Raw genomic sequence first — 72089 nt, 5'->3', positions numbered from 1 at the left:
AGATGTTTTACAATCTTGCATCTAAGCTGTTAACGCCCATTATGTGGATACACAGACAAGGAACTTCCCTTAAGCATTCAGGAGGGTGAAATTTGGCAGGGAATTAGCATAGGGAGGATATCAAGATCAAGGTCAGCAAGCAAGACAACAGTTACCCAATCCGGGGGCCAGGACCCTACAAGTACCCCTTTTACAAAAAAAAAAAAAAAAAAAAAAAAAAAAAAAAAAAAAAAAAAAAAAAGAGCTTCTGACTTCGGTTGTGTGGGATGTCAGCAGGTCACCTTACCGGTCATGGAGATGCCTGCTCAGGCCACACAGGTGCTCTGTCTTAGGCTGGTGAGCGCCCCCAGGCATTACCTGTCTCTGAATACTCATTATCATACAGGCTCAATCAAGTGTGAGCTGCAGAGTTTACTGCTGCTGAAGATCTCAAAGTGGCACTGGGCTTGCAATCTGTGTGTTCGACACAGAAAAGAGCAATAGATGTCCTACCCACCCATAGCCAGTAGGTTAAAGGCAGCTGAGCCATTCCCTTCCTTAATGAGCCTTACTGCATATTGGAGTCCTTGTACTCAGAACAGTTTTAAATCTGTGTCATGGAAGGAAATGGTGCCCTTGGCTTTCTGACAGAAGAGGGTGTTTCTGTAAAGACCAGTCCAGCAGAGTGAACAGAAAAAAGGCACCAATAATGAGAGCTGAATCAGGCATTAGTGAACACACTGTTAATGCCAGCATCTTGAATGCAGAAGCAAGCTGATCTACATAATATGGTTCAGAATAGGACTGGAGAGATGGCTCAGAGGCTAAGAGCACTAGCTGCTTTTCCAGAGGTCCTGATTTCAATTCCCAGCAACCATGTGGTGGCTCACAACCATCTGTAAGGAGATCTGGTACCCTCTTCTGCTGCCCAAGCATATATACAGTTGGAACACTGTATACATAAAAAATAAATAAGGCTTTAAAAAAGAGTTTCAGAAAAGCCAGAACTACATTATAACACCCTGTTTTAAAAACAGAGTGTGGTTTGCATCAGATGCTGCCTCACATTTTTCACAACAGGAGACAAAAAATAGGATTGTCACTTCTTCTAGGCAAAGAAACAAATTTTGAACCCCTTTAACTTCAGTGCTCCAAGAAAGAAGGGGGCTGATCTCTGTGTGCAGGGCCCACAGGGCTACATGATGACCCCAGTCCATTTGTGTCTGCACAACGAGACCATGTCTTCATCAACATTTATGAGCTGGATGGTGGCTCAGGTGTTTAGAGTAGAGACTGCTATCTGAGTACCCAACTAAAATTGTGAGCACCCATGTAATGTAGCTCAAAACCACCTGAAACTGTGAATCCAAATGGATCCAATGCCTCTGGCCTCTGTGGGTATTTGTATCCCTGTATACATTTCTCATCACAGACACATGCATGTATATAGTTAAAAATAATAAAAGCAAATGTTTAAAAAGTGGGGAAAATGAAGTTTTCTTCACTTATTTAATAAATAAATAAATGTATTGCACATTGTTAAATTAAATACTTATTCAGTAATTAGTTTGTATATTCACATTCCCAGGTACACATTTAGAAGAAAAAACTTTTAGCGGGGAGTATTGGTGCACACCCTTAATCCCAGCACTCAGAGGGCAGAGGCCGGTGGATCCCTTGAATTCAAAGCCAACCTGGTCTACAATGAATGTTTTAGGACAGCTAGGGCAGTTACATAGAGAAATCCTGTAAAGAAAACTAAAAATTCATTGATATTCTCTTATTTTCAATGATACTATCTACATGTTATACGTAAGCAGTTTCCTTCTGAACCATCTCCCTGCCCTTTACAAAATCTATTCGGTAATTAGTTGGAAGACTCATTCATGTATTCTTGCTGTTTGAGACAAGATTTCACTCTGTAGTGCAGGCTACCCTGAGATTCTAGGAGTAGACATGTTGGTTGCAAATACAAGGAAACCTGCCTGATTGACTCAGCCTACTGAGTGCTGAGTTACACATTAGCCTGTAACCAGTTGTTTCTACTGTCATGAGTAGGAAATGGACATGCATCCAGGGCTACCCACTAATTCACACTGTGAACCATGCCGCCTTCCAGATAGTGGTACTGAGCCTTTCACTTTATATTATTTCAACGATTTTTACAAACAAAGTCTGAAACATTTGTGTTGGATAAGACAAGCAGGGATATGTGTCTGTCACCATGAGGCAGGAATCATCCCTGAAGTTGGCCTGTGGGTAGTAAACTCAGTGGTCTCTGCATGGGGTGATCCACCTCCAGAAGGTCAGGCACTGACTCAATCCTATAGAATTATAAGATTTTTCATTGCACTCTGTGATAGTTATTTTTGTTGGCTTGCTTGGTGGATTTTGTGTGTTTACTTTTGTTATGAGACAGGCTATCAAGTGCCCCAGGCTAGCCTTGAACATGCCATGTCCCTGGGGGTTGACTTGAACTTCAGGAGCTTCATACCTTGCCTCCCTAATGTAGGAACTGCAAACATGGGCCATCATGACTCACTTGTGGGTAAATGTCTAAAAGACTTTGAAGTTACATACACCCTTTCCTAAAACTGTCTTCCAATGTTCATCAAATTCCTGAATCCCCACTCAGAACATCCACATTGTTTCCTAAACCAACTTTACTTCCATTTCATGGCATACCTAATTCTTCTGACTTCCTAAGGCTTCAGACACACACGTAGGTAAAATACTCAGACACATGATGTAAAATGCAATCATTTTTGTTCTGTTTGTTTTTTCAGAAACAAAGATATGTCCGTATGTTACTCTGGCTGGGCTGGAATTCACTATGTCAACCATGCTGAGCTCCAGGTCACACAAATTCACCTACCTCTGCAGGGACAAAGACCTATGCCACCAATCCCATGAAAAATAAAACTTTAAAAATTATTTTCAAAGGCCAGACATATTAATCTGAAGTGAGTCATGGGGGAAAACAAAACAAACATACAAACAAACAACACTCTAGGCTTCTTCTACATAGTTTAAATATTTGTTTTGTTTTGTGTGTGCGTGCATCAAGTTCATGCAGTGCCTGGAAAGGTCATAAGAGGTGTTTGGTCCCTTGGATCTGGAGTTACAGAGGGTTGTGAGTCACCACATGGTTACTGGGAACCTAACCTAGGTCCCTGAAAAGAACAAGTGCTTTTGACTTCTCAGCTGTTTATCCAGGCACCTTCTGTTGTCATTTCTACTTTTTTTTGGAACATAATAGGTGACCCTAGAAACATACATTCAAGTGACACTATACAGATGTAGCAGGGTATATTGAGGAGTATTTATATATGTACATATACATATATGCATGTAATACCAATTAATGAAAAAGGAGATCATGCTTTTGAACATCAATGAGAAATATACAGCAGGGTTTTTAAGGCAGAAATGTTTAATTATATTAGAATCTCAAAAGAAAATTTATATAATTGGTTAAGGACATTCACAGTTATGTTTTAGGGAATTCAGCATCCATTCACAATATTGAATCATGGGCACCTAATCTCTCAGTGGCTACATGATTCAGTTGCTCAGGTAAGGAAGAAGGGAGAGCTCCTTCTGCTATTACAGCAAACATTTCTGTTTTTCCATATAGACTAGAGGGCATTTGATGACTGGCAGCCACTGTAGATATCATAATAATGATTGAGTCTTACCATGATGGTGATTGGCTGCAGCCTAGAATGGTATGACTTGAGTGAGGAGGCTGTACTGGGTTCTCACTGCTATCCCATGGTCACACTGGCCCTGGATATGTGTTCTACTCTACTCTAGGTCAACCCCATCACTATGTGCCAAACTAACCCCTTGGGCTCTCCTTTAGGTATCTGAAGACCCCATTGGAGTCCCTGTCCATCTCTCTCTGCAAGTTCTCAGAGTCTTCTGTCCAGTTTCTGAGCCTCCATCATCAGACATCTGGAATTGGGAGATGTCATTTCATCTGATCTGAGTACTGTGCCTCTCAGAGTTTTCCTAGAGAGTGTTGCAGACATTCTGCACAGTCTGGAATCAGAACATTGTAGGATGAAGGACTCTCAGCTCAGTGCTCTCTTCCCTGCCCTGAGCCAGTGCTATCAGCTCATCAGGGTCAATTTCTATGACAATGATGTCTCCATGGTGTCCTAAAGGTCCTTATGTATTACATAGGCAACCTGACTCAGCTGATCCTGAAGTTGTACCCTGCCCTTCTGGAGTGCTATGATATGGGTTATATCATCCAAGTAGACAGATGATCATGAACACACTTTGAACTGTAAGGCATTCATGCTCCATTTTCTTTGCTACTCAGTTCTGCCTTGAATGTTGCCATCTCTGTTTCTATGACATGAAGACCACACTTTGTCTTTGTTGGCAGTAAATAGGGGAAGGTTGCTTTTGGATACCTAGAAAAGAAAGTCTATGGACAAGTCTCCCATCAACAGGAACCTGAACACACATCTTCTGACTCTGTTCAATATGTTAGAAACAAAATGGTGTGTGGTAGAGTCAGACCACAGGGGCTCACTTTGACATGGAAAACAATGGGACTTGGCTTTCAAGTGGTGTCAGAGTGTTCTGCATTTCAAAATGTGGATCCAGTCAGGACTGGACCAGAATCTTTTGTTCTCTAAAGGACATTCTTCCCTTGCATTCTCTTTCTTTCTTTTTTGGTGTCATGTAGCCTAGGCTGGTCTTGAACTCCTTGTCCTTTTCTCTACACTCCATGATTGCTGAGGTCACTGACTTATACTCCCAAGCACAGCTGCTGTGGGATGGTCTGTATGTCAAATTGCTCTGATTGGTCAATAAATAAAACTCTGATTGGCCAGTGGCCAGGCAGGAAGTATAGGCGGGACTAACAGAGAGGAGAATTGAGAGAACAGGAAGTGGGGGGGAGACACTGCCAGCCACTGCCATAACAAGCAGCATGTGAAGATCCCAGTAAGCCACAAGCCCCGTGGCAAGGTATAGATTTATGGAAATGGATTAATTTAAGCTATAAGAACAGTTAGCAAGAAGCCTGCCAAGGCCATAGTTTGTAAGCAATATAAGTCTCAGTGTTTACTTGGTTGGGTCTGAGCGGCTGTGGGACTGGCGGGTGACAAAGATTTGTCCTGACTGTGGGCAAGGCACAAAAACTCTCGCTACACACAGCTTGTAGGTAAGCAGACTATGGAGTGCAAATCTTCAGGGCTCCCAACCTCTGCTGGCTTTCTGCACATTAAGGTCTCCAGGGGATAGACAAAGGTCCCTTTTTTCTTCATAAGGATTGCCAGTCCCAACTGCCTCATAATAAATGTGAAGTGGTAAATTTTCTTATTTTGTTAATGAGTCCCTTAGCCTGGCCATTGTGTTTTGTTGTGTCTGTTTAATCAAGTAGCAATAAAGAATTTTTTGTAAAACCTTTTGTGTTTTTCTTCATTCTTATGTTTTTTTATAAATATTGGTAGCCTTTGCTCATTGGACAAAGGTTACCTGAATCCAAGTTTGATAATTTGAGTTTGATTCATGAGACCCACATGGTAGAGGGGAGCACCAACTCCCAAAGTTGACCTTTCAGTTCCATGAGCAGGCAATGGCAGGTATGATGTTATGTTCAGGCACACACAAAATAAAACAAATAAAAATATACATATATTCTAGGGGGCTGGAAAGATGGCTCAGTGGTTAAGGGCACTGACTGCTTTCCCAAATGACCCGGGTTCAAATTCCAGCATCCACATTGCAACTAAAAACTGTCTGTAACTCCAAGATGTGACACTCCCTCACAGACTTATACGCAGGCAAAAAAATGCCCATAAATAAATGTAAAAAAAATTAAATATATATATATATATATATATATATATATATATATATATATATATATATTCTAGTGGACTAATGTGTAAATATGTTTTTAGATGCATGCTGATTTCTATAAAACAGAACAAATTCTGAAGGACCTTTCACCAATTATAATCTGAAGAAAAGTAAAAACTTGAGCTGAAGAGGGCCTGAGTGATAACTCAGCAGTCAAAAACACATGATGTTTGTGCAGAGAATCTTGGCTCAGGCAGAGACAATATCTGAGCTCTGATGGTGACCTTACTTCAGAAGGCCAGCCCTTCTTTCGGCACGTAGCATCATGTCTTTGTTAAATATGCACCATAAAAAATTCCTTAATATTTCCTTAGTAAATGGAGAGTGGGAAAGGCCCTCTGGCCCCCAAATGACCTCAAACACATGATCCTTCTGCTTCAGCCATCAGAGTTCTGAGATTACAGGTATGCATCACCATGCCTAGCATCACTGAATAAAGTTTTCTATGTTGAAGGATGGTGCTAGTGTGTGTAGTGTGCATGTCTGTGGATGCCTAGGTGGAGTCCATAGGTCAACATTACTTCTCCACTTAAGCCTTTTTGCCAGCCTGGTGCTCACTTCTTGGGGTAGACTGGCTGGCCAGTGGTCTCCCAGATTCTGTCTATTGTCCCCTCATCATAAGGTTTGCTGATACTCCCCCTCATCACAGGTCCCAGTTTTTATCAGTTTGCTGAAGAATCTGAACTCAAATCCTCAAGCTTGTGCAGGAGTCAATTTATGAGAGTTAAGATATGATGCATCAGTTTATGCCAGGGTTGTGCTTGACTGAAAATGTTTGTTAACTCACAGGTAAGACCAGTTATTCAGCCTCAGTATTTGAAGGCAAATCCAGTATTTGGATGTAACTGTTACAAAATGGAGTCACTCAGGGCTGAAAGTTACCATATAGGGCCATAATATATAAGACCAAAAAAAAAAAAAACAGAACAGGGTACAGACTGACATCTAACATCAGAGTTAAATAGCTATAGCAAGCCAAGCATAGTGACACATTGTCCTAATTAGTCTTATCAATAAAAACCCAGAGTAGATATTAGGGTAAAGGCTGAAAGATCAGAGAAGCAAAGGAGCAACCACAATCACTTCTTACCTCTACTAAATCTCAGACTGATTTGGGGGGCATCCTGTCTCGTTGAATCCTCAGACTGAATGGGGGGCCAAGATCATGTCTCCATCTGCCATATATTCCTGTCTCTAGCTGCCTAGTGCTGGGACTAAAGACATGCACTACTACAACATGGCTCTGTTTCCCTTTTGGACTGGTTCAATCTCATGTAGTCCAAGGTGGCCTTGAACTCCTAATCTTCATGCTTCCTTCTCCCAAGTGCTGCAATTAAAAGTGTGTGCCACCACTGCTTGGCCTCTATGGTTAACTAGTGGCTAGCTCCAGCCTCTGAACTCCAGGCAAGCTTTGTCAGAACACAAACAAAATATCATACAACACATGCCCACTATCTAAAAACATAGGAGGTAGAGGCAGGAGAATCAGGAGTTCAACAGCCTAAACTATAAACTGAGATCATGTCTCAAAATAAAACCAAAATAACAACTTGAGCCAAAGACATGTGAGATCAACATCAGAACAAGGAAGAATCAGGCCTGTTGGCACAACCCATTATCCCATCTTCTCTGGAGACTGAGGCAGCAGAATTACAAGAACACATGATAAAGCCTTCTAGAAACCCACTTCTTTTTAAGGTAATTAAAAATAGAACTTTAAGCTGGGAGGTGGTGGTGTTCACCTTTAATCTCAAAGACAGGAGGATTTCTGTGAGTTCAAGGCCAGCCTGATCTACAGAGTGAGTTCCAGGATAGGCAGGGCTACACAAGAGACTCTGCCTCAAAAAAACAAAATTAATAGATAGATTGATTAATTATATAAAAAATAGAACTTTTTTCAAAAAGAAGTTTATGCCAGGCATGATGGTACATACCTTCAATCCCTAACTTTGGAGGCAGAGACAAATGGTCTGGTGAGTTAGAGAACAGCCTGGCCTACATAGGGAGTTTTAAGACAGTCAGGGCCATGAAGGTATGAGGGAGGAAGATTTATTAGAATAGCTTAAAGGCTGAGGTCCAGTGAACCAACAATGGCTGTCTATCACCTGAAGTTCCAAAAGTCACTTGTTGTTTATTCCATCAGGTTAAACCAATAGATTCACAATAAAACTGATTCAGATAAAAATCATTTACAATATGTATAAAATATACGTAGGCTTAAAAGAAACAAAAAAAGATAAATTAATATAAAAAAAACCACGTAAAGATAAATATTACACATAGAATCTGGATTATGTTGTCTTTGGGATTTTTAACTACAAAAAACCTTTTGATCAAAAAAGATGTTAAATTAAACCAATATGTATATTTTAAAGGTACCTTGACTTCAAAATTTGGATTTAAGGATATGTTGCTTTGAAAAAGAGGTTCTGCTTTTGTTTCCACAGAAAGCCAGAGGTTGTAGATTTGTTCCAGATTAAGATACATCAGTTTTCACCAGCCAGGCGCCCTAAAAGGTCTCCGATGACACCATGGCCCAAATAATCTAACATCCAGAGCGGTTTCATGGCAACTGGTTCACACAATACAGCCTCATGGACTACCCTATAGGCCTAAAATTTTCTTTACGTCCCCATAAGATACAGTGCCCTCCTCCAACAGGAAGTAGTAAGAGATGCTACACCCAAATTCCCAAATATACCAAGCTGACTTTAGAGGTGGAATTGGCTCACTCCCCTTCTAAACCCAGACATATTGCTTTAAAAAAATGGTTAAGAGATTCTTGTGTCCCAACAGAAGAGCCCTCTGGTGTGGGACAGAAAAAAACCAATGTTTTTATTTAAAACAGGTTGATTATAAATGTGATCTCTTTCTAAAAAAGAAAAGGGGATAAGATATAGATATATAGGAGGATATAGAGATGATAAGATAAAAAGGTAGATTAATAAATCTACTTTTAAAGAATAACTTGTTTAAAATGTTTTACATTGGTATAGATTTTAGTTTATGTTTAAAATGTTTTACATTGGTATAAATTTTAGTTTATTGTTACAAACTTGAAGTTAATTTTGTTATACTGTATATATATATATATATATATATATATATATATATATATATATATATATATTTCTATTCTTGTTTGAGGTATTATGTTTATGTAACTCATTTAAAATTGTAATGGATAACTAAAAATAGATTAATAATTAGTCATCTATGATAATCATATTTGTAGCCATGTTAGTCTTCTAGATATACATAGATATATTTCAGATAGATAGGTAGTCTTCAAACACTTCATAGACTTAGAGAATATGGCATTTAAATAACTTAAAATTCTGTTGACATGAGACACAATTGCTCCTGGCTGCACCAATTTAATCCCGAGAGAATGTTGGGCTTCTAAGACATTTCCACTTAAAAGTTTGTCTTCCTGGCACAAAATGGCCTACTGGGCAAAGAACTGCCCTTGCCTTGACGGCTGACAGTACAAATACAATGCTGTCCTTCTGGACAAGCGGGACACAAGGAAAGGGACCACTGTACTCTGCCAAGACAGGGGAAGATGGTCTTTCAGAATTCCTGCTTCTGAAAATGGTCTGTCAGATACTCTAGGCATGTAGCCAATTTGAATGCACCAACAATACTAGAAAACATTAGGTGACTGTCCAGGCTGCTAGCTGTCTTGGTCTACTCTTGCAAGATTCCCGAAAGTTGCTTGCATCCATCTACCATTTCTCAGGTACCATTATGTTCCTTCTCAGGTTTTGATGTGGTTAAAGACTAGATAGTTGTAATTTCCTCAGTTATGATAAAAGATAAGTTAGATATAAAACCTTAAACTCACAAATATAAGATAGATAGGACATCTTCTTTAATATCGTAACTGTAATTCTTGCTCGATAATTGTTTTGTTATATGTAATTTTACCATGTTAAAGTTAAAACCTTCCTTTTTAAAAAAAGAAGAAAAGGGGAAGTGCTGTGGATATCGTTCTATATAAATAAAACACTGATGGCCAGTGACCAGACAGGAAGTATAGGAAGGACAAGGAGAGAAGAAAATTGGGGAAACAAAAAGAAGGAGGGAGACACTGCAGCCACCGCCAGGACAAACAACATGTAAAGACGCCGGTACGCCACCAGCCACGAGGCAAGGTATAGATTTATAAAAATGGGTTAATTTAAGATAAAAAAAAAAAAAAAACAGCAAGAAGCCTGCCACGGCCATACAGTTTATAAGTAATACAAGCATCTGAGTGATTATTTTATACTCGGATTGTGGGACTGCAGGGCTTGGTGGAACCTGGAGAGAAGCCCTCCGGCAACACATGAGGTTGAATGTCTCAAGTATCCTTCAGTATATGCTGTAATCCCCAAAAGTAGCTCTAATGCCAGTGAAGAAATGAACTAGCTAGCAAGAGCAAGAACAAGCTGGCAAAGAGAGAGGAAGCTACTTCTTCCATGTCCTTTAGTCACACAGCCAGCAGAAGGTGTGTCCCTGATTAAAGGTGGATCTTCCCAACTCCAAAGATCAGAATTCCAGATGAATCTTCTCTCCTTAAATATCTGAATTAGAATTGGATCTTCTCCAGACATAAATCCAAACACCTGTGGACACCTGATTTTTATAAAGCCGGAAATACACAATGGAAAAAAGAAAGCATCTTCAACAAATGGTGCTGGTCTACCTGGATATCTGCACATAAAGAATGCAAATAGAGCCAGGAAATAGTGGAGTACACCTTTAATCCAAGCACTTGGGAGGCAGAGACAGGCAGATCTCTGTGAGTTCGAGGCCAGCCTGGTCTACATAAGCGAGTTCCAGGAAAGGCACAAAGCTATAAAGAAACCCTGGCTCAAAAAAAAATGCAAGAAGATCCACTTTTATCACCCTGAACAAAATTCAAGTCCAAGTGGATCAAAGTCCTCAACATACCAGACAAACTGAACCTGTGTGAAGAAAAATAGGGAATAGCCTCGAACACAATGGCAAAAGAGACAAATTCCGAAACAGAACACCAATAGCATAAGCAACCATATCAACAATTAATGAATGGGACCTCAGGGAACTGAAAAGTTTCTGTAAGGCAAACTACAGCATGGGAAAAGATTTTCCCAAACTCCATATCCAACAGAGGGCTAATATCCAAAATACATAAAGAACTCATGAAACTAGACATCAACAAACCAAACAATCCAATTCAAAAATGGGGTACAGAACTAAACAGAGAATTCTCAATAGAGGAATCCCAAATGGAGGAGTAACACTTAAAGAAATGTTCATTGCTTATTAGGAAATGTTATCATTTTTACTATTTTCTACACAGAAAATATTTTCCAGTTTCAAATAACTCTGGACTTTTGAATTATAACCTGTTTTTATGTTCAAGCTATCTGTGTATTATTTCTCCTGCAGTTGTATAAAATGATTTTACATTAAAAAAAGTTTAAACCACTATGGAAATCAGTATGGCGGTTTCTCAGAAAATTAGGAATCGAACTACCTCAAGACCCAGCCATCCCACTCTTGGGCATATACCCAAAGAATGCTGATACATACCATAAAGATACATGCTCAGCTATGTTCATAGCAGCACTATTTGTAATAGCCAGAACCTGGAAACAACCTAGATGCCCATCAACGGAAGAATGGATGAAAAAAAATGTGGTACATATACACAATGGAGTACTACTCAGCAGAGAAAAACAATGAAAGCATGAAATTTGCAGGCAAATGGATGGAACTAGAAAATATCATCCTGAGTGAGGTAACCCAAACCCAGAAAGACAGTTATGGTATGTACTCACTCATTGGTGGATTCTAGATATAAAATGAACAATCAGACCACAACCCATAGAACCATAGAGGCTATATATATATAGCATGGAGGTCCGTAGGACGACTGTGGCATATAATAAATTTCAGTTTTACTCAATTATTGAAAAAAAATAGCCAAATGAATGGAAACACATGAACTATGAACCAAAGACTGAGGGGCTCCCAGCTGGATCAGGCCCTCTGAATAGGTGAGACAGTTGATTGGCTTGATCAGTTTGAGAGGCATTTAGGCAGTGGGACCAAGTCCTGTGCTCATTCCATGAGTTGGCTGTTTGAAACCAGGAACTTATGCAGGGACACTTGGCTCAGTCTGGGAGGAAGGGACTGGACCTCCCTGGACTGAGTCTACCAAGTCGATCACAGTCCTCGGGGGAGGACTTGTCCTGGAGGAGATGGGAATGGAGGGTGGGCTGGGGGTAAGGGGAGGGCGTGGGAGGGGGGAGAATAGGGGAACCCATGGCTGATATGTAGAACTGAATGGTATTGTAAAATAAAAAATATATATCACAAAAAAAAAAAAAGTTTAAAGTTCAGGTTGTTTGACATATGATTTGCATACAATAAAACATTTATTTTTGGGTACAGTTTCATGCATTTATACTTGGAATGGTTTAAACATGTGGGTCGTGACACCTTTGGGGGTCAAATGACCCTTCCACATGGGTCACATATCAGATATCCTGCATATAAATATTTACATTATGATTCATAAACGTAGCAAAATTACAGTTATGAATAGCAACAAAAATGTGTTGTGGTTGGGGCTCACCACAACATGAGGAACTGTATTAAAGGGTGGCAGCATTAGGAAAGTTGAGATCCACTGGTTTAAAGAAAGACATGTAGCTAGCTACACAGTTAAAATGGAGAATATTTTTTCCCTTTGGTGGTTTGAAATGGACCCGTGGGCTCATATATTTGAATGCTTGGTTTCTAGTTGGTAGAACTGTTTAAGAATTAGGAAGTGTGACTTTGTTGAAGGAGGCTTGTCACTACAGGTGGTCTTTGAGGCTTGAAAAGCCCATGCTCCATGTTAACCCTGCCTATTCATGAGCATGGGAGATCTTTCCATTTTCTGACATCTTCTTCAATTTCTTTTTTCAGGGACTTAAAGTTCTTGTCATATAGGTCCTTCACTTGCTTGGTTAGTGTTACCCCAAGGTATTTTATGTCATTTGTTGCTATTATAAAGGGTGATGTATCTCTAATTGCCTTCTCAGCTTCTTTGTCCATTGTATATAGGAGGGCTACTGATTTTTTTTGAGTTGATCTTGTATCCTGCTATGTTGCTGAAGGTGTTTATAAGCTTTATCAGTTCTTGGGTGGAATCTTTGGGGTCACTCAAGTATACTATCATGTCGTCTGCAAATAGGGAAAGCTTGACTTCTTCCTTTCCAATTTGTATCCCCTTAATCTCCTTATGTTGTCTTATTGCTCTGGCTAGAACTTCAAGTACTATATTGAATAAGTATGGGGAGAGTGGACAGCCTTGCCTCTTTCCTGATTTTAGTGGAATTGCTTTGAGTTTCTCTCCATTTAATTTGATGTTGGCTGTTGGCTTGCTGTAAATTGCCTTTATTATGTTTAGGTATGTTCCCTATATTCCTGATCGCTCCAAGACTTTTATCATGAAGGGGTGTTGGATTTTGTCAAATGCCTTTTCTGCATCTAGTGAGATGATCATGTGGTTTTTTTTCTTTGAGTTTGTTTATATGATGTATTACATTGATGGACTTTCGTATGTTGAACCAGCCTTGCATCCTTGGGATGAAGCCTACTTGATCATGGTGCATAATTGTTCTGATGTGTTCTTGGAATCTGTTTGCCAGTATTTTATTGAGTATTTTTGCAACAATGTTCATGAGAGAGATCGGTCTGTAGTTCTCTTTCTTTGTTGCATCCTTGTTTGGTTTAGGAATCAGGGTAATTGTAGCCTCATAGAAGGAGTTTGGTAATGTTCCTTCTGTTTCTATTATGTGGAACAATTTAGAGAGTATTGGTATTAACTCTTCTTTGAAGATCTGGTAGAATTCTGCGCTGAAACCATCTGGTCCTGGGCTTTTTTTGGTTGGGAGACTTTTAATGACTGTTTCTATTTCCTTAGGGGTTATTGGACTATTTAAATAGTTTATCTGGTCTTGATTTAACTTAAGTATGTGGTACCTATCCAGAAAAATGTCCACTTCTTTTAGATTTTCCAGTTTTGTGGAGTAGAGGTTTTTGAAATATGACCTTATAATTCTCTGGATTTCCTCAATGTCTGTTGTTATGTCCCCCTTTTCATTTCTGATTTTGTTGATTTGGATTCTCTCTCTCTGTCTTTTGGTTAGTTTGGATAAGGGCTTGTCTATCTTGTTGATTTTCTCAAAGAACCAACTCTTTGTTTCATTAATTTTTTGTATTATTCTCTTAGTTTCTAATTTATTAATTTCACCTCTCACTTTGATAATTTCCTGGCGTCTATTCTTCCTGGGAGACTTTGCTTCTTCTTGTTCTAGAGCTTTCAGGTGTGCTGTTAAGTCACTAGTGTGGGATTTTTCCAACTTCTTTATGTGGGCATTTAGTGCTATGAATTTCCCTCTTAGCACTGCTTTCATAGTGTCCCATAAGTTTGGGTATGTGGTGTCTTCATTTTCATTGATCTCTAGTAAGTCTTTAATTTCTTTCTTTATTTCTTCCTTAACCCATTGGTGATTCAGTTGAACATTATTCAGTTTCCATGAGATTGTAGGTTCTCTGTAGTTTGTGTTGTTATTGAAATCTAACTTTAAACGATGGTGGTCTGATAGAACACGGGAGGTTATTCAAATTGTTTTGTATCTGTTGAGATTTGCTTTGTGGCCAAGTATGTGGTCAATTTTAGAGAAAGTTCCATGGGGTGCTGAGAAGAAGGTATATTCTTTCTTGTTAGGATGGAATGTTCTGTAGATATCTATTAGGTCTATTTGGGTCATGACATCAGTTAAGTCCTTTATTTCTCTGTTAAGTTTTGATTTGGGAGATCTGTCCAGTGGTGAAAGTGGGGTGTTGAGATTTCCCACTATTAATGTGTGGGGTTTTATATGTGGTTTAAGCTTAGTAATGTTTCTTTTACATATGTGGGTGCCCTTGTGTTTGGGGCATAAATGTTCAGAATTGAAACTTCATCTTGGTGGATCTTTCCTGTGATGAGGATGTAATGCCCTTCTTGATCTCTTTTGATTAATTTTAGTTTAAAGTCTGTTTTGTTGGATATCAGGATGGCTACACCCGCTTGTTTCTTAAGACCATTTGATTGGAAAGTCTTTTCCCAGCCTTTTATTCTTAGGTAGTGTCTGTCTTTGAATTTGAGATGTGTTTCTTGTATGCAGCAGAAAGATGGGTTCTGCTTTCGTATCCATTCTGTAAGCCTATGTCTTTTTATAGGTGAACTGAGTCCATTGATATTAAGGGATATTAACGACCAGTGATTGTTCATCCCTGTTATTTTTGGTGGTAGTGTGTGTGTACTTCTCTTCTTTGGGGTTTACTGTTGTGGCTTTATCTATTGCCTGTGTTTTCGAGTGTGTATCTGACTTCCTTCGGTTGGAATTTTCCTTCTAGTGCTTTTTGTAGGGCTGGGTTTGTGGATAGGTATTGTTTAAATCTGGCTTTGTCTTAGAATGTCTTGTTCCTTCCATCTATGATGATTGAAAGTTTTGCTGGGTATATTAGTCTGGGCTGACATCCATGGTCTCTTAGTGTCTGCATTACATCTGTCCAGGTCCTTCTGGCTTTCAAAGTCTCCATTGAGAAATCGGGTGTTATTCTGATGAGTTTACCTTTATAGGTCACTTGGCCTTTTTCCTTTGCTGCTCTTGATATTCTTTCTTTATTCTGTACATTTAGCTGTTTAATTATTATGTGTTGAGGGGACTTTTTTGGGGGTCTAGTCTGTTTGGTGTTCTATAGGCTTCTTGTATCTTCATAGGCATTTCCTTCTTTAAGTTGGGGAAGTTTTCTTCTATAATTTTGTTGAATATATTTTCTGTGCCTTTGAGTTGGTATTCTTCACCTTCTTCTATCCCTATAATTCATAGGTTTGGTCTTTTCATGGTGTCCCAAATTTCTTGGACATTTTGGCTCATGACTTTGTTGGCTTTAGTGTTTCCTTTGACTGATGAAACTATTTCTTCTACTGTATCTTCAATGCCAGAGATCCTCTCTTCCATCTCTTGCATTCTGTTGGTTATACTTGCATCGGAAGTTCCCGACCTTTTCCTCAGGTTTTCTATTTCCAGCATTCCCTCTGTTTGTGTCTTCTTTATTTTTTCAATTTCCCTTTTCAGGTCTTGGACTGTTTCCTTTATTTGTTTCATTGCTTTTTCATGATTTTCTTTCAGTACTTTATTGTTTTCTTCCAGTACTTTATTGTTTTCTTCCAGGACTTTATTGTTTTCTTCCAGGACTTTATTGTTTTCTTCTAATTTGTTTGCCCTTTCCTCTAGTTGTTTACAGCGCTCTTCCCATTTTTTTGTCTTTTCCTCTACACAAGCCTCTGCCTTCTTCATGATGTTACTCATAAGGCTATTTTCTTCTGTTTCTTCCAATTTTTGATGTTTAGGTCTAGATGTTGGAGGTGGGCTAGGTTCTGGTGATGTTGTATTGCTCTTCATTTTGTTGTATGTACTTCTGCCTTGATGTCTGCCCATCTCCTTGTGGTTCCTTCTTGGTCTTATCAGTGTACGTGATTCAGAAAGAGCTGAAAGATTCAGGAAGTCTCTCTCTCTTGTCCAGATGGGAGTTCTCTTGTCCAAATGGGAACTCCCGGCCAGGATGGAAGCTCTTGTCTGGACCCAAAGTCTGGGGAAGGATGGGAGCTTTTGTCCAAACAGGAAGTCCGGGGTAGGATGTATACTCTTGTCCAGAAGGGAAGTCCAGGTCAGGATGTGAGATCTTGTCCAGGAGGGAAGTCCAGGGCAAGATGGGAGCCCTCTCTCTCTGGTCCAGAAGGGAAGTCGGGAGCAGAATGGGAGCTGGGGGCCGGTCTCCAAGTCTCAGGAAGTGGCTGGGGTCTCGGGCAGATGGGCGTGGTGGCAGGGCGTGGAGATTGCAGGGGCTGCTGGGGGGCTTGGAGAAGGGGATCCCTCCTGGTGGGGCTAGAAGGGGACCTGCCTGGTGGCCAGAACCTGGGGCCAAGTTGGGCAGGGCTTCCCGGAGTGGCTGGTGCCCAGGGATGGGGTCCGGGTTGGGCCCGGATACTCACCTCTGGTCCAGAAGGTAAGTCGGGTGCAGGATGGGAATTGCATTGTTTAAGGACACTAAACTTCCTTTATAATTTTAAATGGGAATGCCCATTATTTAAGCAGCAAGCTTCTTTTATAATTTTGAAAGGATACACTGGGTGTGTTGGTGCATCCCACATTGTGGTCAGGAGGCAGAGGCAAGGGCAGCCTGGTCTACAAAGATAGTCCTAACCAAGCCAGGGCTACAAAGTGAGACCCTGTCTCAAAACAAACATTTTAAGAGGATTCTTATGTAAACCACAAGACAATTATTCATACCAATAGCTCTCATATATATATGAAGAAAGAAAGACAGACAGACACAGAGAGAGAGAGGTGTTGCTATAGCCCTGGCTTGCCTGGAACTCACTATGTAGACCAGGCTGGTCTGGAACTCACAGAAATCAGCCTGCCTCTGCCTCCTGAGTGCTGAGATTAAAGGTCTAGGCCACCATGTGCTACTCAGTAACAGTGTTTTTAATTACCATGCAGTCCTTCTAACTTAATTCAAATGGCACAACTTGTCAATTTTTCTCAAACTCACTGAAGAAGGAGCTGTTCTGCTTTTGGGGTGAGGAGTGATTTAAGGGAGGCCACATGTCAAAGCTCAGTTCCATTCCATTCTCATGTCTCTGCCTTCCTTTTGTTTCTCAGAAACAGTAAACTGTAGCATGGAGAAGGGATAAAGGAAGACAGAGATGCATTTCTTGAGCTTTCAGTGTACACCAAGCCCTAAACCTGCATCAGTACATTGGTTCCTAGAAGGGCCCCATCATCTAGGTGTGGCTCAATATCCTCATCTGATGTTGAGTTACTGAGGCTCTTACTTCAGGTCCCCTGCCCATCACCATCAGGCCTCAGCTGGGGAACTCAGCAGGAATCCTTTATTTAGAGCCAGGGGGCTGGAGAGATGGATAGGAGCACTTGATGCTCTTGATAGGGACCAAGGTTCAGTTCCCAGAATCCACATGGCAGGTCACAACTGTTTATAACTTTAGTTCCAGGGGATCTGATGCCTTCTGTCCACTGTGGGCACTGCATAAACATGGTGCACATGCAGGCAAACCATTTATACATGTAAAGTGAAATAAATAAATCTTTAAAAAAAAACCAACTTGCTCTGGGGCTGGAAATACAGCTCATTTGATGTGTGAATGCCTAGGTTCAGTCCTCTGCACCCTATAATCTCAGTGTGGTGGCACATGCCGGTAATCTCAGCACTTGGGAGGTAGATATCAAAGGATGTCAGAAGTTCAAGGTTATCTTTGGCTACATGATTTCTACTTGAGATCTTGTCAGTAGTAATAAAGCAGTGGCTTGTTTTTCTTGATAGGAAGTAGAAAAACACTTTATGTAGAAAGATTTTTTTCATTGATATGATCAAGTCCCAAAGGATACAATATTTTAATAAGATAGATCACTTAATAAAGTGTCCATGCTTGTGTGATGTTAGTATTTGATTCAAAGGGAATCTGGTTAATTTTTACCAGCCATAACTAGTGTAGGCCAAGAAAGGTTGTAACCTGATAGGACCAGAGGCATGGTTTGCAGAGGTCTAGAGGCTCTAGCTAGCTGGGAGTCTACAACACGAGTGGGAAGGGTTTGTGTGTGCCCTAGTGTAAATTACCTGAATTCACATGGATTAATTTACATCAAGCCCTACCAGCATGGAACCAGGATATAAAGATAGAGCCCTGTGCCTGTGAGAATTCCTCATAGCCACCCTGTCCCAAATAAGCTGCCTTCAGTGGGGTAGCATGCCTGACAACAGACACCATCACCAAAGAATTAGCACCAACACTGCCACAAGTCCATGCTAACAGTGATTTGTCCCCCACAGCGGGTAACTTGCATTTCTCTTTCCTTTCAAAACACCCCTTTACCTCCTTGCATACACCCATGTGAGCCAAGCATGCACATCTCAGGCTGCGATCCTCTGTGTTTCCCAAACTACTCAGGAGAGTAGATCTTCAATTGTACATGTGTGTATGAACTCAAAGGACGGCCATGAATAGCCAAGAGAGAAGTTGACAATGGGAGAGAATTACTGAAACCACAACATTCCAAGCCAGGTGTGGTGGGTCACTTTCCTAATCCAAACACTGTGGTGATCTTGGTGGGGGCTAAGGCAGGAGTAGTACCATGAGTTCAAGTCCAGTATGGTCTACACATACCAGGACTTCTTGGTGGTGGTGGTACAGCTTTTAATCCTAGTTCTTGGGAGACAGGGGCAAGCAGATCTCTGGGATTTTGATGCCAGCCTGGTCTACATAGCCTGGGCTATGTAGAGAGACTCTGTCTCAAAACAAACAAACAAATAACCAAAACACAAATATCTTTGTCACACATTTATTTAAACAATGAAAATTCCCCTAAATCCAACATACACACAGAGCAGTATAATGCTTTAAGGGTTCATAATGGTAGAGCAATTGCCTAGCATGTACAAAGTCCTATGTTTAATCCCCCAGTAGTATTACTGATAGTCACTCACCCCCAATGTAATAGGACCACTCACTTGAATCAAGAGGCCTGTAACCTCTGTAGACCTGACAGAGGTCAGATGACGAATACAGTCTGTTTGCAGTGGTCAGCTTCGATATGGGCACCTTAAGACTAACAAAATGTTTCTTCTACTGTGTGTCCGCTTTACTGATTTTTTTGTTTGGTTGGTTTTTCAAGACAGGGTTTCTCTTTGTAGCCCTGGCTGACCTGGAACTCGCTCTGTAGACCAGGCTGACCACAATTCAGAGGTGCCTTTAATCCCTGCTTCTGCTCCCCCAGTGTTGAGATTGAAGACCTGTCTAAATTAAAGCATTTAAATACTTTTTATTATTTGTTTGGGGGTTTTGACTTGAGTGTGTGTCTGTGCATGATGTTCATGCACTGTCAAAAGAGGCCAGAAGAGGGTTTTGCATCCTTTGGAACTGGAGTTACAGATAGCTGTGCTATGTAGGTGTTGGAAATGGAACCTAGATTCTCTATGAACAATGTTCTTCAAAGGCTTGGAACATTTGGTGAATGAGGGGAGCATTCCGTTGATCTTTGGTAGATTTCTGATGACAACATTACATCACTTGATAACACTTATTTTCAAGAATGAGAAACTAGACATGAAGGGGGATAATGACTTTGAAAGTGTGGAGAAGGAGGCCATTTAAGTGCTATGTCCAGTGTCGGGGTCGGGTGGAGCCATGGTCTTGAAAGTTCAGCATGGACAGAAACCAGTTCACTGGATGGGTTACAACTTGGAACTCTGAACTTTGTTTTTTTTTTAGATAGAAGAGGTTTCACTTTATAGCCCACATGAAACTCACTATGTAGTTCAGGCTAGTCTCAAACTGGAAATCCTCCTGCCTCAGCCTCATGAACTGGTATTACAGACAAGCAGCACCAGCTAAAGTTTAAACTTTTAAATTTATAGAAAACTAGCTAGGAGACGGTGGCACAGGCTTTTAATCCCAGCACTGGGGAGGCTGAGGCAGGCAGATCTCTGTGAGTTCGAGGACAGCCAAGTCTACAGAGTGAGTTCCAGAACAGTCTCCAAAGCTACAGAGAAACCCTGTCTCTAAGAAAAAATTTTACAGAAAACTGCCAAGGTGTGATGATGGTCTTTAATCTCAGTCCCTGGGAGGCAGAAGCAGAAGGATCTCTGAGTTGGAGGCCAGACCAGGGCTGCCAAGGAGAGTCCCTTTCTAAAATATAAAACTTTACAGCAGACCTGAAGCAGACATTTCCAATGTTTTCTTTTTTTGTGTGCTGAGAATGCAATAATGCACTAGCAAGCTTCAAGCCATCACTTTTATTAAAATTTAAAAAAAAATTGTTTTGGCAGGTGAGGTGGCTCAGCAGGTAAAGGCACTTGCCACCAAGCCTCAGGACCTGGGTTCAATCACCAAGAACCACTTGGTGTGGAGAATTCTTATAGTTCTCTGACATCCATACCTGTGCCTCAGCATGCACATGCATGCATGCACACAAACACACACACACACACACAGAGAGAGAGAGAGAGAGAGAGAGAGAGAGAGAGAGAGAGAGAGAGACTAAATAAATGTAATAATTAAGAAAAATTTATGATTTATTTATTTATTGTGTGTGCATGTATGCCTGCAGGCCAGAAGAGGGCACCAGATCTCCAGCTCCCAACCATAAACACACACACTTTAAGGTACATGTTTTACTTGTTGATTTACTACTACTACTACTACTACTACTACTACTACTATGACAGGGTTTCTCTGTTGAGTTCAAGGCCAGCTTGGACTACTTTATAGTAAGTTCCAGGACAGCCAGAACTATGAAGAAAAACTGTCTTGAAAACCAAAAATGGAAAAATTACTTAAATAACAAAACAACCAATCATGCCAGGTGGTGGAGGTTCACACCATTAGTCCCAGTACTTGGGAGCAGAGGCAGGTGAATCTGAGCCTGGACTATAAAGTGAGTTCTAGGACAGCCAGGGATACACATCCCATTGTTCTTCTTGTCAACCTGAGTCCCTGTGATCTGAACCATTTGCACTCCATTTTCTTTCCAATATATTAGGCACTGTGAAGCCATATGCTCTAGAACCCCATGATGAGAGATATGTCTGTAAGATGCCATGACTTTATTAGGGTGATGGGGAAAGAAACAGGTATTAAAATGCTGGGAACAAGTGCACTTGAATGAAGATACACTAGCAACCCAAAATACTCAGCACATTTTATTATAGGCAATCAAGGATGTCCAAAGTATACATACACTCCCAACACTAGGCTTCCATTTTTAGTACCAGAAGAAACCTTATCCTACTTATTGAGGAAGTAAGGCAAAAAATTCTGCCCTCCAAGGTATAGAATCGTGAGTGAAAGCACTCCCAACAGGAGAAAAAGAGACTTTCTTGGGCTCCCTTTCAGCCCTGAGTATATCCAGCAGCTCAGCACAAAGTAGCTTAAATTCCTGATAGCATAACAGAGGGGTAGGGTACAGCTCATGGGTCAGCTTTCTCAGCTTGACTGTGTGATGTAGAAGGTTCTTCAGGACAAGCAGAGAGATATCATTATTTTTGAAATTGACCTTAGTAAGCTGGGAACATTGGCTCAGGGAAGGCAAGATAGCATTGAAATGACAGTCCTTCATCTTGCACTCCTCCAATTCCAGGGTTTGCAGGGTACTTGTGATTCTCTCAAGGAGAAGCCCAAGAAGCTTAGGGCATGAATCAGAGAGCTCTACACCACTCAGGTTCAGATGTTTGAGCTCCTGGATGTTCAAGCACTGGCTCAGGTAATCCAAGTCTGACTGGGAGAGCCAGCAGTCAGTGATTGACAGGGTCTGCAAGGGGGTCTTCAGGCACCTAGGGAGACATCAAGAGATTAGTTATGCCAAACAGTATTGAAGAAGATTGGTGGGAATGAAAGCAAGGCAGATGATGCTTTTCCCAAATTTAGTCTGTCTATATGATGGATTAATTCAGTTTCATCCTAGAAGTGTCTTTAAGAGTCCCCTGCAGCCAGGCAGTGGTGGTGCATGCCTTTAATCCCAGCACTCAGGAGGCAGAGCCAGGTGAATCTCTGAGAGTTCCAGGCCAGCCTGGGCTACCAAGTGAGTTCCAGGAAAGGCACGTTATACCAAGAAACCCTGTCTCGAAAAACCAAAAAACAAAAACAAACAAACAAAAAACAGGTCCTGGGGATTTAGCTCAGAGGTAGAGTGTAAAGGCCCTGGGTATGGTCCTCAGCCCAGGAGGGAAAAAAAAAAGACAAAAAGCAAATTAAAAAAAAAAAAGATATTATGGGACTGGAGAGATGGCTCAGAGGTTAAGAGCACTGCTTGTTCTTCCAAAGGTCCTGAGTTCAATTCCCAGCAACCACATGGTGGCTCACAACCATCTGTAAAGAGATCTGGTTCCCTCTTCTGGCCTGCAGGGGTATGTGCAGACAAGACACCGTATACATAATAAATAAATAAATCTTTAAGAGTCCCTTGCTATGGGGCCTGGGACACAGCCAGTCCCCAGGAACCTCCACCCAACTCTGCCCCAGTTGCTGGCCAGCAGGGAAAATTCTTGTGGCCAGGCTCCTCTTACAAAACCCCCATCAGACCCTGCAATCTATGAGACTCACACCCTATCCCAATACCCATCTACCTGAGACCCCAGTAACTTCCCAAGACAAGGAATCCAATCTGCCAGCTCTCACTGGATCAAGAGGTAAGTGATTCTTCTCCCACCCAGAGAGTCCTGCCTCTAGGACCTAGGTCCTAGGACACAACCAGTCCCCAGGAACCCCCATCCAACTCTGTCCCAGTTGCTGACCAGCAGGGAAAACTCCTGGAGCCAGGCTTTCCCCACCAAAAACTCCCATCAGACCCTGCAATCTACAAGACCCACACCCTACTCCAATACTCATCTGGCTGAGACTCCATAACATCCTGAGACAAGGAATCCACCAGCTCTCATTGGACCAAGAGTGGATTTCTGAGACACTGGATCTACTAGCTCTCATTGGACCAAGAGAGGCTTCTTGAGAAAAAGAATCCACCAGCTCTGACTAGACCTAGAGCCCTGATAAGACCAAGAGGGGCCTTCCTGCGCCACAGAATCAGCTAGCATGGATGGAGAAAGAATAGCTCCATGAGGTACAGAATCTGTCAGCTCCAATTAAACCAAGAGCTAAGATTGAGACACATACACAAGTTAGATTTCAACAAACAAACAAAAAAAATCTATAGAAAGCCTTCAATGTCATGAAAACTGAATAATGTCCAACTGAAGCACCAATGGGTCAAGGAAGAAATAAAGAATCTAAAGACTTCCTAGAGTTCAATGATAATGAATATACTGTACTCCATACCCAAACTTATGGGACACTCTGAAAGCAGTGCTCAGAGGAAAATACATAGCACTAAATGCACACATAAAGAAGTTAGAGAAATCTCACACAAATGACTTAATAGCACACCTTAAAACTCTAGAACAAAAAGAAACACAAACTCACCCAGGAGGAATAGACACCAGGAAATAATCAAATTGAGAGCTGAAATCAATAAAATAGAAGCAAAGAGAACAATACAAAGAATCAATGAAACAAAGAGTTGGTTCTTTGAAAAAAATCAACAAGATAGATAAGCCCTTGTCTGCACTAACCAAAAAGCAGAGAAAGAGCATCCAAATTAACAAAATCAGAAATGAAAACAGAGATATAACAACTGACAATGATGAAATCCAAAGAATCATCAGGTCATACTTCAAAAACCTATACTCCACAAAATTGGAAAATCTGGAAGAAATGGACAATTTTCTGGATAAGTACCACATACCAAAGTTAAATCAAGACCAGATAAACTATTTAAATAGACCAATAACCACTAAGAAAATAAAAACAGTCATTAAAAGTCTCCCACCCACAGAAAGCCCAGGACCAGAAGGTTTCTGCGCAGAATTAGACCAGTTTTTCAAAGAAGAGCAAATTTCAATACTCTTCAAATTGTTCCATACAATAGAAACAGAAGGAACATTACCAAGCTCTTTTTATGAGGCTACAGTTACCCTGATACCCAAACCAGACAAAGATGCAAAAAGGAAATAGAATTACAAGCCAATCTTCCTCATAAACAATGATGTAAAAGTACTCAACAAAATATTGGCAAACCAAATCTAAGAAAGCATTTAAAAATTATCCACCGTGATCAAGTAGGCTTCATCCCAGAGATAGAAGGATGGTTCAACATAAGAACATAAGAAATTCTGTCAATATAATACACCATATAAATAAACTACAAATAAAAGTGATTTTTTTAAACTGGATGCTTAAAAAGCATTTGACAAAATCCAACACCCCTTCATGAAAAAGTTCTGAGAGATCAGGCATACAAGAAACATACCTAAACTTAATAAAGGCAATTTACAGCAAGCCAACATCAAATTAAATGGAGAGAAAATCAAAGCGATTCCACTAAAATCAGGAATTCACTCTCCCCATGTTTATTCAATATAGTACTTGAAGTTTTAGCTAGAGCAATAAGACAATAAAAAGAGATAGATCAAAGGGATACAAATTGGAAAGGAAGATATCAAAATTTCACTCCTTGTAGACAATATGATAGCATACATAAGTGACCCCCAAAATTCTAGCAGTGAACTCCTATAGCTGATAAATTCCTTCAGTAAAGCGGCAGGATACAAGATAAAAAAAAATCAGTATCCCTCCTATACACAAATTATAAAAGGGCTGAGAAAGAAATCAGAGAATCACACTTTACAATAGCCACAAATAATATAAAATACCTTGGTGTAACTCTAAGCAAGTGGAAAACCTGTTTGACAAGAACAAGAAAGAAATTGAAGAAGGTATCAGAAAATGGAAAGATGTCCCATGCTCATCGATAGGTAGGATTAATATAGTAAAAATGGCAATCTTACCAAAAACAATCTATAGATTCAATGCAATCCCCATTAAAAATTCCAACACAATCCTTCACCGACCTCAAAAGAACAATACTCTACTTCATATAGAAAACAGAAAACCCAGGATAGCTAAAAGAATCCTTACAACCAAGCTACCTCTGGAGGCATCACCATCTTTGACATCAAGCTGTACTATAGACCTATAGTAATAAAAACAGCCTGGTATTAACATACAAATGGAATATGGACCAATGGAATCAAATTGAAGACCCTGACATTTATCCACACACATGATTCTTGGAAAGAAGCCAAAACTGTACAATGAAAAAAGAAAGTATCTTCAACAAATGGTGCTGGCATAACTGGATGTCAACATGGTAAAAGATTTCAAATAGATCCATATCTGGCACCGTGCACAAAACTCAAGTCCAAATGGATCAAAGACCTCAACATAAATCCAGTTACACTGAACTTGATAGAAGAGAAAGTAGGAAGTACCCTTGAATGCACTGGCACAGGAGACCACTTCCTAAATATAACACCAGTAGCATGACACCAAGGGCAAGAATTAATGAGGGCAGCGATTAATAAAAGGGACCTACTGAAACTGAGAAGCTTCTGTAAGGTAAAAGACACAGTAAACAAGACAAAATGACAGCCTACAGAATCAGAAAAGATTTTCACCAGCCCCACATCTGACAGAGGACTGATTCCAAAATATATAAAGAACTCAAGAAACTACACATCAAAGTAAGGAACAATCCAATTAAAAAATGGGTATAGAGGTGGTGGTGGCACACACCTTTAATTTCAGCACTCAGGAGAGAGAGCCAGGTGGGTCTCTGTAAGTTCGAAGCCAGCCAGGTCTACAGAGTGAGATCCAGAACAGGCAACAAAACTACAGAGAAATCCTGTCTCAAAAAAAAAAAACTCATAAACAAAAAGGGGAGGCTATATAGAGAGATAAACATAGAATTCTCAAAAGAATAACTTCAAATGGCCAAAAGACAATTAAGGAATTGCTCAGCATCCTTAATCATCAGGGAAATGCAAATCTGAGATACCATCTTACACCTGTCAGAATGGCTAAGAAAAAAGTACTGCAGACAGTTTATGTTGGAGAGGATGTTGAGCAAGGGGAACACTCCTCTACTGTTGGTGGGAGTGCAAACTGGTACAGCCACTTTGGAAATGAGTATGGTGGTTTCTCAGAAAATTGGGAATCAATCTACCTCAAGACCCAGCCATACCACTCTTGGACATATACCCAAGGAATGCTCAAACATACCACAATGACACATGCTCAACTCCGCTCATAGCAGCATTATTCATAATAGCCAGAACCTGGAAACAATCTAGATGACTGTCAACTGAAGAATGGATTAAGAAAATGTGGTACATATACACAATGGAGTACTACTCAGCAGAGAAAAACAATGACAGCATGAAATTTGTAGGCAAAGGGATGGAACTAGAAAATACCATCCTGAATGAGGTAACCCAGACTCAGAAGGACAAACGTGGTATGTATGTACTCACTCATTAAGTGGATACTCGAAATAAAGCAAAGGATAATCAGACAACAACCCACAACACCAGAGAAGCTAACTAACACGGAAGACCCAAAGAAGGACACATGGATCACCCTGATTAGGGTAAATAGACAATATTACTATGAGTAAAATCTGGATGAGGGATGAGCAATGGAGGGTAGGGAATAGGGGATAAGAACATGAAGGAATGGGATGGTTGAGCTGAAACAGGGATTAAGAAGGAAAGCAATGAGAGAAATACCATGATAGAGGGAGATATCGTGGGGATATAGAGAAACCCAGGGCTAGGGAAACTGCCAGAAATCCCCAAGAATGAATCCAGCGCATGGGGAGAGGGTGCCTGAACTAAACTTAAACTGGCTTTCCCCTGTAATCAGATGGGTGAATACCATAACTGTCATCACAGAGCTTTTCTCCAATGACTGATAGAGAGAGATGCAGAGCTCCAGGTGTCCAGTCCAAGAAAGAGAAGAGAGATTCTATGAGCAAGTGCATCAGGACCATGATAGGGAAACATGCAGAGACAACCAAACCAAACTAGTGGGAAATCATGAAAGGTGGATCAACAGCTGTGGAGCCTGCATGGGACTGGACTAGGCCCTCTGCATGGTGAGACAGTTGCATAGCTTGATCTGCTTGGGGGGCCCCCTGGCGGTAGGATCAGAATCCATCTCTGGAGCATGAGCGGGCTTTTTGTATCACCCTACCTATGATGGGACAACTTGTACAGCCTAGAGGCAGGGGAAGGGCTTGGAATTGCTTCTACTGGATGTGCCTCCCCATGGGAGGCCTTGCCTTCTTGTGGGTAGGAGTGGGGTATGGCTTGGGATGGGGAGGGGGAAGATGGGTATCTTCGATTCGTGTGTAAAATGAATGAAAAAATTTTCTTTATATATATAAAATAAGAGTCACCTCATATGTATGTTCCCCACCACAGCTGTGTCCTGTTTCCCAATATCACCTTTTCCCCATCTACTCAACCCCTTTTTGGACCCTAAACAACCTTTTACGCATGAGCAATTGCAGGTGTGCTAGTGCCTGTTCACACATGTCTGAGCATAGGGCTCATCTGCCGGGTTAACCTATGTCTCCACCACTGCTAGGTTCACAGTGGTCAGACCATCAAGAACCCACTAATCTGTAGAGAAAAGGATATGGTTACTATGTTCTGGAGGAAGCTCTCCATCCTTCCTTACCTGAGCCACTTTTCAAGGGAGCCTATTAAAAAGTAGATATTATATACAGAGAGATTCTGGAGACAAGGGAATCTGGAGATCTGAGAAAGCAACATGCTTATCCATTCCTGCACTGCAGAAGCAGCAGATTTAAAAGGCTTCCAAATTACTGCTAGCACAAGGGTGTGAAGATTTCTCATCTGCTCCAGGTAAGGACAAAGCTCTACAATGAACTCAAGTGACCATTGACTCAGCTGCAGCTCCAGGATACAGTCTAGATTTATCATTTTGAAGACCTGTACAGCACTGAAGACAGGTGAATTCCAAATCTTCAGCTTTCTACAGCATAGATGAATGGAATCTTTTCGCTGCTGGGCCCACTGTAGCAAGTACGAGTCACATTGATTGTACCTGGCCCTCATGAGTTCAAGATCAGTTACTACCTTAATACGTTTCTTCACTGCAGAGTTAGGACTGATTTCCACTGGTTGCTCCTGCCCCTCGGCTTGTGGTGAGCAGTCACCTTCATGGGTTCCTACCCTATTGCTCCAGAAGTCATGGTCCACATCCATCAAATCAAGCACTCTGAGGTTTGACCTCCTGTTGGTAAAACAGGTAGAATTCCCAGAAGACAAGACAAGATACATCTTACAGTCTACTTCTTGTCCACATCTCATATCAGCTTCCCTTCCAAATCTTTGCTTTCTCTAGATCAAGTCTCATGCTCAGTGAAAATGGTCTTTGCCAGCAAGGCATCCATCTCATTTCTCTCCATTCCATTCCCATTAACCCCAGCTTCATTCCATTTGTAACTGTGGAGCTGGCAGGGAGAGGCCTATTCCTCAGTGGCTATGTCTACTCTTGTGCCCTCCATATTTGCCATTAATTGCCCAGACGCCTGAGACCTGGCCCAATCCTCTGCAGTTCTCTATGCTGATGCTATAAGAAGCCTCTGATCCACCTTTGGCCAAGTTCTCCCTGTCCCCAGTTGTTCCTTCTCTGCACCCCCACAGCCTTCCTCCACCCTAGAGGGGACCTGATTACCTGGGATGAACCTTGTCTGTAATCAGCACATCTAGTCCAGCAAGCAGAGCTTTCAAAGTCTCCAGGTCAGAGTCCTTTATCAGGGCTCCTGCAGAAAGGCCTGGGAATGGCCAGGCAGATACCATGGCCCTCAAGATGTTTGTACGTCTGTCATTGAAGGCCTCCTCAAACATCTCCGGGAGCAGCCCCACAGGCAGGTCCTCCAGAATAGAAATGGTCAAGTCCTCCTCCCTCAGCAGCCTCTGTCTTGCCAGCTGCTTGAGTGTGGGTGGGGCCTGGTCTCCCATCATGACTGGTTTTCAGGGATAATAATGCTGAGGGACCATGAAAGCAAAGACACCATTCAGAAAACTTAGGAAGCCCTTCTTCTTCCCACACAAGAACCTCTCTATGGTGATGGTGGACATCTCAGTTTTCACATTTTGTTCACCATGTGATGGTTTTAAAGCCACACTTCTCCTGTCTGCAATGTGAAGCCTCTCAAAAGCATGCTCTTTCCCAAACACCCCATCCTATTCCAACCACAGTTCAGGTGAGTCCATTTCCACTAAGGGCTCTCCAGGAAGCCTGAAGGCTCACCCATGTGGTCAGTTCTCCAGGACCTCAAAGAAGGCAAAGGAAACATCCCATTTCCAACCTTGCCAGTCTCTGTTCACCTGGCTGACCCAGCCTGGAACAATTGAGGGAATCTGTGAGATTGACATCATTAGTTATTGACTTCACTTGTTGGTTATCACTTGTCCTGATGTTTCAGGGAAAGAGGCAGGAGGGCTGTAAGCATGTATTCTGTGTTACAGAGCTGGGCAAGGTAGCAAAGAAACAGCTGGGCGCTGGTGGCCCAGGTCTTTATTCCTAGCATTCTGGAGGCAGAGCCAGGTTGATCTCTGTGAGATTGAGGCTAGCCTAGTCTACACAGCAACTTCCAGGACAGGCTCCAAAGCTACACAGAGAAACCCTGTCTTCAAAAACCAAAAAAGAAAGAAAGAAAGAAAGAAAGAAAGAAAGAAAGAAAGAAAGAAAGAAAGAAAGAAAGAAAGAAAGAAAGAGGGAGGGAGGGAGGGAGGGAGGGAGGGAGAGAGAGAGAGAGAGAGAGAGAGAGAGAGAGAGAGAAAGAAAGAAAGAAAGAAAGAAAGAAAGAAAGAAAGAAAGAAAGAAAGACTAAAAATTCAGTCAGTAAACCTTCAGTAGGTACTGCCATGATCTGTAATGTTTGTAAAGCATCTGGAAAAACAGGACTCTGGGATGGAGATGATAATTTACATGTTACAGTCAAGAAACTCACTAGGCCAGTGTCATGGTTAGTTACTCCTTCAGTTCTAGAACATCCTACTTCAGGTCTCCAAAAACTAATGGAAGACTAAAAATAAAAAACTATGATATTTCCAATTGAGTATAGAATGACGTTTCACATTTTTAATTTGAACACTGAGACCAGGGAAGCAGGATGCTTCCTGCAAGATTCAGAACATCCTAGTCTTCATGATGCAACCATGTATAAACCAGCAAAGAAAAAGGACTTCTTGCTATTGTGATTGTTGTTATGGGATCTCAGCCAGGGCAGTCCTGGAACACACTCTGTAGCCCAGAGATCTGCATGCCTCTGCCTCCCAAATGCTTGGATTAAGGGTATACACAACCATTTCTGGTTTAAATTGACCTAAACATCAGCACAAGCTGGGTGTTAGCAGCACATGCCTTTAATCTCATCACTTGGAGACAATTTCTATGAGTTCAAGTCAGCCTGTTCTACAGACAGATTCTGTGTCATGCCAAAACACCAAAAAAAGAAAAGAAAGGAAGGAAGAAAGAAAGAAAGGAAGAAAGGAAGTAAGAAGAAAGGAAGAAACAATGACTTTGACATAAACAAAACTTGCTGGCTCTGATTATGATCCAGCAAAATGTCTGAGAACTTCAGGCCAGGCAGAGTTATGTAGGAGGTTCTTGTCAAAAACCAAAAAATTAGCCGGACAGTGGTGGCAGAGGCAGGGTATCAGTGTGAGTTCGAGGCCAGCCTGGGCTACAGAGTGAATTCCAGGACAGGCTCCACAGCAACACAGAGAAACCCTGTCTTGAAAAACCAACCAACCAAACAAACAAACAAAACAAAATAAAAAAAGAACCAAAAAATTAGCAACTAAAAGAGATAGAAATGATAGATTGAGGTGAACCCAAGGCTAGACTCTGGGTGAGACAGGGTGACTTGATGGAGGTAAGGGACTTACTTACCTGATCCAAACACTGATAACAGATGTCCGGATCCCAGTCTGGGGAGACGGATCCCAGTCTGGGGAGACGGTGGCTCCAAGAGGCTCCAGGCTCCAAGACTGAGAGTTTCTGATTGTTCTGACCATTATATACTTCTCCACACACCTCCCAGATGAAATCTGAAGCCTGATTGAATGACTGAGGCTCCACCCAATTCTTTTGTAATTCTGACGTTGTCTATGTGGAGTGGATCAGATCTTTACCTATGAAAAGATCTTAGACTAACTAAAGCAATAGTTACTAACCAATTCATTGACCCAACTAAGTGTGGGGCATTTACTCACCAACCCCACAGCTCCCCAGAGTTTTCTTGAGTGTGAGCAGCAGGAAATATTAGATAGAAGGATTTATTTATATTAGATAGAAGAATTTATTTTGGAGAATATCGAGGAGATAAACAGATAGAAAATAAAGGATAGCCTCAAGAGGGCCTGGAACCTATTCCAACGGGCCCCCGACTGTCTCTGCCCAAGGATTTTTATAAAGACGCCAAGGGGTGGAGCAAAAGACCTCCTCCCCCAGCACAGCCAAGGGCAGACCATCTCAGACCCCTGCACTCAGGCCCGTGGTCCTAATCATCCTCTATGCGGACCTGCTGGGTAAAGCCACGAGGAACCGGAGAACAGACTCCCACAACTAAGGCACAGTGACTTGTTAGTTATGGATTGATGGACTTGATTTTCTGAATCTTTTTTTTTTTTTTTTTTGTTTTTTTGAGACAGGGTTTTCTTGCGGGCCGCAGAAATATATCCTAAGAACTCAGCTGGTTATGGCAAAGTCACTACCTGGAGGGATCAGGGAATTCCTCCAGAGGAAGCCAAATCCCAAGGAGTTTTTGGTGTTACTTGGCTTGTTATATAACAGCTGTCTTCTGTTATGAAAATCATGTGTGCCTTCATAGTTTTCCCAATTGACTTTCCCCTAAGAAGGACTAACAGTGTAGACTGATCACTCTCTGGACATACACATTCCAGGTATTTGGAGAACAGCCTCAGGAAAGGCTTTCTCTGGAACCAGTTATCTCCCTTAGCCACTTTCAAGGACTACAGGAAACACCACCCAGGTGGACGCCCAACTGCCAAAGACTAACAATGATAACAGCCCACCTGAAAGTCTCCTGACTTAAATTCCACAAGGAGACACCACCCAGGGGGGCGACCAACTTCCAAGGACTAACAAGTGATAGCAGCCCACGTACAAGTCTCCTGACTTACAGTAAATTCACAAGAGGACGCCGCCTAGGCCAGGTGGACACTAAGTAATAGTTTTACACAATTTAGCTTAGGCCCTCCTTTCTTACAGCCTTACTAACTTTATAGACCTCTAACTACTTACCTAACCACTTCTAGGAATATTTAGATAAACTTCTGTGCTAACAGCTATGCTCAGCCAGAACTCCCAGTTCAAGCCTCCCTGTAATTATCATTATTGGTAGCATCTGGCCAGGTCCATCACCAGATGGAGGAAAGTACCTTATCAGAGATACCTCTGTACTCTCTAAGAACAGACTTAAGCATCCAGGCTACCTGTTTGAGAAGGCCTGGCGGATGTGCAAATTAAGCCTTACTTCCTCTTTTCCCAAACCTTACCTCCAGTTCCAGATCTCCCTTTAGCTATCACCAGAGGCATCTAGCTGTACACAGGTTGCCTAGAGATTGAGCACACTTTTCCCCACCCTGCAGTAAACGGCAGACAGCTTGAACAGATAGGAGCCACAGGAAAAAAGAAGACAGTTTTATTTTCTCCCATTGACCTAGCAACTTATAGATTTTTTTTTTTTTTTTTTTTTGGTTTTTCGAGACAGGGTTTCTCTGTGTAGCTTTGCGCCTTTCCTGGAACTCGCTTTGGAGATCAGGCTGGCCTCGAACTCACAGAGATCCGCCTGCCTCTGCCTCCCGAGTGCTGGGATTAAAGGCGTGCGCCACCACCGCCCGAACTTATAGATTTTTAACATCCTTTACCAAACACATTTAAGGTTATAGTTGTGCACGTAAGATCCCTCTTCTTAGATGTTACCCATATTTAGCCTTTAGTTAATTCATTAGTCACTTCCCCTTTGGGTCACAAATGGTAATTAACAACTAGTGCCCCTCTTTGTAATTCTTATCAACCCTCCATTTGATCCTGATAGCGGACAATCACTGCCTGAGGAAGTTCAGGCTGAGTGTCCTGGGTGGAGGGGAGGATTGTGATTTTGGGGAGATATATAACTGTAAAGCAGAGGACAGGACAAGGAAGAGAGAAGAAAATGGAAGAACGAGATGGGTAAGAACTGGAGAGGAACGAGCTGAGATGGGGAAGAACTAGATTGAAGAGCTAAAAGAGAGGACTAGAGGAACGAGATGGAAGATGAGGAAGAGACAGATGGGGAAGAACAAGACGAGAAAGAGCCAGATGAGAGAGAAGGAGACGGGAGAGAAGCTGATGGGTGAAAGAACTAGATAGATGAGAACCTAGAAGGGACAGAACTAGATGAAGGAATTAAAGATAGAACCTAGAGGGGACAGTAGATAAATATAGAGAGAAATCAGACAAGAAAGGAGCTAGACATGAGAACAGAACTGAAGCTGAGTATAAAGGATGTTATGCCAGAGGAATTAAAGCGAATGGACCAAAGAACTCTGTGTGCGTAGACTGATTTACTGACCTTAAAGATTCTCTGCTGGTTGATAGAGCCTTCCGCGGACCCTGGGAGGGGACTATCGAGGGGCTGGACCCCCATAGTCCTCGTTAGGGTTTCTCTGTGTAGCTTTGCGCCTTTCCTGGATTTCACTCTGTAGACCAGGCTGGCCTCGAACTCACAAAGATCCTCTTGCCTCTGCCTCCCGAGTGCTGGGATTAAAGGCATGCACCACCACCACCCGGCTTCTGAATCTTTGAGATGGGTTTTCACAGTATACTACCTAAGGTTAGCTTGATTGGTGCCTAGACTGGGCTCCAACTCTCAGCAACCCTCCTGTATCATATTGCCCTGTGATATGGTGTGAGCTGCCATTTCTGAGTTTTGTTCATATACCTACAACAGTTCTGACAGTGAGTCAGCTCAGAATTTACAGGACTGTTCCTCATGAGAGACCTGAACTATAAAGCTGACCATGTCGCTGTTAAAGGCCTTTTGGCCTGGTCATGAATCACTTCTGGAATTTTATAGCTGTATTGGATTCATTTTGTGATATTGGTACTGAGGATGTTAGCTGATAAAGTGTCTGTAGCATGCATACATATTACAGGAGACAAGACAAGAGGAGAGTCAAAAGTTTGAGTCTAGCCTGAGCTACATAATGAAATCCTGTCTGAACCAGCAACACCGAGAGCTGTGGGACAGTCTCAAAGAACAGCTTGGCAGAAAGACCTGAAGAATCAAGAATTCTATACCATGACTCCCCATCTTATGCTCGTAAAGCCTCCATCCACTCAAGGAAGCATGGGAAACCTTTTGCAAGAATCCACTTGGCTAGGATCACCATGCCCCACCCAATATCTACTGTTGCCAGAAAGCAAATGTTAAAACTTTTAAATAAACAATGAAAAGCTGACACCAAGGGGATGGCACATTGGTTAATCTAACAGGGCCACAGACCTTAGCATAACTGACTCCATGATGGAAGAACCGGTCAGGCTATAAAACTCAGCAGGCAGAAAGTAAGCACCACAACCCAATACAAAAACAAAACCTAATCACTCAAAATTCATAGTTCTAGGAAAGTCTCAAATGGACCAACCTTGCTTTGTTTTAGCTTCTATAATTTGATTTCTGGCTAACTATTTAACTAAATTATGTCAACCCAGAACATGGTTTTCATGCTTAAAAGCTCATCCTGGGAAAGGCTCAGTTCTACACAGAGAGCCTGAGCTCTCAATGTAGACATGGGTCCATTGATAATGACTTTGGGGGGGGGCTGAGACAGTGTTTCTCTGTGTAGTTTTGCGCCTTTCCTGGAACTCACTTTGTAGACCAGGCTGGCCTTGAACTCACAGAGATCCACCTGCCTCTGCCTCCCGAGTGCTGGAATTAAAGGCACGCACAACCACCGCCCGGCAGATAAAGACTTTCTATTGGCTTAAACCCATGCCTGAGCAGTGTTGTTTCTGGTTAACACCCCTCAATCAAATGAGAGAACTCAGTGTGCCCTTAGTACTCATTAGCAGTCTCAAAGCCAGACTGTTATCAGACTAAGTATGTGGGGTCTCCCACAAGAACTGATAAAGACATAATTAACCTTTGTCCACTAGGTACCAATCCCTGCTCCTCTGAATCTTATTCTTCCTTGGAACGGTTACTCAGGAAAATGCAATGTGACCAGCTTCTTGTCAGGGCAAAGACACTGATCACCTTTTAAGGCCCTCAAAAGAGACAGTGCCAATGTTATGTGTCCAAACCACCCTGGCTCTGCTTTCCACAGATGGAACCTGAGTCTCTGTTCTTCCATGTTTCTCTTAGGAGTGGTGGCTGAAAGGTTTTACACTCCATAAGCCTCTCTGTAGATGCAGCTTCAAGTCAGGCCAAACTAGAAAAATCCCCGTTTAAAGGGGTAAAGTGCTCCCAGGTGGTTTTCTAGCCACCCAGAGAAGATTCAGGGAAGACACATGTCTGTTTCCTTGTGGTGCAGTTAAATAACCTGTGGGAGTGGTTGTAGATGTATAGATCTTACTAAATAAGAAACAGCCAAATTAAGAAAGAAAGAAAGAAAGAAAGAAAGAGAGAGAGAGAGAGAGAGAGAGAGAGAGAGAGAGAGAGAGAGAGAGAAAGAAAGAAAGAAAGAAAGAAAGAAAGAAAGAAAGAAAGAAAGAAAGAAAGAAGGAAAGAAACAGCCAAATTAAGAGTTAAAAGCCAAGAGTTCAGAGTACTGGCGAGTAGCCTTAACTTACCAGCTGCTGCCGTCCTTCTGCTCAGAAAACAGAGCTACTTCCTGTGTGTCTGTCTTTTTATGGACTTTCTCTTCTACCTTCTTATTGGTTCTAAACACAGCCCCATGACTTCTTCATCACAGCCTGTCTATACAGACCTCCAGGTCTCTATGGTTGGTACTTGGATTAAAGGCGTGTATCACCAAGCTAGCTGTGTCCATGAACACACAGGCTCTGCCTGCCATGTGATCGGATTAAGGGCATGTGCCACCACTGCCAGACTTATGCTAAATGCCTTGCTATGAGCTTTAACCCCCAGGCAACTTTATTTATTAACATGCAAATAAAATCACATTTTAGCCCAAATAAAATATCACCATAAGTCGTCTTGAGATCTCTGGGGAAGGAGTCAGATTTAAAGGGACTTTCGGAGTGGCTGGGTCTGGGCAGAGAGGTGGTGCATCCACAAGAACATTCCAGACTCTTTGGGTGCTTGGATGCCAGGGTGACAGGGACTGAAGTGGAACTTCCACCAGAACAGTGACATTACAGCTATACAATTCTGAGCCTCATTAGTGGAGTTCTGAAACTGAACCCAGGCTTCATACATGAGAGTCAAGCACACCACCAGTTGAGGCACATCCCAGCATTTTTGTTGAAGGGGCTGAAGTCCTAGGTATGGCTGTGTAAGATATGTATAATCATGCCACTCTCTGAAGACAGAAGCCACTAAGTTTTGTACCCAGGTATTTTAAGTTATTAACAAGCTATTGGATTGTTTGTTTATGTAATATTTATGTCATTTTGGTTTTCTGGGCTCGCCTGGACTCAAATGTGTAGCCCTTTTCAACTGGAGAAAGTTTTATTTCTTGTTTGTCCATACCGGGTTTTTCTTTTCTTTTCTTTCTTTCTTTCTTTTTTTTTCTGCCGAATGCCATTTATTGAAAGAGGGAGGAGGTCTTAAATACAGGCTTACAGCACAATGGGAGAACCCCAGACGGCAGAAGTTCACTACCTATGTTTTACAATCTTGCATCTAAGCTCAGGCAGGGTTTTTCTATGAAGCATTCCTGCTGTCCTGGAACTCACTCTGTAGCCCAGGCTGGCCACAAACTCACAGAGATCCGCCTGCCTCTCCCTCCTGAGTGCTGGGATTAAAGGTATGTGTCACCACTGCCCAGCTACTGAAGAATTTTTTATTATATTGGGATTAGAAGTCTGCAGTACACAAAGTCTTCTCATTTCTTTTTGAGTCAGGGACTTGCTACGTTGTCCAGACTAACCTCTCACTCATTCTGCAGACCATTTTTCCTGCTTCAAATTCCCAAGTTCTGAAACTCTTGGTGTGAGCTACTGAGGCATCTTTGATAGCCTGTTTACTTTGTTTTCTTCCATTTAACAGTCTGTTTATCTGGGGCATGGTCTCCCCTAATGCAGGATGGCAGGGGACTAAATAAGTGACCTACCTTCTTTCTAGAGGCTCTCAGGCAAGCAAGGCTCTTGTTTGTGGTTTTTGTTTATTTATTTTATTTTCGTTCTCATTTACAGGGACATGAGTCTCTGAATATAAGGTTTCCTTGTGAGCATAAACTGGTCACAGACAGGCAAAATTAACACCAAAACCTGCTGGGCTTAAGAAAATCCCAGGGGACAAAGAAGACTAGATGAAAGGCCACATACCAAGTAAAGTAAATATGCCGCCCATTCAGGCCCACCCTCAACTCTAGCATGGGTCCCAAAATTATGGCATTCCCAAGACTCAAGGGATTTCCATCTCTCACTCTCAAGACATTAATAAAGCTGAATTCATATGGCATGCAGGACACTCTTGCTAGCAATATAATAGTCTATTATGTATATGTTTAGATTTGGGGAAATTATACTATAGGTTATTTCAAAATGCAGTATCCTTCTGGAAGTTCCAGCTCACCAGCTTCTAAGAGCTGTGGTTAAAAACTATAATTAAGATGGGGAGGGACCAGACCTGCAGAGACAGAGGGCTCAGAGATTAAGAGAGCATGCTGTTCTCTGGAGGACCTGAGTTTGGGTTTCAGCACTCAGGTTAGGTGGTGGCTCTTGTAACTGCAGTCCCAGAGGACCCAATGCCCTCTTTAGACCTCTATGGGAACCATATGTACATACACACATGGACATACATAAAAGCAAAGTAAAACTATTTTAAAAGCTGTAACCAGATTCTGAAAGCCTCTGAAAGGATGAGTGTTCCTTGTGGAGACAGGGTATGCCTCAGCATTTAGGACACCTGGACTGTGCTTAGGGTCCTGAGAGGATATATGTCAGCTGCAAAAAGCGTTTGCTGGCCGGGTGGTGGTGGTCCACGCCTTTAATCCCAGCACTCAGGAGGCAGAGCCAGGCGGATCTCTGAGTTCCAGGCCAGCCTGGGTTATCAAGTGAGTTCCAGGGAAGGTGCAAAGCTACACAAAGAAACCCTGTCTTGAAAAACAAAAACAAACAAACAAACAAAAAAGCGTTTACTGAAGCAAAAATTGGGGAAAATAAAGAATTTGGGAGGGGATGACCCCTGCCTGGATGACACCGCATCCTGGATTGAGAGGAGCGGGCAGCTGCAGAGAAGGACCTGGCAGAGAAGCAGGTCAAGCTACTAGAGGAGATGGACCAAGAGTTTGGTGTGAGCACTCTGGTGAGGAGGAGTTTGAACAGAGGCTACGGGACTTACATAGTGCCACGGACTTGCAAGGTCTCACTGTGGAACATGCCATCGATTCCTTTCGAGAAGGGGAGGCTGTGGTTCTCACCCTCAAGGACAAGAGGTACTACAGGAGCGGGAGGATGTGCTGGTGAATGTGAACCTGGTGGACAAGGAGCGGGCAGACAAGAATGCGGAGCTTCGGAAGAAGAAACCCAACTACCTGTCCTATGAGGAAGATGAGAGTGTTGATGATTTGGCACAGCAAACACCCGTCTCTGTCCTGGCCAAATATGATGAGGAGCTGGAGGGCGAGCGATCACATTCCTTCCCTTAGGAGCAGGGTAGCATGACTGATGGAGTGAGGGAGTGCGAGCTAGAAGAGATCCAGGCCAAGCTAGTGCTGCAGGCTCAGTCTCTGAGCTCTGTAGGGCCCCACCTTGCCTCTGCGTACCTAAGTCCTGAAGAGATGGTGACCTTCAAAAAGACCAGGCAAAAGAAAATCCGAAAGAAGGAGAAGGAGGTGGTAATGAGGGCAGACGACTTGCTGCCTCTTGGGGACCAGACTCGGGATGGGGACTTTGGATCCAGGCTTCGGGTCTCAGGTTGGCTCTGAGTTCCCAAGGTGGAGGACGAGACCCTGGAGGATGAGGAGAAGGACCCTGTGGCTCAGCCCCCACCATCAGATGATACTCGAATAGAGAACATGAATATCAGTGAGGAAGAGGATGGGAGAGACCTTCCATCAGGGTCCCCAGAGGTGCTGAAAGAAGATGAAGCAGAACTGGAGGTGCAAAAGCACCTGGAGCAGGGGCGCCATCTGCAGCAGCTGCAGCAACTCCAGCAGCTTCGAGACAGAGGTGAGAAGGTGGTGGAGATTGGAATGAAGCTGGAGTCTCGCCTGCGAGGCTGGGAGGAGGGAGAGGACCCTGAGCAGAAGGGGGCCTTGGTGTTCGATGCCACTTCGGAATTCTGCAGCACACTGCGGGAGATCCCCACCTACGGGTTGGCTGGCAACCGGGAGGAGCAGGAGAAGCTCATGGACTTTGAAAGGGATGAAGAGCTCTGGCAATGGTGGCTGAAAATCAGATGGGGAAGAGAACCTTGGCGGGAGCACCATCAACCTGGATGAGGAGAAGCAGCAGCAAAATTTCTCTGCTTCCTCTACCACCATCCTGGATGAGGAGCCCATGGTGAACAGAGGGCTGGCAGCTGCCCTGCTCCTGTGTCTGAACAAAGGACTGCTGGAGACCACAGTACAAAAGGTGGCCAGGGTGAAGGCTCCCAGGAAGTCAGTGCCCTCAGCTGTGTATTGCATCGAGGATAAGATGGCCATCGATGATAAGTACAGCCAGCACGAGGAGCACAGGGACTTCACCCAGGACTTCAAGGAGAAGGACAGTTACAAGCCATTGTTAGATTGAGTATGTGGACAAGGCCGGCAGGAAACTGACGTCCGGGAGGTTTCAGGCAGATCTCCCACCGCTTCCACGGGAAGGGTTCAGGCAAGATGAAGACTGAGCGGCAGATGAAGAAGCTGGATGAGGAAGCGCTCCTGCAGAAGATGAGTTCCAGTGATACACCCCTGGGCACTGTGGCATTGCTCAAGGAGAAGCTGAAGACCCAAAAGACACCATACCTGTGCTCAGTGGAATCAGCAAGAGCATGAACGCAAACACCATCACCAAATGAAGCTGCCTTCCTCCCTGCCCTCCCATATGTTAAATAAAGTCCCCTCATTTTTTCATAAATAGTTTTTTTTAAAAGCCTTTTCATTTACCAGAGGGATAATTAAAAGAATTTAAAAGCTAAGACAGGAAGTCACATAAATAATAAAGGAAGTAAAATACTGTCATGGCTTATGCCTATACCGAGCACTTGGGAGGCTGAGGATGGAGGATTGCTTAAAGCTAAAGACAAGCTTGAACCACAGACATTGCTGTATTTACAAAAAGTTGAGTCATTGGGAAGGAGTCACACCATACAACTGGCCCCCATGGGAGGTTTATTGAGGGGAACAGAGGGGGCAGAGTTGGGTCTCTGGAGATAAGACTGAAGGAAGAGAAAGAGACAAGAGGTTTACAAGGCTCGTCCTATGTAAGGAAACATAGGAAATGTGCACAGGGGGTGCTCTTAGTGGCTGTAACTGAGATATATCCTGTCAGGACACTGAGAGCAGGCAAGGTGTCCTAAATGCTAATAACAGCCTGTCTCCACAAGCAACACTCCTCCTTTCCGAGGCTCTCAGAATCTGGTCCAGTTTTCAAAATAATTTACTTTGCTTTATGTATGTATTTGTGTGCATGCACATATGGTTCTCATAGAGGTCTGAAGAGGACATTGGGTTCTCTGGGACTGCAGTTACAAGAGCTACCATATAACCTGAGTGCTGAAACCCAAAGTCAGGTCTTCCAGACAGAGCATGCTTTCTTAATCCCTGAGCCCTCGTTCTCTGCAGGTCTGGTCCCATCCCATCTTAATTATACTTCTTAACCATAGCTCTGAGGATCTGGTGACCTGGAACTTCCAGAAGGCTATTGCATTTTGAAATAACTTATGGTATAATTTACCCCCAAATCTAAACATATACATGGTAATAGACCATCATATAGGTAGCTAGAGTTCCTGCATGCCATATGAGTTGAGCTTTATTAATGTCTTGAGAGCAAAAATGTACACTTAATATGAGACCCAACTGATCCAATAGCTTATCCCTGCATGGCAGAGCGGTATCAAGAACATCACAGGAGATACAAAACGAATGTCAGACCCAGGTGGAAGCTGTGCTGTGAAATGCAGTCTCATGGCTGTTGTACTTATGAGCAGTTACACAAGACCAAGCCAGTGAAAAGTCCTTATATGTAGGGGAGGAGCTTGTAAGACCCACCCTTAGCTGAGGAACTGCTGGTGTGATGCTTGCAGGAGAAAGGAGACTCATTTTCTTGGAGTCTGGTTGCCCATGATCAAATGGATGGCCCCACACAACAGCTCATATAGTTCACACTAATTGAACTCATAGTTTGTGCATAAGTGTTTTCTCTGCCCAAAATGTGTACTTCTCACGTGTGTCTGGAGCTCATAGAGTTTAGAAGATGACATCAGATCCTGTGGGACTGGAGTCAGTTTTTTGTGAAAGGTGTTGGGGACTGAACCTGGGTACTCTGCATGAACAACAAGTGCTCTTAACCTCTGAGCTAGCTCTCCATCCCAGGGTTATGTTCTTTTTAAGGGCATGGAGTTAAGAAAAGCATGCAAGATGTGTAGGGGAAAGGCTCCAGGAAAGTCGGGAGGGAATGGATGAGAGTGATGATCAAAGGACATTACATTCATGCATGGAAATCTCAAGGGACTATTTGAAAATACATATTTATATATAAGTTTATATACATATTTACACACACACACACACACACACACACACACACACACACTACACACGAGAATTTTTTTAAAGCATTTGTGGGCCAGGGAGATGGCACAATAGAAAATACTTGCTGTTTATACTAATGAATTGTTTAAATCCCCATGAGACACATGATGGAAAAAAAATCACCTAGTTGTCCTCTGACCTCCACACACATACTATGGCACCAAGTACCCACATATAAACAAGGGAATAAAGTCTCCTGAGTGGAGTTGAGAAACTAAAGGGGGAAGGGGAGGGACTGGAGAGATGGCTCAGCTGTTCAAGCATGTGTTGCTCTGGCAGAAGACTCGAGTTTGGCTCCCAACTTCCATGCAGGTCACTCACAAAGGTCTGCAAGGCCAGCTCTAGTTCCAAGAAATATCTTCTCCTGGGGCTCCAGGGCACTGACACTCACAGGCACACTCACACCATCACTCCTCCTGTCCTCCCCAAATAAAATTATAAATTTTAAGACACCAAAGGGTTAAAAAAGAAAGAAAGAAATGAAACTAAAAGGTGTAACTTCATGTGATGGTGCACTCATCCAAGATGACGAGGCAGGATTATGATGCTAACAAAGTTGGATTGTATCAGAATGAGAAATCCAAAGTGTAAAGCAGCTGTTGCCTCCTGGACCTTGGAAAGCTGAGACAAGGATTGCTGGAGTTTGAGACCAGTCTGGGCTATATAGCATGTTCCAGGTCAGCAGGGGCTAAAAGGAGAGACTTGCCTCAAAAATACACACCCCATAAAAAGTAAAAAAATATATATATAACACAAAACTCAAACCAGGTCTGATGAGGTGGTTCATCTGGTAAAGGCACTTGCCATCAAGGCTGAGACTTGACTTTAACCCAAGAACCAGATAATTGAATAAGAGAACCCCATTTGTTCTGAGTTCCACAATTACTGTAGCACATACTCCAAAGAAATGTGACTGAAAATTAAAATTTGGGGGGTTGGAGGTGGCTTAGGGGTTAAGAGCCATTGCTGTTCTTCTAGAGGACCCCAATCCAGTCCTATTATCCTCAGACTGCCCACAGTATAACTATAACTCCAGCTACAAGCCACACCCCTTTTCTGGCCTCTTTTAGAACCTGCATTCATGTCCTACAAATTTTATATATAATTAGGTAGAGTCTCACTCCATAGCAATGACTGGCCAGTAATTCAGAGAGCCATATGTAGGCATTTACCACCACACCCAGCATAAAAAAAAAACTGAAAAATTTTAAGGGACTAGTGTGGGGCGTTTACCCACCACCCCCACAGCTTCCCAGAGTTTTCTTGAGTGCGATCAGCAGGAAATATTAGATAGAAAGATTTATAGCAGAGAATCTTGCAGAGATAAACAGATAGAAAATAAAGGATAGCCTCGAGAGGGCCTGGAACCTATTCGGGCCCAGACTGTCTCTGGTCCAGGGTTTTTATAGAGACGCCAAGGGGTGGAGCAAAAGACCTCCTCCCCCAGCACAGCCAAGTGCAGGCCATCTCAGACACCTGCACTCAGGCCCGTGGTCCTGATCATCCTCTATTCGGACCTGCTGGGTAAAGCCACGAGGAACCCCAGAACGGGCTCCCACAGACTAGAGAAATGACTCAGTGGTTAAGAGCATTTTCTGCCTCTGCAGAGCACATGGGCATTGTTCCCAGTACCCACATGGTATCCATGTAACTCCAGTTCCATGGGATCTGATCCCCTCTTCCAGCCTCCATAAGCACCAGGCATATTCAGGAAACACACACACACACACACACACACACACACACACACACACACACACAGACACGCACACACGCACGCACCCACACACAACAGGTAAGACACACATACTATAAAATAAGTCCTCACAAAAATTGTTAAAATTTTTATTTTGGAGGGCCCTCAAAATATAACCCTATGGAACTGTGGCTTAAACCTCAATTCCTTTTCCTCATGTGTCAAACTCTTCAATGTGCCTATGGGTCCCTCATACCCTGAGCATCCTGGATTACATCTGCAATACACCAGAGATTACCACCATCTCTAGATGACAACCTTGGGTGCATGGATCTGCCATAACTAGCCACACATTTGAGATGTGACAGTCTCAGAAAGCATGAGAGAGAATGTTAGAGTAACTCTACTTCATTTTATGGGGATGTTCACAGGACTTTTTAGATTTAAAACTGTAAACCATGCTAATCATCAAGATAGGAAGACACACATTTCATAATTCTGAACATGACTTTATAATCCATGCTGGGGTAACACCCTTATATATCCCACCTGCCAGAATCTACTCCCATGACACCTGTCAACATGCCCAAGTCAAAATTTTCCCTCCTCTTGAAAAATTCCCTCCAGCATCATCTAACTTTTCCCTCCCACCCAGGAGCATCAGCCTAAAACCATGTGTTGTGTGTCCTCTGACCAGACACGTGTGCCTTGTTTTTCATCTTCCAGCGTCCACAGGAAGCTTGATATTTACAGGCAACTAGTAATAACGCTGACATTCACACAATGGGGTTTTGTTGTAAATGTATCGATTGTCACAACAAGAGCAGTGTTCAGTACCAAAGAAGACCTTCCCTGGCTCCCTAATGGCTTTCAGAATATCCATAAGTTCATCACAATATTCTCTCATGAGTTCCATTTGGAGAGTACCACTGTTGTCATAGATCTCCTGAGGAACAGGGTACAGCTCCATCCTTAGCTTTCTCAAGCTGGCAGTATGGTGTAGTAGGTCCCTCAGGGCATGCAAGGAGATTTGGTTCCCATAGAAGCTGAACTTGGTGAGCTGAAGACAGCTGCTCAGGGCAGCTAAGATGTCATGGAGATATTGATCCTCAATTTGACAGTCCTCTAAGTCCAGGGTCACCAGGGTGGCTCCAGCTTTTACTAATAGAACTTGGAGGGGTTCAGGACTTAAATCAGTCAATCTGACATTTTGCAAGTTCAGTTGTTGCAATTGACTGACACATGGGAACTCAGAAAGACTGTCCCATTCTGATGCGGAGAGTGTACAGTAAGTCACATCCAGGTTATCCAAGGGAGTCTTCAAGGACCTAATTAGGAAAACAGACAGTTCTTAGAAATGATGGCTAATACAGAAGATGACCAGTAATAACACAGAAGAGGACAGTGTGGGTCAAAATATTTCTAATTGTATGGCAGATCAGTACCCATGATGCTGCATGACTGTCTACACACTAAAATCTGTACTGAGGCCTGGCACCATCCTTAACTACACATCCTCCCCTCACTATCAAGCAAGACCCAAATGCTGGCTAGACTAACAGGGCACACACAGGAAGGACCAAGGAGGACCAACCCAGGCAAGATCTGGGAACAATCCAATGTCACCACCCCTCAAGCACATCTTCTCCGTTCCTTTCTCTGTGCTTACCTGTACACCCTTCCTTCAATTAACTTCAGTGCCACACATTTCCAAACTACCCATCACCTACACAGGCTTAAAACCATCAAACCTGGGTATGGTAACTGGGCATAGTGGTGTCCATCTTTAATCCTAGCACTTGGGAGGCAGAGACAAGTGGATCTCCTCGAGTAGGAGGCCAGCCTGGTATACATTCCAAGACAGCCAGAGTTACATAGCTAGGTCCTGCCTTGGTAGGAAGGAGGGTAGCAAGCTGAGTATTGGGGTACACACCTATAATATTGATACCTGGAAGCTGAGGCTATACAACCAACGAGTTCAAGGTCAATCTAGGCAACAGAGTAAGACGCAATCTTTAAAAAAAAATTTAAAAAAAGAAGTAATCTTAAAAACAGACCATTCCTGATGGGTGGTGGTAGCACATGCCTTTAATCCTAGCACTTGGGAGGCAGAGTTCAAGGCCACCCTGGTTTACAGAGCAAAGTCTACTGTGGGATGTATTTCTATTCCCGTTGGTTAATAAATAAGCTGCTTTGGCCTATGGCAAGGTAGCGGAGAGGCAGGCAGAAAATCCAAGCAGAGATACAGGAAAGAGAAAGGTGGGATAAGGGAGATGCAAGCCGGCCATGGAAGGAGCAACAAGATTTCAGCAGACCAGTAACGGCACAGCCATGGGCAACGTGGCAAAACAGATTAACAGGAATAGGTTAAGTTATAAGAACTAGCTAACAGAAAGCCTGAGGCATAGACCATACAGTTTCTAATTAATAAGTCTCTGTATGTTTACTTGGGACTGAGTGGCTGTGGGACCAGGTGGGACAAAGGAAAACTTCTGACTACACAAGTCCCAGGACAGCCAAGGATACAGAGAAACTCTTTCAGAAAACAAACAAACAAACAAAACCAGTCCATTCAGAGTGAGAGTGCTTAGTAGATGAAGGCACCTGTCACCAAGGCTGACAATCTTCTTTGGATCCTTGGGATCCAACATGGTTGAAGGAGGAAACTGATGCAAGTTGTCCTCTGACCTCCACAAGTACGATGTGGCTCTCCCTCCCCACCCCACTGAAACAAATAACACAAATAAATTAAAATAGAATGAAGGTGGCTCATGCCTTTAATCCCAGCCTCTCTGGAGGCAGGGACAAGCTGAAGTCCATGAGTTCAAGGCCAACCTGGTTTTCAGAGCAAGTTCAGAGACAGGTGGGGCTATACAGAGAAACACTGTGTCAAAAAAGAAAGTGGGGTTAGAGATACTGCTCAGTAGTTAAGAACATTTGCTGTTCTTATAAAGGATATGGATTCTGTTCCCAACATGGTGGCTCAAAATCCCCTGAAACAGTACCCAGGGACCAAACTGATGCCCTCTTCTGATCTCCACAGGCACCTAACACATGGTATGCAAACATTGGCTCAGGCCCACAAACTATACATATGAAACTTCAGGAGATCTGTAGGGCAAAATTTCCTTATTTTCTTCAAGAAGGCAAACTGCTAATATCTGCTCGAAATATTCAGATATTACCATCAATTCTAAATCTGTACTTTTCAGATGCACAAGTTACTTGATTGTCATTACTTCACTATTTGACTTAATTGTATAATTATATAAATCTACTTATTAAGAAAAGGAAAATATTTAGGCCAGCTGACTTGCCTGGAATCAAGTCAGGCAATATGAACTTACTTAAGCTTGGCTCCAAGGGAAATGTCTGGTAAGCACTATTTTAAGTTTTCATCCATTTCTATAGTTTAACTTAAAGTAAAAAGCATCTTTTCAGTTAAGAAAAAGAAAAACCCCAGCCTTTCCTTAATGGGAAATAGTAGGCAGCCTGCTGTGTCCATATACATGGCTGCTGAATAGAGCACAGATTGGGAACTAATGCAGGTGTGACATGCTTTCATCAATGCCCTCCTGTGTCTTCAGCTTTCTTGAACACACCAGCTAAGGAAGAAACTAGAATCCACTCACTAGATCTCATTGCATCACAACTGGCTAAACAACATGGGTGCCTTTCCAGACCATGAACCCCAGCTTAACCTTGATCCTTTGCACCACTGGTTATGTGAGAGCTCTCTCCAGGCCAGAGCAGACAGGAAACAATGCCTTGACATTTCTTTTCTTTCTTTTTTTCTTTTTTTAAGATTTATTTATTGATTATGTATACAGTGTTCTGTCTGCACGTATCTCTGCAGGCTAGAAGAGGGCACCAGATCTCATTACAGATGGTTGTGAGCCACCATGTCGTTGCTGGGAATTGAACTCAGGATCTTTGGAAGAGCAAGCAGTGCTCTTAACCTCTGAGCCACCTCTCCAGCCTGCCTTGACATTTCTAATGCCTCAGCACTGTCAATCCACTAGTGGGCACAGGGAGCAGGTGCCCACTAATATAAAGGTACAGGACTTTGTTCTGCTCTACAGAGCATCTGTCTTTACCCAAGTAGCTGGTGAAGGTGGCCCTCAAGGAAGGGAACAGTTTCCAGATGCAGCTTCTGGAGATACTCCAGCTTGAGGAACTGGGAGGTGAACTGGATGATGATATAGCTCTTCTCCTCTGGGGAAATAAAGTTATCTCCTTGGATGTTGGTGAGAGAGAGCTTGTGCAGGTTCCTCATGCAGCCCAGGTAAGAAGCCAAGTTAAGCAAGAAAACTCGATTGCAGAAAGCATCATGCAGGCCCAGTGTTTCTACATACTCCAGGTTCACCTTTTCTGAGAGCTTCTTGTGTTTAAAACGGGATGCTGACCAAATCTGAAGCTCATTACAGTACAGCTGTAACAAGCCTTTCCTCTTATCACTCCACTCAAGGAGGTACCCTTAGATCTGGGTAAGGGGGCCTTCCATGAAAAAGGAGTCCACCACCACCTTCAAGGGCTTCTTCACTCCCGCCTTCGAATGGCCTGCCAGTGCTTGAGTCTCACTTGAGGTCTGTGGTAACCAGTTATCCATGGACCAAAGCCGCATATCCAAGTAGTTCTGACGCACAGACGTAGATCCAGCACTTCCAGTTTGTCCTGCCTGTGGGGAAAACAGAAAAGAGCCTCAGCAGCTGAGCCAGGACACAATATCTTGCCTGTGTTTTATTCCAGCCCTGAAGTTGGCCTTCCGTTCTGTCAGACAGACAGACAGACAGACACAGAAAGGTGTTGCTATAGCCCTGGCTTGCCTGGAACTCACTATGTAGACCTGAGTGCCTCTGCCTCCTGAGTGCTGAAATTAAAGGTATAGGCCATCATGTGCTACTCAGTAACAGTGTTTTTAATTACCATGCAGTCCTTCTAACGTTAATTTATGCCATTTGCGTTGGCCTATCAGAAGATGGTGTTCAAATGGCACGACTTGTCAATTTTTCTCAAACTCACTGAAGAAGGAGCTGTTCTGCTTTTGGGGTGAGGAGTGATTTAAGGGAGGCCACATGTCAAAGCTCAGTTCCATTCCATTCTCATGTCTCTGCCTTCCTTTTGTTTCTCAGAAACAGTAAACTGAAGCATGGAGAAGGGATAAAGGAAGACAGAGATGCATTTCTTGAGCTTTCACTGTACACCAATCCCTAAACCTGCATCAGTACATTGGCTCCTAGAAGGGCCCCATCATCTAGGTGTGGCTCAATATCCTCATCTGATGTTGAGTTACTGAGGCTCTTACTTCAGGTCCCCTGCCCATCACCATCAGGCCTCAGCTGGGGAACTCAGCAGGAATCCTTTATTTAGAGCCAGGGGGCTGGAGAGATGGATAGGAGCACTTGATGCTCTTGATGGGGACCAAGGTTCAGTTCCCAGAATCCACATGGCAGGTCACAACTGTTTATAACTTTAGTTCCAGGGCATCTGATCCCCTCTTCTGTCCACTGTGGGCACTGCATAAACATGGTGCACATGCAGGCAAACCGTTTATACATGTAAAATGAAATAAAGAAATCTTTTTAAAAAACTACCCAAATTGCTCTGGGGCTAGATTTGCAGCTCATTTGATGCGTGAATACCTAGGTTCAGTCCTCTGCACTGCATAATCTTGGTGTGGTGGTACATGCCTGTAATCCCAGCACTTGGGAGGTAGAGGTCAAAGAATGTCAGAAGTTCAAGGTCATCTTTGACTACATGAGTTCTACTTGAGATCTTTTCAGTAGTAATAAAGCAATGGCTCGTTTTTCTTGATAGGAAGTAGAAAAACACTTTATGTAGAAAGATTTTTTTTCGTTGATATGATAGAATCCCAAAAGGATACAATATTTTAATAAGATAGATCTCTTAATAAAGTGTCCATGCTTATGTAATGTTAGTATTTGATTCAAAGGGAATCTGGTTAATTTTACCAGCCATAACTAGTGTAGGCCAAGAAAGGTTGTAACCTGGTAGGACCAGAGGCATGGTTTGCAGAGGTCTAGAGGCTCTAGCTAGCTGGGAGTCTACAACACAAGTGGGGAGGGTTTGTGTATGCCCTAGTGTAAATTACCTGAATTCACATGGATTAATTTACATCAAGCCCTACCAGCATGGAACCAGGATATAAAGATAGAGCCCTGTGCCTGTGAGAATTCCTCATAGCCACCCTGTCCCAAATAAGCCCCCTTCAGTGGGTTGCATACCTGACAACAGACACCATCACCAAAGAATTAGCACCAATACTGCCACAAGTCCATGGAACTAGTGAGCTGTCCCTCACAGTGGGTAACTTGCATTTCTCTTCCCTTTCAAAACACCCCTTTACTTCCTTAGATACACCCATGTTAGCCAAGTATGCACATCTCAGGCTGCAATCCTCTGTGTTTCCCAAACAAACTACTCTGGAGAGTAGATCTTCAATTGTACCTGTGTGTATGAACTCAAAGGACGGCCATGGATAGCCAAGAGAGAAGTTGACAATGGGAGAGAATTACTGAAACCACAACATTCCAAGTCAGGTGTGGTGGGTCACTTTCCTAATCCAAACACTGTGGTGATCATGGTGGGGGCTAAGGCAGGAGTAATCCTGAAAGACCCTAATCCTTCAGTCTTACACCCCCCAAGCCCCAGGAGAGTGAGGAACTAAAAAGCTAGTTCCAAGGGCAAACTGACTCATCCATTACTCTTAACTGCTGAGCCATCTCTCCAGCTCCCAACCATAAACACACACACTTTAAGCTACATGCTTTACTTGTTGATTTACTACTACGACTACGACTACGACTACGACTACGACTACTACTACTACTACTACTATTACTACTACTACTACTACTAAGACAGGGTCTCACTGTTGAGTTCAAGGCCAGCCTGGACTACATTAGAGTAAGTTCCAGGACAGCCAGGGCTATGAAGAAAAACTGTCTTGAAAACCAAAAATGGAAAAATTACTTAAAAAACAAAACAAAACATCCAATCCTGCCAGGTGGTGGAGGTTCACACCTTTAGTCCCAGCACTTGGGAGCAGAGGCAGGTGAATCTCTGAGCCTGGACTATAAAGTGAGTTCCAGGACAGCCATGGGTACACAGAGAGTAGAAATATACATAGAATATTCAAAATTAACTTTAAATTTGTATCAATAAACTGAAATCTATAGCAATGTAAAATATTTTACAGAAGTTGTTGCTCTTTATTTGTTTTTCTCCAGCACCTAATATAATTTTATGATTAGGTAAAACAAATAGAATCATGCCACATACAAAAATAAGGTATATTTAAGGATTCTAGGGTCTCTTTACACTACTCTATTTAAGCCACCCATGTTTATGAAGATGTACATATCTACATTTTCAAATTTGCCTTTTGTCTTCTTCCTGTCTAGACAAACACTTGTTTCTGGGTGCCTCTCTCCCACTTTTCTCCATCACATTTTTCCCTTTAACACATTTTTCCTTTTTGCCCGACTTGTATTTGTTTGTAGCGATCTTCCTTGTTCCTTCCATGGCCACAGAGCAGTCTGTTGTGTGATGTGCTGGTTATATCCACTCTCTTATCCTGGACTTGGCTTCTTCCCAGGCCTTGGCTGTCACAGAGAACTTCGGTAAATGACCTTGTCTCCAGACTTTTGGTATTGTTTGCAGTGGATCTTTAGGATGGGCTCCTGGAAGTGATGTGAAGGTCAAAAGGCAAACATGGCTGTTTTTGCTATAAGCATTGCCAAGTTCTTTTTTTTAATGTTTTATGATGTGGGGTTGGTGAAGATCTTTTCCAATTCTGTAGACTGTCTTTTTGTCTTATTGACCGTGTTTTTGCCCTACAAAAGAGTCTCAGTTTCAAGAGGTCCCATTTATTAATTGTTGCTCTCAGTGTCTGTGCTACTGGTGTTACATTTAGGAAGTGGTCTCCTGTGCCAATGCATTCAAGAGTACTTCCTACTTTCTCTTCTATCAAATTCAGTGTAACTGGATTTATGTTGAGGTCTTTGATGCACTTTGACTTGAGTTTTGTGCATGGTGACAGATATAGATCTATTCGACATCTTTTACTATGTTGACATCCAGTTATGCCAATACCTTTTGTTGAAGATACTTTTTTCCATTGTATAGTTTTAGCTTCTTTGTCCAAAATCAGGTTTTCACATGTATGTGGATTAATGTCAGAATCTTCAATTCGATTCCATTGGTCCATATGTCAGTTTTTATGCCAGTACCAAGCTGTTTTTATTACTATAGGTCTATAGTACATCTTGGGTTTTCTGTTTTCCATATAAAGTAGAGTATTGTTCTTTTGAGGTCTGTGAAGAATTTTGTTGGAATTTTGATGGGGATTACATTCTATCTGTAGATTGCTTTTGGTAAGTTTGCCATTTTTTTTTACTTTGTTAATTCTACCTATTCATGAGCATGGGAGTTCTTTCCATTTTCTGATATCTTCTCCAATTTCTTTCTTCAGAGACTTATAGTTCTTGTCTTACAGGTCTTTCACTTGCTTAGTTAGTGTTACCCCTAAGTTATTTTATACCATTTGTGGCTGTTGTGATGTATCATGATTTCTTTCTCACCCTTTTATCATTTGTGTATAGGAGGGTTACTGATTTTTTTGAGTTGATCTTGTATCTGGCCACTTTCCTGAAGGAGTTTATAAGCTGGAGGTGTTCCCTGATAGAATTTAGTGAAAGTTTGACTTCTTCCTTTCCAATTTCTATTCCTTTGATCTCCTGTTGTTGTCTTATTTCTCTATGTAGAACTTCAAGTACTATATTGAATAAATATGGGGAGAGTGGACTATTGGTGAAATTATTAAGGCAACTCCATGTAGTTAAAAGGGAGGTTTATTTTGTGGGGTAACTCACAAATGAAGGGATAGGAAATAGGGTCTGAGAAAGGTGTAGTGCAGTCTGGTGGTGTTCTCTGGAGAACTCTGCTCGGGTCTACCTCCAGCATCCAGGGTCCAGGAACCAAGAGAGCCAGCCCATCTGGATCCTGGGTCTTCAAGGGTATCTCTTGGCTTGGTCATGTAGGCGTGACTGTTACCAAGCCTCAATACGGGTTGGAACTTCCAGATCAAAGCTGGAATGGCTACCCACTAAAGTGGACAGCCTTGTCTTGTTCCTGTTTTTAGTAGAATCGCTTTGAGATTCTCTCCATTTAATTTGATGTTGGCTGTTGGCTTGCTGTAAATTGCCTTTATTTTGTTTAGGTATGTTCCTTATATTCCTGATCTCTCTAGGACTTTTTTCATGAAGGGTTGTTAGATTTTGTCAAGGGCTGTTTCAGCATCCAATGAAAAAAATCATACTTTTTTTCAGTTTGTTTATATGGTGTATTACATTGACAGACTTTCTTATGTTGAACCATTCTTGCATCCCTGGGATGAAGCCTACTTGATCATGTGGGAAATTTTTTTTGATATGTTCTTGGATTCAGTTTGCCAATATTTTGTTGAGTATTTTTGCATCAATGTTCATGAGGGAGATTGGTCTGTGTGTGGTTTGGGAATCAGGGTAACTGTAGCCTCATAAGAAAAGCTTGGTAATGTTCCTTCTGTTTCTATTGTGTGGAACAATGTGAAGAGTATTGAAATTAGCTCTTCTTTGTAATTCTGGTAGAATTCTGCACTGAAACATTCTGGTCCTGGGCTTTCTTTGGATGGGAGACTTTTAATGAGTGTTTCTGTTTCCTTAGGGGTTTATTTGTCTATTTAAATTGTTTATCTGGTCTTGATTTAACTTTGGTATGTGGTACCTATCCAGAAAACTGTCCATTTCTTCCAGATTTTCCAATTTTGTGGACTATAGGGTTTTGAAGTATAACCTGATGATTCTCTGGATTTCCTCCTGTTGCCTGTTGTTATGTCTCCCTTTTCATTTCTGATTTTGTTAATTTGGATGCTCTCTCTCTCTGCCTTTGGTTAGGATGAATAAGGGCTTGTCTATCTTGTTGGCTTTTTTCAAAGAACTAACTCTTTGTTTCATTGATTCTTTATATTGTTCTCTTTGTTTCTGTTTCATTGATTTCAGCTCTCAATTTATTTCCTGGCATCTATTCCTCCTGGGTGAGTTTGTTTTTTTGTTCTAGAGCTTTGAGGTGTGCTGTTAAGTCATTAGTGTGAAATTTCTCCTACTTCTTTATGTGTGCATTTAGTGCTATGTGTTTTCCTCTTAGCACTGCTTTCATAGTGTCCCATTAGTTTGGGTATGTTGTACTTTCATTGTCATTGAATTCTAGGAAAACTTTGATTTCTTTATTTCTTCCTTGACCCATTGGTTATTCAGTTGAATATTATTCAGTTTCCAGGAGATTGTAGGCTTTCTGTAGTTTTTCTTGTTGAAATCTAACTTTAAGCCATGGTGGTCTGATAAAATACAGGAGGTTATTCCAATGTTTTTGTATCTGTTGAGATTTGCTTTGTGACCAAGCATGTGGTTGAAATGTTCCATGGGGTGCTGAGAAGAAGGTATAATCTTTTGTGTTAGGGTGGAATGTTCTGTAGATATCTATTAAGTCCATTTAAGTAATAATATCTAGTAGGTCCTTTATTTCTCTGTTAAGTATCAGTCTGGTATATCTGTCCATTGGTGAGAGTGGGGTGTTGAAAACTCCCACTACTAGTGTGTGGGGTTTGATATGTGATTTAAGCTTTAATAATATTTCCTTTACAAATGTGGGTGCCCTTGTATTTGCGGCATAAATGTTTAGAATTGAAACTTCATCTTGGTGGATTTTTCCTGGGATAAATAGGTAATGTCCTTCCTGATCTCTTTCGATTGATTTTAGTTTGAAGTCTATTTTACTAGATATTAGGATAGCTACACCAGCTTGTTTGTTAAGTCCATTTGATTGGAAAGTCTTCTCGCAGCCATTACTCTGAAGTAGTGTCTTTCTTTGAAGTTTAGGTGTGTTTCTTGTATGCAGTAGAAGGATGGATCCTGCTTTTGTATCCATTCTGTTAGTCTGTGTATTTTTGTAGGTGAGTTGAGACCATTGATATTGATGGATGTTAATGACCAGTGATTGTTAGTTAATTCCTGTTATTTTTTGGTGGTAATGTTTTGTTCCCTTCTTTGGTATTTTTTTTTTTTTTGGTGTGGGGATTATCTATTGACTGAGTTTTCATGGGTGTGATAAATTTCCTTAGGTTGGATTTTTCCTTCTAGTGCTTTCTATAGGGTTGGATTCGTGGATAGGTATTGTTTAAATCTGGTTTTATCATGGAATATTTTGTTACTCAGTCTATGGTGATTGAGAGTTTTGCTGGGTAAAATAGACTGGGTTGTCAACCGTGGTCTATAGTGTCTGCATAACATTTGTCCAGGACTTTCTAGCTTTCCTAGTCTCCACTGAGATGTCTGGTGTTACTCTGATGGGTCTGCCTTTATATGTTCCTTGGCCTTTTTTCTTTGCATCTCTTAATATTTTTTTCTTTTTTCTGTATGTTTAGTGGTTTGATTATTACGTGGTTAGGGGACATTTTTTTTATTTGGATCCAACCTATTTGTTGTTCGGTAAGCTTCTTTTATCTTCATAGGTATTTCTTTCTTTATATTGGGAAAGTTTTCTATGATTTTGTTGAATATATTTTCTGTGCCTTTGAGTTGGTATTCTTCTTCTATCCCTATTATTCATACATTTGGTCTTTTCATGGTGTTTCAAATTTCCTGGACATTTTTTGTCCACTTTTTAAAATTTTACAATTAATTTAATTTTACATATCAGCCACGGATCCCCCTGTCCTACCTCCTCCCACCTCCCAGCCTTCCTCCCCAATCCTCCTCCTATTCCCACCTCCTCCAAGGCAAGGTCTCCCCTGGAGATTCAGCTCAGCCTGGTAGATTCAGTAGACTTTTTTGCCTTTAGTGTTTTCTTTGACTGACAAATCTATATGGATTGACTACACTCCTGTAGTCTCAATCCTCAGGAGGTGGAAGCAGGAAAATCAAAAATTCAAGGACATTCTCTATAACACTGAGAGCTTGAGACCAGACCATAACTTTAAAAAATCAATTAAGTAAAAATAGCCAAAGGAGATGGGTAAGCTCTTTTATCTCAGCACAGAGATGTAGATCTTTGTGAGTGCCAGGACAGCCAGGGCTACATAGTAAGATTATTAAACAAATAAAACAAAAACAAATACACACATTAAACAAAGCATAGAGAAACTCCCAGAAACCAAACCAAAACAAAGGGGGCTTGGTAGCCCAAGCCTTTAATCCTGGCATTGACAATTAGGCATGGTGTCCTAAAGCCTCTGGAAGGTGGATCTCTGTGAGTTCTAGATAAACCAGGTGTTCATAAACAGTTCCAGAACAACCTCCCTCCCCACCCCATAAACAAGCTAAATAAAATAAATAACTATCAACAAAAGAATACACACAGAGAGAAACTGAAAGAGTAAGCTAATTTCTAGCTTTTCAGATACCTACATCCAGAGATTATTTAACGTCTTAAGTCAGTGGAACACCTGTTGGAACATGGAGCCCATGAAGGTAGATCTCATTTAAAGCAATTAACTCAGTCAAAGGGCCAGGGATCAGATATCTCAGGTGGCAGCTTGCAGCTTCTTGAAATGACTTAGACTATCCTTTGTAGAAAGCCTGGTGCTACAAAAGCAATAGAAACAATTTAAGGAACTGGTCAGTCTTTAAGCAGGTAAAGGAAAGAGTGTCCCTCGGGGAACACTTGGTAGGAGGAAAAGAGAACAGAGATCTGCCTGCCTCTGTTCCCCTAGGGGGCATACCTGGAGCACACACATATCTGAAATGAGCTTTTGCAAAGCTCTAGTACTAATTTTGCCCTTATCCCATTTAAGATTATCAGAAAAATTGAATAGACAAACAGTATTCTGAATCTTAATTTACTTAAACTAAATCACCTCAGCCAGCAAGGATGGCTCCTGATAAAGGTGCCTGCTGCCCTGCAGAAAAACACTGAGTTAAACTTTTAGGACCAATACAGTTGGTGGAAGGAGAGAGAGAGTCAGCTCACACACGTTGTCTCCTTGCCTACACATACAAATTAAATATGTAGTAAACCAAGATGACTGTCTTATGTCGGGCAAAAGTCTTCCACTAGTCTTAATGGCCTCTAGAGCCACTTCTGTTCGAACACCAAGACTGGTCAATTCTAGTAGCTCAGGCCTTTAATCCCATCACATGTGGGACAGAAATAGCTGGGTCTCAGGGAGTTTGAGGCCATCCTGGTCTTTGCAGTTATTTCAGGCCAGCTGGGGGTGAAGCAAATATCTAAGTTGATTCCTCTTGAAGACCTGTGACTTTGATGGTGGACTCAGTGTCACCCTTGCCCTTACTGAATCTAATATGATCAGTTTCAAGGCTTTGGTACACTCATCAGGAACAGACTTCAACCAGTTTAACGACCTACCAACAAATGTGAGACAATCTGTGACCTAGAGCTTGAATCAAACATTTCTTTATTTCTTTGGGGCTGAGGAGCCAACCCAGGGCTTTGAATATAATGAGTCTATTCAACACTCAGCTGTATGCAAAGCCACTTTTTTCAAGCCACCTTGTACAGTACCATGCCAGCTGATATAAAATGGGCAATATATATCAGTAATCCTTCCCCTAGATTCAGGCCACATAATTCAGTAGACACTTCCCTAAGATGCTCAAACAAGACTCCATCTGAAAAATGGCAATGGACTCCCTAATACTGAAGTAGAGACAGTAGTGAGCTTGGAACTGAAATACTGTCCTCAGAAAGAACACATGCTCTTAACCACAAGGCCATCTCTCCTCCTCGTAAATTCAGAGTGTTTTAATTAAACAAAATTAGGTTTTGCTTATTATTTTGGGGTATGCATGTATGTGAACATGCCATAGGAAATAGAGGTCTGCAGACAACTTTAAAGAATTAGTCTTCTGGTAGTGGTGGCATGTAGATGTAACTAACCGTTTTATTAAATAAGAAACACAGAAACAATGTAAAAGAGAAAGCCAAGAGGTCAGAGCTCAGAGCTAAAATCTCACCCTTCTGCCTGCGGTGTCCCAGCTTGCCGAAAAGAGACCTATTTCCTGTCTGTCCGTCTTTTCATAGTCTTTTGTTCTGCCTTCTCATTGGTTGTAAACCCAAACAGGTGACTGCCTCGTCACCGTCTGAATGTACAGCCCCCTAGGTCTTAAAGGCATATGTCTCCAATGCTGGCTGTATCCCTGAACACACAGAGATCTATGGGATTAAAGGCGTGTGCCACCACCACCACCACCACCACCACCACCACCACCACCACCACCACACTCTTGCTATGGCTCTAATAGCTCTGACCCCCAGGCAACTTTATTTATTAACATACATTCAAAATCACATTTCAGTACAATTAGATTACCACCACATTTCCCCTTTTCTATTTTAATAAAAAGAAAAAAAACAAAAGGTTATAACTAACAAAAGAAAAACTATATACAAAAGTACAATAACTATATACAATATATACAAGTAATAAATACCTAACCAGGTATTTGACAAATCAGAGAAATAATTCCATTATCTATCCTATTTTGGTAAATCCAAGATATATCTAATGCACTTTCTATCCTAATTAATTTTCAACTATAACTAACTAATCTTCAACTCCCTCAGAGACCCAAGAAGGGAATAATAATAGCTAACAAAAATAAAAACAGGAAGTGCATGCAAGCAACTTCCAAAAAATTTGTGAGTTGACAGAAACAGCCAGCTGCCTGGGCAGTCACCTGAGGTTTCTCCGCAGTGTTGGGGCATCATCTTCAGCCTATAGGCTTAGTGTATCTGACAGACTCATTTGTGATGTAGGATGTACACAAGGTCAACAGTTCAACCTCACATTGGGTGAGAGCAGTCCACGTACCAGAAACACCTGAATTCCACTAGTGTCCTGTCATGATTCAGGATTTTAAATTCTGGAAATTGTTGACAGTTTTTTAATTCAGCTGTCCATTCTTCTTGACTGTGTATATATGGCTTCATCTCAGCATCCCCTTCTTCTCCACATCCCTCTATTAAATGCCAGTCTACTTTCGAGAGGCATGAGCTTTCAGCTGCTGTTCCATTGTACAACAGAAGCCATCAGCCCTCTGCCTGTTAAGCTGCCTTCGAAGAAAAGGGCACCGTACTTTTTCCGGATGTGAAGGCCACTTCAGGGATGGGGCCATATTGTCCTGGCCTCAGAAGATGCCTTTTGATAAAGCCATAACCACACTTGTTTTGGCAAGAATCAGTAGTCCTTTGTTTCGTGTTCTGTCTGTCCATTTTGTCCTGTTGATTCGAGGATACTTTGTTGTCCAGTGGCTAACTTTTGCCACAATGAAAGTTGACTCCATATGCAGTTTCTTCAATGCCCATATTATCTCTGAAGTAGATTGGTACTGCCAGGAGCCGACATGTCTCAAAAAAGAAAAATTTTCTAAGTTATTAAAACATTTTAAATGCCATATTCTGTAGATCTCTGAAGGGTTTGAAGATGACCTGTCTAAAACATCTCTGCTCAATTTTTAAAACATATCTACTATGACTACAAGTTCTATTTTAATGTCTAACTACTAACTTTCATTTCTTTATATCCTAATGGTAATAATAACATTCAAGGATCAGAAATTTGCAATATATTGTTAAATGAATGGTATGAATACAATTAGAAATATACATATAGCATTTTAAGCTGATTAACACCACAGAAAGATCTGCTTTGGACTACAAACCGCTTAGGACAATTTTGAGATGGCTAGCTGAGATGATCCAGCCTGACAGACTACTTGAACAAAGACTTGAAACAAGCCCTGAACTTTCCTATTATGCAGAGACTGGACAAATGATACAGGACTTGACAATTAACCTAAAAATTTTCTTTTCAAGATTCCCTAAAGATATCTTCAACCCTAGAAAGCAAAAAGAAAAAGAGAATAAGATATGAGATAGATCATTGAATCTACTCTGAGAAAAAAGATAAAGAAATAATAGGATAAATAGGTAGATCATTGAATCTATGCTGAAGAAAAAGGGGAAGATATAAAAATGACAAAAGGTAGACTAATGAATCTATTATGAAAAGAAAAAAGAGAAAATATGGATATGATAAGATTAAAAAGGGAGATTATGGAATCTACTTTTAAAAAGGAACTACTTGTTTTAAATAAGTTAAGTAATGAAAAAATTTTGGTCTGAGTTTATCAGATGTTACTGGACTGGACATTGTTAATATATATAATGGAGTTTTTATCTGAATCTGTCAAATGTTAATGGACTAGACATCATTAATGTAATTTTTGTCTGTATATATTGTATATACTTATTAGATAGTTTTTCTTGTACTAGTTATAAGCTTTTTTAATTTTAGACAAAAAGAGAGGAAATGTGGTGGTATTGTGTTCCCCAAAATATTGTGTACTCTAATAAATTTATCTGGGGTCAGAGAACAGACAGCCACTAGATACAAACGCTAGAAAATGGTGGCACTCACACCTTTAATCCTAGCATTCCAGAGATAGAAATCCCTCTGGATCTCTGTGAGTTCCAGGCCACATTGGAAATAGCCAAGCATGGTGACACGCCTTTAATCCCAGAAAGCCAGCCTTTAATCCCAGGGAGAGGTGGTAGAAAGCAAAAAAGATATATAAGGCGTGAGGACCAGAAACTAGAAGTATTTGGCTGGTTAAGCATGAGGCTGGTTCAGATTTTGGCTGGTTAAGCATTCAGGCTTTGGAGCAACACAGTTGAGCTGAGATTCATTCTGGATGAGGACTCAGAGGCCTTCAGTCTGAGGAAACAAGACCAGGTGAGGAACTGACGAGGTGAGATAGCTGTGGCTTGTTCTGTCTCTCTGATCTACCAGCATTGACCCCAATAACTGGCCTCAGGTTTGATTTTATTAATAAGAACTTTTAAGATTCCTGCTACAGTGGCACATCCCTTTAATCCTAGAACTCAGGAAGCAGAAGCAGGAGGATCTCTAAATTCAAGGCCAGCCTGGTCTACAGAGTGAGTTCCAGGACTTCCAGAGCTATACAAAGAAACCATGTTGGGAAAATCAAAAACAAATAAATAACAAAAAAGAATCAGTCTTCTCATTCCTCACACAAAAGTCAGCACCTGGTCGTGATGCAGACAGCAAATTTATTTGCTGAGCCATCTCAAACATACTCCATGTCTTTTTTGTTTGACTTGTCATACCCATCTATGAGATGCATGTTGGTCATTCCAGGAACCTCTGAGAAGGAGACCTTAAACTTTACTGCACATGAAGTTTGAGAGTCTCCTGTATGAACCTGACATGAGGAACCAGGTAACAGTGGTTCCTTTTCTCTGCAGATGGATTGATGTAGGGCTGACTGAATAGAATTAGGAAAAATTTCAATACTTGGAGTTGAGCTATGGAAAGTTCTCTTCTTAGACAACCTATAATGGGTTCTGGATGTATGGAGATATATATATATATATCATCCAGCCATGTCCTCAATGGGATATTCGATCCCTGAGCATTGATATGCTGTAAATAACTTCAAATGTGACTTCCAACAAGGGTTAAATATGGGAGCATTGTGTGTGAAATATCCCTGTCTTGGTATTCACTTTTTTACTTCTTGTTTAGTATACTTCCTGAAGATTCCTTTATGCTTCCTGATAGTCAGCACACAACCACAATGATTTCTCATCTCTATTTTTAATTTTAAAAAAGTGAATCCTAGCTTGACCAGCCTCCAGTGACTATATGGACAACACAAATAGAGCTTGTTGTTTCTTTCATTTTCTATCCTTTGGGGCAGTGGGAAGCCACAAGGTGGGGTAGACCTGGGAGGACCAGAAATTAAGGATGACTGGAGTACACGATGAGAATTTCCCATTTAATCAATAAAAATATGTTTGAAAAAGTGACGGAAGGTAAAATAGTGTGATAGCAAAGTCTTTTGTTACCATACAGGCAAAAGGGAACGTAAAGGAGTAGCTTCAGAGATAGCAATGCTAAAATGCAGACAAATGACAATTCCATGGTTAAGACAGAGTTCTTAGGTTGATTGGGTTCTAGAGGCCAAGAATATGAAACTTATCCATCCATTATAGCTTTTTACTTGAAGGTTACCAACTCAAAGGGAAATGCTTAAAGAATAAGGCCCCATAGTTAGATGCGCCTCTTGTTAAATGTTAGTGATCTCCGCATTCAGGAGGACCAGAATAAAAGGTCAGAAGTTCAAGGGAAAGTATGGGTTATGAGGCTATTAAGAAACAGAAAAATGAAAAGAAAAAAAAAGAGTAGTGTGGAGATACCCCATTCCCTTTGTTCTATGTTTTAATTTCCCTTCAGCCAACTTTATGATCCAACTGAACATCTTAGCATAAACCACTCTCATGTACATCTTTGTTTTGGGAGAAATATACCCAGGATAATTTAAGAGTGTTGGCCTTTATCTGGAATATAAATAAACAGATTTGATAAGTTTCTTTATTAGAAGTGGATTTGATAAGTTCTTTATTAGAAGTATCCAGTGTCACAGGAATGACCCTGTCTCAGAGTTCAAGCTTTCTAGGTGTTCTGAGTGCACTTGTGTGGCTCTATCATGTATGAATGTTTATGTTCTTTGCACACTGGCTTTGAGACAGTGACTTCAACCCTGTGATCTTAAGCTAACAGTTTTGCTTCCTCAGGCATTAAATGGTGCAGTGGGTGAGTACCACCAAACTAAGAGGCAAACTTTGAGAGTAATAAGTGACGACACACTGGGAAGAGACAGCTCGTGGTCCTACTGTGCCCTTCTTACTGTGATATTAGGTTTGAGTGTTGATAACTGCCAAGTCCTACTTCCATCAAGGGCTGCTTACATTGGCATTGTGTCTGAAATGTCCTTGTCTTAGAAATCATGGCAGTCTGCACACAACTACAATGATTGTGATCAAGTACAAGACCTCTGATCTCTACTTCTTTTTGTTTTATTTTAGTGATTTTGTAACCCAACTTCACTTTTCCTTTCACTTCTCTCCTCCTAGCACCCCAATACCCACTTCTCCATTTCTCTTCAGAAAAGGAGAGGCCTCCCATAGATATCTATTATCCATGCTATATCAAGTAGCAGTGAGACTAGGCACCTCTTCTCTTATTAAAGCTGAGTGAGACAAAGCAGGAGAAAAGGGTCCAAACTATCTTATACCTGTTGGACTGGCATAGATAAAAAATCACAAGTGACAGCTCATGCTGGTGAGTATGTGGAGCAAGGGGAACACTCCTCAATTGATGTAAAGCCATTTTGGAATCAATATGGTAGTTTCTCAGAAAAATGGAAATTGATCTACCTCAAGACCCAGTTATACTACACTACTGAGCATATACCCAAAGAATGCTCCATCCTACCACAAGGACATTTGCTCAACTATGTTCACAGCATTTTTATTTGTAATAGCCAGAAACTGGAAACAACCTAGATGTGCCTCAACTGAAGAATGGATAAAGAAAATGTGGTACATTTAACCAATAGATTATTACTCAGCTGTTAAAAACAAATGGATGAAACTAGAAAAGATCATCCTGAGAGAGGTAACTCAAACCCAGAAAGACAATCATGGTGTGTAAGCACACTACAATATAGACCCAGAGAAACCAAATAACAAGGAAGGATCAAGGGGTGATGCATGGATCTCACTGTGAAGGAGAAATAGAAAAGACAACACCAGGGAACAGGGTGAGGCATCTAGATAGGGATGGGGGGATGAGAACAGGAGGGTCATGAGGATGGCAGGGGATGGAGGGAAAGAGTACTGGGAGAAACATTTCTGGGAAGAACTAGAAACCTAGTGCAATGGAAACTCTCTTGTCTCTATTTTGAATAAACAATTTGAGGAAGAAATATTTGGATACCAATTCTCTTATTGTTATCTAAATGTACAGGCAAAAGAGAACATATGTTGGCTGGAAAGATGGCCTAGAGGTTAAGAGCACTGGCTGCTCTTCCAAAGGTCCTGAGTTTAATTCGCAGCAACCACATGGTGGCTCACAACCATCTATAATGAGATCAAGTGCTCTCTTCTGGCCTGCAGGGATGCATGCAGGCAGAATACTGTATACATAATAAATAAATGAATTGAGAGAGAGAGAGAGAGAGAGAGAGAGAGAGAGAGAGAGAGAGAGAGAGAACATATGTCACAGCTTCAGGGACAGCCACACCAAAATACAGACAGAAATCACAATTACAGGTTGAATATCCAGAACTAAGTTTGGAGAGAGTTTTGAGGTCAAGAGTATGACATTTGTTCAACTATTGGAGGGTTTTGTTTGAAGGTGGTCCCTTGTAAGGGTCCCACTCAAGTCTCAGTGGATATCATACTCTGCAAAGAATGAAAACTCAGTGCATATTTGACTTTGTCAACCTGGATCAGACTTTGGGGAGTCTATTGCCAGACTGTTCACTGGCAGCCCATTGAAAACATAGTACAATTTAGGCAAGTGTTCCAGGCAGCAACCAGTCCAATCTGTCCAATTCCAGGTGCAAAATAAAGCTTAGGGTGTGACTACATAGAAACTTTTTTACAAAGTACACATGACCATGTTGGTGGGTTCTATAGCTAAAAGGCCATTATCTAGTGTGATCTTGGACCAATAGCATAGAGGTTAGCAGGCTGTAAAGTATATGTGACCTGTAGTCTGGGATAATCATTCTGGGGAATTTGGGTGAAGTCTGCCTCTATAGCTAAAGCTCTCCAGGTCCTAAACAAAATCCACTCTGGGTTTTCAAGATGGAATGTAGGTATTGATTTTTTATCCCCACTGAGGAAACATCCCTACATGATTAAAATTCCTGTTATTAGCCGGGCAGTGGTGGTGCACACCTTTAATCCCAGCACTCAGGAGGCAGAGGCAGGCAGATATCTGTGAGTTCAAGTCCAGCCTAGACTACAGAGTGAGTTCCAAGAAAGGCTCAAAGCTACACAGAGAAACCCTGTCTTAAAAAAAAAAATCCTGGTATTCTTAATGCACTGTGTCCTGAAAAATCACTAACTGTAAAAAACACCAGACAATTCTCCTCCAGGTTACTGGGGTCCCACCCTACCTTTAAAAGCTACCAGAACAACATGTACAAGTATTAATTATTTCTCTGATGCCAAATCATCACTTAGAAATGCATATAATTTTCTCTCTGACTCTACCAGTCTCCTGTCCCTTCATCCCATTGTTCTTTGTGTCAACCTGAGTCCCTGTGATTTAAACCCTTTGCACTCTATTTTTTCCATTATATTAAGCACTGTGAAGCCATAAGCTAAAGAACCCCTTTATGAGAGACATGTCTGACAGATGCCATGACTTGGTTATGGCGATGGGGAAAGAAACAGATATTGAAATGCTGGGAATAAGTGGGCTGTGCACTCTGATGAAGACACACTAGCAACCAATAAAACTCAGCACATTTTATTATAGGCAATCGAGGATGTCCACAGTATACACACACTCCCAACACTAGGCTTCCATTTTTAGTACCAGAAGAAACCTTTTCCTACCTATGGACAAAGGCAAAAAAGTCTGGCCTCCAGGCTATAGAAACAGCAGTGAAAACAGTTCAAGCAGGTTCTGGTAAAAAAGGAGACTTTCTTGGGCTGCCTTTCGGCCCTGAGTATATCCACCAGCTCAGGACAAAGTAGCATAAATTTGTCTTTAAGTATTCTCAGTTCCTCATAGCATTCCAGAGGTGCGGGGTACTTCTCATAGGTCAGCTTGCTCAGCTTGGCTGTGTGACATAGAAGGTTCTTCAGGACAAGCAGAGAGATGTTGTTATTACAAAAATTGACCACAGTAAGCTGGGAGCATTGGCTCAGGGAAGGCAAGATAGCATTGAAATGACAGTCCCTCATCTCACACTCCTCCAATTCCAGGGTTTGCAGGGTACTCGAGATTCTCTCAAGGAGAAGCCCAAGAAGCTTAGGGCATGAATCAGGTAGCTCTACACCTATCAGGTACAGATGTTTGAGCTCCTGGATGTTCAGGCACTGGCTCAGGTAGTCCAAGTCTGAACGGGAGAGCCAGGAGCTACTGATTGACAGGCTGGTCATGGGGGTCTTCAGGCACCTAGGGAGACATCAAGGGATTAGTTATGCCAAATAGTATTGAAGGGAATTGGTGGGAATGAAAGCAAGGCAGATGATGCTTTTCCCAAATTTAGTCTGTCTATATGATGGATTCATTCAGCTTCATCCTACCAATGTCTTTAAGAGTCCTCTGATATGGGCCCTGGGGCACAGACAGTCCCCAGGAACCCCACCCAACTCAAGTCCAGTTTCTGGTCAGCAGGGAAAACCCCTGAGGCCAGGCTCCTCCTACCAAACCCCCATCAGACCCTGCAATCCACAAGACCACACCCTACCCAAATACCCATCTGCCTGCGACCCCAGTAACTTCCTGAGACAAGGAAATCAATCTGCCAGCTCTCACTGGATCAAGAGTTGAGTGACTCTTCTCCCACCCAGAGTGTCCTGCCTCTAGGACCCAGATCCTGGGGAACAACCAGTCCTCAGGAACCCCCATCCACCTCTGCCCCAATTGCTGGCCTGCAGTGAAAACTCCTGTGGCCAGGCTCTCTCCACCAAAAACCCCCATCCAACCCTGCAATCTAAAAGACACACACCCTACTCCAATACCCACCTGCCTGAGACGCCAGTAACTTCCTGAGACAAGGAATCCACGAGCACTCATATGGATTCCTGAGACACAGGATCTACTAGCTCTCCTTGGACCAAGAGAGGCTTCCTGAGAAAAAGAATCCATCAGCTCTGACTAGACCAAGAGCCCTGAGAAGACCAAGAGGGACTGAGCCACAGAATCAGCTAGCTTGGATTGGAATAGGAGTACCTCCCTGATATACAGAATCTGCCAGCTCCAATTAAACCAAGAGCTAAGATTGAGATACAGACACAACCAGCACAGAGTGTACCAACAGCAGCTCATTCTGACACAGGCACCTCTTGCACCTAATAGAGGAAGAGATGAGTAGACATCAGGGCAAAAATACATACAACAACATAAAGAGCAATACGGCATCACCAGAACCTAGCCTCCTATAACAGCAAGACCTGAACATCACAAGGTAGAAGAAGCAGAAGAAAGCAACCTTAAAAATGAAGATGTTAGAGGCCTTTAAAGAAAAATGCAAAATTCCCTTAAAGAAATTGAGGAAAAGGCAAACAAAAAATTGGAAGAAATCAATAAATCCCTTAAGGAAGGCCCAAAAAACCGTTAAAAAGCAATTAAACATGTGAAGGAAACAGTCCAAGATCTGAAAATTGAAATAGAAATAATGAAGAAGACAGCCGGGCGTTGGTGGCGCACGCCTTTAATCCCAGCACTCGGGAGGCGGAGGCAGGCGGATCTCTGTGAGTTCGAGGCCAGCCTGGGCTACCAAGTGAGCTCCAGGAAAGGCGCAAAGCTACACAGAGAAACCCTGTCTCGAAAAACCAAAAAAAAAAAAAAAAAAAAAAAAAAAAGAAATAATGAAGAAGACACAAACAGAGGAAATGATGGAAATAGAAAATCCCAATAAACAAACAAGCACAGATACAAGCATCACCAACAGAATGCAAGAAATAGAAGACAGAATCTCTGGTGTAGAGGTACAATAGAGGAAATAATTTGTCAGTCAAAGAAAACACCAAAGCCAAAAAAGTCATAACACAAAATGTCCAGGAAATCTGGGACACCATGAAACAGTGAAACCTAAGAATAATAGGGATAGAAGGAGGAGAAGAATACCAACTCAAAGGCACAAAAAATATATTCAACAAAATCATGGAAAAAAACATTCCCAACTTAAAGAAGGAAATATCTATGAAGATACAAGAAACTAATAAAAAACCAAGAAGTTCCTTTCTCACATAATAATTAAACCACTAAAATACAGAATAAAAAAAGAATAGTAAGAACAGCAAAGGAAAAAGCCAAGTCACTTATAAAGGCAGACCCATCAAATAAAACCCAACTTCTCAATGGAGACTTTGAAGCCAGAAGGTCCTGGACAGACGTAATGGAGACACTAAGAGACCATGAATGCCAGCCTAGTCTAATACACCCAGCAAAACTTTCAACTACCATAGATAGAGTGAACAAGACATTCAAAGACAATACCAGATTTAAACAATACCTATCCCCAAATTCAGCCCTATAAAAAGCACTAGAAGGAAAATTCCAACATAAGGAAGTCAGATACACCCATGAAAACACAGGCAATAGATAACCCCACAGTAGTAAATCCCAAAGAAGAGAAATGAACACAACACTACCACCAAAAAATAACAGGAATAAATCACTGGTCATTAATATCCCTTAATATCAATGGACTTAATTCACCTATAAAAAGACATACGCTAACAGAATAGATACAAAGTAGGACTCATCTTTCTGCTGCATACAAGAAACATGCCTTGCCCAGTGATGGTGGTGGTGTACATCTTTAATCCTAAAACTCAGGAGGCAGAGGCAAGTGGATCTCTGCGACTTCAAGGCCCGCCTGGTCTACAGACTCCAAAGCTACACAGAGAAACCCTGTCTCAAAAAACCTAATTAAAAAAGAAAAGAAAAAAAAAGAAAAAGAAACACTTCAAGTTAAAACCCAGACACTACCTCAGTATAAAAGGCTGAGAAAAGTCATTCCAATCAAATAGACTTAAGAAACAAGCTGATATAGCTATCCTAGTATCCGACAAAATAGACTTCAAGCTAAAAATCAAAAGAAAACAAGAAGGACATTATATACTCATCACAGGAGAGATCTACCAAGATGAAGTTTCAATTCTGAACATGTATGCCCCAAATACAAGGGCACTCACATATGTAAAAGAAACATTACTCAAGTTAAACCACACATCAAACCCCACACATTAATAGTGGTTAACTTCAACACCCTACTCTTATCACTGGACAGATCTGCCAGATGGAAATTTAAGAGAGAAATAAGGGACCTGACTGATGTTATGACTCAAATGGACTTAATAGATATCTACAGAACATTCCAGCCTAACACAAAAGAATATACGTTCTCAGCACCCCATGAAACCTTGTATAAAAGCGTCCACATATTCAGTCACAAAACAAATCTCAACAGATACAAAAACTAAAATAAACCTCCTATATTCTATCAGACCATCATGGCTTATAGTTAGATTTCAACAACAAAATTACAGAAAGCCTACAATCTAATGGGAACTGAAGAATGCTCAACTTAAGCACCAATGGGTCAAGGGAGAAATAAAGAAACTAAAGACTTCCTAGAGTTCAACAAAAATGAATTTACTACAAAGACAAACTTAAGGGACACTATGAAAGCAGTGCTAAGAGGAAAATTCATAACACTAAATGCCCACATAAAGAAGTTGGAGATATCTCACACTAATGACTTAACAGCACACCTGAAAGCTCTAGAACAAAAAGAGACAAACTTACCCAGGATGAATAGACACCAGGTAATAATAAAATTCAGAGCTGAAATCAATGAAATAGAAACAAAGAGAACAATATAAAGAATCAATGAAACAAAGAGTTGGTTCTTTGAAAAAAGTCAACAAGATAGACAAGCCCTTATCCATCCTAACCAAAGGCAGAGAGAGAGCATCCAAATTAACAAAATCAGAAATGAAAAGGGAGATATAACAACTGACAATGAAAAGATCCAGAGAATCATCAGGTCATACTTCAAAAACATGTACTCCACAAAATTGGAAAATCTGAAGTAAATGGACAATTTTCTGGATAGGTATCACATACCAAAGTTAAATCAAGATCAGATAAGCTATTTAAATTGACTTATAACCCCTAAGGAAATAGATACAGTCACCTAAAAGTCAAACCAAGAAAAGTCCAGGACCAGAAGATTTCAACAAATAATTCTACTAGATTTTCAAAGAAGAGTTAATTCCAATACTCTTCAAATTGTTCCACACAATAGAAGCAGAAGGAACATTACCAAACTCCTTTTATGAGACTACAGTTACTGATTCCCAAGTCACACAAAGATGCAACAAAGGAAGAGAATTACAGACCAATCTACCTCATGAACATTAATGCAAAAATATTCAATAAAATACTGGCAAACATACTCCAAGAACACATAAAAAAATTATCCACAATGACTAAGTAGGTTTCATCCCAGGGATGCAAGCATGGTTCAACATACAAAAATCTGTCAAAGTAATACACCATATAAACAAACTGAAAGAAAAAAAAAAACATGATCATCTCATTAGATGCTGAAGAAGCCTTTGACAAAATCCAACACCCCTTCATGATGAAGGTCATGGAGAGATCAGAAGTAAGGGAAAATACCTAAATATAATAAAAGCAATTTACAGCAAGTCAACAGCCAACATCAAAATAAATGGAGAGAAACTCAAAGTGATCCCACTAAATTCAGGAACAAGACAAGGGTGATCACTCTCCCCATATTTATTCAATATTGTACTTGAAGTTCTAGCTAGAGAAATAAGACAATTAAAAGGAGATCAAGGGGATACAAATTGGAAAGGAAGAAGTCAAAATTTCACTATTTGCAGACAATATGATAGTATATATAAGTGACCCCAAAAATTCTACAGGGGAACTCATACAGCTGATAAACTCCTTCAGAAAAGTGGCAGGATACAAGATTAACTAAAAAAATCAACTATATACAAATGATAAAAGGGCTGAGAAAGCAATCAGAGAACCATCACCCTTTGCAACAGCCACAAATAATATAAAATACCTTGGTGTAACTCTAAGCAAATGAAAGACCTGTATGACAAGAACTTTAAGTTTCTGAAGAAAGAAATTGAAGAAGATATCAGAAAATGGAAAGATCTCCCATGGTCATGGATAGGTGTAGCTAGAGTTTTCTTGCCTTGCCCACAGTCAGGACAAATCTTTGTCACCCACCAGTCCCACAGCTGCTCAGACCCAACCAAGTAAACACAGAGACTTATGTTGCTTACAAACTGTATGGTCGTGGCAGGCTTCTTGCTAACTGTTCTTATAGCTTAAATTAATCCATTTCCATGAATCTATACCTTGCAACGTGGCTGGTGGCTGACCGGTGTCTTCACATGCTGCTGGTCATGGCGGAAGCTGGCAGTGTCTCTCTGCCTCAGCCTTCCGCTTCTCAGAATTCTCCTCTCTCCTTGTCCCACCTACTTCTTGCCTGGCCACTGGCCAATCAGTGTTTTATTTATTGACCAATCAGAGCAATTTGACATACAGACCATCTCACAGCAGATAGGTAGGATTAACAAAGTAAAAATGGCAATCTTACCAAAAACAATCTACATATTCAATGCAATCCCCATCAAAATTCAAACACAATTCTTCACAGTCCAGCAAAGGACAAAACTCAATTTCATTTGGAAAAAAGAAAAACCAGGATAGCTAAAAGAATCCCATACAACCAAATTACTTCTGGAGGCACCATTATCCCTGACATCAAGCTCTACTATAGACCTATAGTATAAAAACCAGCCTGGTATTAGCATTAAAACAGACATATTGATCAATGTAATCAAATTGAAGACCTGGACATTAATCCACATACATTTGATCACCTGATTTTTGTTTGACAAAGAAGCCAAAACTTTACAATGGAAAAAAGAAAGTATCTTCACCAAAGGGTGCTGGCATAACTGGATGTCAACATGGTAAAAGATGGCAAATAGATCCATATCTGTCACCATGCACAAAACTCAAGTCCAAGTGGATCAGAGACCTTAACATAAATACAGTTACACTGAACTTGATAGAGGAAAAAGTAGAAATACTCTTGAATGCATTGGCACAGGAGACCACTTCCTAAATATAACTCAAGTAGCACAGACACTGAGAGCAGCAATTAATAAATGGGACCTCTTGAAACAGACTCTTTTGTAGGGCAAAAGACATGGTCAAGAAGACAAAAAGAGCCTACAGAATGGGAAAAGATCTTCACCAATCCCATAGATGACAGAGGACTGATCTCCAAAATATATAAAGAACTCAACAAACCAGACATCAAAGTAAGGAACAATCCAATTAAAATATGGATATAGTGTTGGTGGTGGTGGTGCACACCTCTCA

The 72089-nt window shown here is 41.6% G+C and overlaps 1 protein-coding gene and 2 pseudogenes across 1 annotated transcript; 1 reads left to right on the top strand and 2 right to left on the bottom strand.

Moving 5' to 3' along the window:
* Nucleotides 1-21743: 21743 nt before the first annotated feature.
* LOC143271767 (oogenesin-3-like) lies at nt 21744-29394 on the bottom strand. Its single transcript, XM_076563635.1, has 3 exons — nt 29108-29394; nt 28085-28663; nt 21744-22284 (listed from the first exon to the last, which is right to left on the bottom strand). Exons 1-3 carry the CDS (start codon nt 29392-29394, stop codon nt 21744-21746), a joined length of 1407 nt encoding a protein of 468 aa, XP_076419750.1.
* Nucleotides 29395-38436: 9042 nt separating this feature from the next.
* LOC143271766 (U4/U6.U5 tri-snRNP-associated protein 1 pseudogene) lies at nt 38437-40580 on the top strand (annotated as a pseudogene).
* Nucleotides 40581-44771: 4191 nt separating this feature from the next.
* LOC143271765 (PRAME family member 12-like) lies at nt 44772-51559 on the bottom strand (annotated as a pseudogene).
* Between the last annotated feature and the right edge of the window lie 20530 nt (nt 51560-72089).

This window comes from Peromyscus maniculatus, chromosome 2, assembly GCF_049852395.1.
Source record: "Peromyscus maniculatus bairdii isolate BWxNUB_F1_BW_parent chromosome 2, HU_Pman_BW_mat_3.1, whole genome shotgun sequence".
Lineage (NCBI taxonomy): Eukaryota > Metazoa > Chordata > Mammalia > Rodentia > Cricetidae > Peromyscus > Peromyscus maniculatus.
The sequence above is the reverse complement of the archived record's forward strand: the minus strand, read 5'-3'. Positions and strand labels throughout refer to the sequence as shown.

Bases quoted from the DNA above. Each gene is read 5' to 3' on its own strand.
- LOC143271767 (XM_076563635.1), bottom strand. From the start codon at position 29,394: ATGGGAGACCAGGCCCCACCCACACTCAAGCAGCTGGCAAGACAGAGG. The intron at 28,664-29,107 runs GTAATCAGGTCC...TTTTACCAACAG, and splicing joins ACAGACAAGGTTCATCCCAG to GAGGTCAAACCTCAGAGTGC. The intron at 22,285-28,084 runs GTAAGGAAGGAT...ATGTCTCCCTAG, and splicing joins TCCCTTGAAAAGTGGCTCAG to GTGCCTGAAGACCCCCTTGC.